At 35.8% G+C, this 72,089-nt stretch overlaps 2 protein-coding genes across 2 annotated transcripts; one reads left to right on the top strand and one right to left on the bottom strand.

Moving 5' to 3' along the window:
* The first annotated feature begins 1,022 nt into the window (after positions 1 to 1,022).
* On the top strand, positions 1,023 to 11,628 carry MGAT4C (MGAT4 family member C). The gene is made up of 3 exons (XM_070947530.1): positions 1,023 to 1,130; positions 6,930 to 7,077; positions 10,472 to 11,628. The coding sequence occupies exons 1-3, from the start codon at positions 1,032 to 1,034 to the stop codon at positions 11,626 to 11,628; spliced, it is 1,404 nt and encodes a 467-aa protein (XP_070803631.1). The 5' UTR covers positions 1,023 to 1,031.
* A 25,814-nt stretch (positions 11,629 to 37,442) lies between these two features.
* NTS (neurotensin) lies at positions 37,443 to 67,406 on the bottom strand. The gene is made up of 7 exons (XM_070947884.1): positions 67,281 to 67,406; positions 66,344 to 66,410; positions 56,527 to 56,623; positions 55,971 to 56,107; positions 51,748 to 51,809; positions 38,508 to 38,729; positions 37,443 to 37,678 (listed from the first exon to the last, which is right to left on the bottom strand). Exons 1-7 carry the CDS (start codon positions 67,404 to 67,406, stop codon positions 37,529 to 37,531), a joined length of 861 nt encoding a protein of 286 aa, XP_070803985.1. The 3' UTR covers positions 37,443 to 37,528.
* Between the last annotated feature and the right edge of the window lie 4,683 nt (positions 67,407 to 72,089).

The raw sequence follows: 72,089 nt of genomic DNA, 5'->3' as shown, positions 1-72,089 counted from the left end.
CATGTGTATTATACAGCATTTATTTCAAAGCATCAACCATCCAAATGGGTTATTTGGGTCCTAACAAGATTTTTAAAGCATTAGTAAAGTTACTAATAAATGTTATTTTTAGTAAAAAGGAAGGTTATTGAGCCGCAGTGGCACAGTAGTCAGAATGCAGTACTGCAGACTACTTCTGCTGGCTGCCTGCAATTTGGCAGTTCAGATCTCAACCTTCAGGCTCAAGGTTGACTCAGCCTCAGTCTATAAAATGAGGACCAGATTGTTGGGGAAAATATGCTGACTCTGCAAACCACTTAGAGAGGGCTGTAGGGCACTCTGAAGCAGTATTTGAGTCTAAGTGCTATTGCTATTATTATAACTTCATTGCAGAAAAATCAAAACATGTCAATTATTTTATTCCTTCCTAATTTCCTTTAACTAACATATTGTTTCCTTCCTATGTAATTTGACTAAATTATCTAACCGCTCGGTGTGTCAAAGCAGTAGGCTGCAAAGGTTGTTTTCCATTTAAACAGAGAAGCAATAATACCAATTTTTAAAAGTTCAAATTCTATGTAACATTTAATCTGCCCCAAATTATAGTCTTCTATGGAAAAAAAAATGAACATAAATTGTTTTAGATTAGTTTTCATGATGATTGTGTAGAAATTCCAGTGAATTATTTCCATATCTGGAATACTGTATTCCTTAGTGTATTCCTTATTTTATCCAAGATAGAAAATGTAACTGATAGATCAATTTTAGCTAAAAAAAAATTAAAAGGTCAGTTAAAATGGCTAGAAACAGATTTTAAAAAGCAAACAAATTAAAACAAAAACTCCTACCAAGCCATTTCAAGATTGTGCATATTATGGATTATGGAATAACGACAGCCAGGAAATGAATTTAATATATTTTTTGTTTAAAAATGTAACCAAAAAAGTAAATTTCCACTGATAGCTAAATGCCCCAACCAAATTTTACTGTTTTTTTTTTCTTAGGAGGTGCTGTATCTCCATGTGAGATGTACATTGAAGCTTTGGGACAAAATGAGGTGCCTGCGCAAGCGATCCGCTGTATCCTTTCTAGGAGTCCTTGTCATTTGCTTGTTGTTCTTGAACTTATACATTGAAGATAGCTATGTTTTGGTAAGTTGGATATTATATAGAATTAATTGCTCTCTAATAGCACAGGATAACAAAAACAAGCAGGCTTTCTAAACAAAAGCATATAAAGTGCAATAGTCCAAAGGAAGAAATGAATTCTTTTGGGTAATGTAAAGTTCGAGTTCAACTTGCATAACCAATTCGGTTCAAATTTTCAGTTGATGCTCTGATTCTAATTGCAATTAGCTTGATCTGGATTTTTGAACATTGTTAGTAAAGCCCTTCCAAATCATCATCATCTTTTAACAACCCCATAATCCCTTGCGAGGTGAAGTCTGGGTAACTGAATGGAGCTAGCAGAGTCTTTAATGGCCAGATGCCCTTCCTGTTGCCAATGCGGAATTTTGTTTAACAGATATATTCTCAGATATATATATAGTGCCCAGAGAGAGAAATATCTGGCTCTATCTAGGATCGGACTCACAGCCTCCTGATTGTGAGGCAAGAGCTCCACCTCTAGGCCACTGCACCACTCTGGCAAAGCCCTTCCAAATCACTGAATTAATTTGGAGGCATCTAATTCAATGGTTTGATTCAAATTGTCAATCCATTTTGGAAAGGCAATTCCCTTCAGAAATTTGGTCAAAACTTCAAATCAAATCTCTGTGCAATGCTAGTAAAGATAAAAAAGCATTTATATAAACTCCTTGTTTAACAACTACAGTACCTCAGTTAGTAACTTTTTGGAAATAAACCAGTAATAAACTGTAGTAAAACAAAAATCATTTTCTGATCAATATGCAGACTCATAACCAAATTTCTATGCCTGACAACAGTGCACACCACAGTCACAGTGATGCTGGCATAGCTACATGAGAGAGCTTTGCCTAAATTAGATGGTAGCAACTAGCAATCTTCACAGTCTCCCTTCCTCCTCTCCCCTCCCCCTGGCCACCGGTTAACTTAGCAACCTTTCTGCTTAGCAACAAAGTCACTGGAACAGAGTACAGTCAATAAATGAAGAAAGGATGTAGTGACAAAAAGACAAACTAAAACAAATGCAACAGTCCCTGTTAGAACCTTATTCCTGCATGATAGAGAACAGCAAATCTATATAGTGCTAAAGTTCTCATTCCCGTAACTTGAACTGTGTGAAACAATGCATCACAGGGCAACAATTTTTGAACCAAGGGACCTGAAAATAGGCTAACTTAGATGGGCATCCAAAATCCAGGACCCAAAGGAATGAAATTTGGGGAAGTTGTGTCTGCTTCAAGGTTGCTGGTATGATGCTCATTTTGAACATTCCATGATATTTCCCAGTTTCCAGCCACTGTTGCAATCCTATGTCCCCTCCCATACACAGCCGCAGTCACTTACCTGGGAAGGGAAGGGAAAGGGAAGATTTCTAATGTTCCCTTCCAGCTTCCTAGAAGACATTTCAATGTGAAAGCCAGCAGGAAGTCAGAAAGCACTTCTGTTCCCAGTATCTTTTTTGCTTTCCTGTGGTCATTCAGTTTCTCTGTTTAGATAAGGAAGCATCTCTGAAAGGATAGCTCAGCAAGTCAGGGGTTGTCTGGTATCACCCTAAGAACCCATGTTCAATACAATGATAGTTACTATTGGTCAGATGCTGTAGCACTGTGGAAATAGAATTCCACATTATGTTGTAAATATGCTCTTCTTTCTCAAAAACTGGATTCCTTCAAAAATTTCAGTAAGAAATATCAGGGCAAGGAATTGCTTGCACAGGCTTAGGTCAAAAGTTTGTCTATACCACCATACTATTTTTGACAGCATCTAGCCAGCTTTGCGACAGCATCTAGCTAAATTTTTCTGCGAGCCAAAGATATGGAATTGATGGGTAATAATTTGATGTTCACATCCGTACAGTCAAAAATGATTTCTGTCATTGCTTCTTGCATGGGAGACTTCTAGAGAATCTGGATTTTTAGGACCATTTCACTTAATCAAAAGACCTTTTTCCAACTGACTATATGATTTATGTTTGATTTGACACACATTTTACCACCGATAAAATTTGCTTTTGTAGATGGATATTTCAGTTTCAATCACATTTTTTTAGAAGTAAGGAAACTCCCTCTTTAGCCATTTTTAGTCCACTAGGCTTTTGAAATATGGCTTCTTCTAATGGCATTGTTTGCATTAAAATATCTTGTAGGATTTTATTTATTCACACCCCCTCACTTGTGATTAAATTTACCTGGTTTACACCATGTTTTTGTCACATTCGTTGATACCTACTTTGGTTTGCTAATTATTCAAGATCCTCTAAGTGCATGCATCCTGTTGCTTTCTATTTGTTGCAGTTTATGCTATTTCTGTTTTGCTTGTTTTCAGATCTTTATGTGAACTTCCCAGATGGCATGATGTCTTACACTTAATTTGTCTTTTTTTAATAATAAAAAGGTTTGTCCCTCATTGTTTCTTTCAAAACAAAACTGATACATTTAATTGCCAAGTCTCAGCTTTGCTTATCTAATGCTCTTGAAATTTTTAAGGCCAATTCGGCAGATGCATTTAGATATATTATGAAACCAAGTTTTTGCTGATGAGAACACAAATTATCGTATAAGTAGGCAACAAGCAGATAAAGATTGAGAATTTCTATTTTGCTTTGAAGTTTTTCATCACCTCAAAACTCAATTTCATAAGTAATTTTTGATTGACTCTGAATTCACATCTAACAGCAAAGTACCTTTAGGATTAATCAGATCAGCCTTTTTATAGCTTCTCTAAAGCTATCAACCTATCAAAATTCAAATATCAAAAATACAGAGACATTGTTTCCTACCAATTTTACAGACTTTTTTTTAGAAAAAGAAGAAACTCTCTTACCTTTACCAAATATTTCTCTGCAATGTTTCTTCAAGACCAGCCACATCCAGCTGTGAGACATTATGAATCAATGATATTATGACATCATTGTCATTGTTTCTGCAAAACAGTACTAAAAAGTTAAACTAAATATGATGTTGGCTCAGTTACAGCTCCCAGTAAACTGTGTTTTTCCTATTTTTAGTTTAATGTATCAGGTGAACAGGAATTCATAGCTTATTGATGGGTTAGTTTTGTGCTGCAACAAATCTGTAACCAATCCACAGAGGTTGAAGGCAAGATTGCATTAGAAAGGACATGCAACAAATCAGGAATTGATTTGTTGCATATTGATTTGAAATTATTACCCTGTTCATCTGCCTTGTTTTTAGCTTATTCAACAAACCATGGTTCAAATAATTCATGATTTTATTTTCATTTGTAATACAATATGTATGTTGACCTTTATCAAGCTTTTGATTTCTTTGCTTGTTTCTTTGTTTTGCTTTTTTTCTCTTTGTGAGCAGAGCTCTCAGCATTTCTCATTTCTCCATTATATTGTTTGTCTTCTGATTAATGAAGAAGATTAATGATTTCATTATGTTTTTTTCTGAAAGCTTTTGTATTCAAAATCCAAAAGGATAGGAAACAATAAACATTTTAAAGCTCTCCAGGTGTACTTAGATGTGTAGTCCTCAGGACCCTGAATGAACATGTGAAAGTGATTGAGGCAGTGATAATAAAAGTACAACACAAGTTAGAATGACTTTCCTTTGGAGGCCAGAGTAGTGTTAATAATATTTGCCTTTTGTACCAAATGAAGACCTGGTTTTAACCATTCACTTAGGATTTATGATCCTTTTTTCTAAACATGCCTTTTCCCTTCACTGCTTCTCTGTCAGTGAAACATATGTAGTATATCTTTCACTTTAGTTCATTATGTATTACACTTAGTCCTATTGTTTTGTCTTAATTAATGTAACCTATAATCCTTCAGAGACTAAGCAGTTTATAAATAAGTAGAGAGGCAATGTCAAGGAAATGTGAATATAGACACTTGGTGTTAGAACTTAGATGAAAAATATCTAGCCAACCCTCCTGTCTTCTGCTATCAAATCTTCTGCTTCATCCCTTTCTTTGGTGAATACCTAGTCACCTTTTTCACTCGGAGAGAGGAAAGGACAAGAAAGAAGTTCAGTTTGCTTTGTCATCTTCTCTTGGGTAAGGAATAGGAAAAAATAGATTGGCACAGGCAGCCAAGGGACAGAGGAGGAGATGAGAAGTCACACAGCTGTCAGAAGTTGGAAATAGATTGCATTACTGCTGAGACTTCTCAAAAGATGCAGAATACATGCAAAGAAATTGACTTCTTCGAATTTTCAACAGTTATGCAAATTTCTTTTCCATATTTCTAGACGTGTGCTATGACTAAAGCTGCTTACCAGCATTAGCCACATTAATCTGCCATGAAAAAAGGGACAAAAATCTCTATTTCAATGCAATGCAACAAAGTAGTTTTTGCATGAATATCCCCTGAGAAGTAGAAAGGAATACGAGTAGAAGAAGCCTAGCTTTGAGATGCATTAAAGAAGACACTTGTACAGAAGAGATATATGAATCACAAGGAAACATTGTTCAGACTGCCAAATTTTGTATTAGTGAAATCACATTCAGTGATTATTTCAAAGAAAATCTGAGATCCTGGCTTCTAGCCTTATTTCCAGGAGAAGGAGAAAGGAGATTATACAATAAAAGTATCATATTGTTCTCTTTTTATTAATCTACAGTAAAAAGCCAAGAGTACATTGAGCATTCTATCTGACTTAGTTAAATGAAATATGAATTAACATTCAAAATATCCACACATAGTAAAATAATAACCATATCACAAAAAATATTTTGATTTATGATTATTTAGCTAAATAATGAAATATCAACTATCATCCTTAACTCTAGAGGTAGTATTAAAGGAGAAAAGATAACCACATCAAACTGGAGTGAACTCATGGGATTTCCACATGAAGACATTCATGTTGTTTTAGCATGGCATGTTGGGCAACTGAGCGGACTTCCTTCTGCTTCAGCTGTGTCATAAGAAGAATTTTTAAACTTTCATTTTTAAGTCTAAAACACTGGAGTTCCATGCGATTTGGAGCCAATCAATTTTCCCATTTACAGGAGCTCTTATCTTGCCTATCTTCTGAACTCAGAGCTTTTTAGCAGATAAGATTTTATCCTTTAGCCTAATCTAATCCTAGAAATCAGAAACTTATTGGTTTTAGAATTCCTATACAACCCTTGTTGATTTTCCCTTGTCATACAAACTTAGTCACTTTCATAAATCCACTAAAACTTTCAGTTTTTCTCTATTAATATAAGCAACACCCACTAACCTCTTTCCTATAATTTTGGGTGCAACTGCTGGAAAAAAGTACTAGGCTGCTAGATTGAGATATATCCAGTTAATGCTTAGATAGCTAGATAGATAACCTAAATTGTGACTTCTGGCAGTCTTGCTGTTCTTATAGGAGTACTATTCACTCCTGTGATTACCTGCCATTGATTGAAAGGGATCAAAGTTAACAAATGTGAGAGCTGGTACAGTTCCAAATAGACAATTCAGCCTGTTACTAAAGCAAAACAATAGATATCATTCTTCTCAAACAAAAGAGATTGGGTTCTAGCCCATTACATTTTGGAGTATTTAACACTACTTGCTTTCTCCTTAAGAGCATTTGGTAGTTCCATACCTGAGAACTATCTATAAGAGCCTATATATAGGCCTGAACAAATCTGACATAACATGATATGGCCTGTCTTGGTGCTGGAAAACATAGGAAACATTATATATGTGTTAAACATGCCGGTACCTGGATTGGATATAAAGTAAGATAGAAGCAGATAAATAATACAAGATATTGTTCATATTGCTTCCTTCCCCGTCTTACAATAGTTATGCTGTGTATCTTTTATTTTGTTTTTCTTTTCTCTTCCAACTTCTAGAATGGAGATAAGCAGTTAATCAGAGATACGGCAACACATCAATTAAATTCCGAGCGATATGTTCACAGTTTTAAAGATCTGTCCAACTTCTCAGGATCAATAAATGTTTCCTATCGCTATCTGGCTGGTACACCTTTACTAAGAAAAAGTAAGTAACAGAATTTTTCCATTTTCTTAACAACAAATAGTGTTTTTATCTATTCTAAATGTCACAAAGAAAATGTGGCAGATATAAGTTCATCAGCTTTTTAGAGGGCAATGAAAAAAGCTTTAAGTTGCCATTAAATTAATAAACTCCTTTTTCACAGAACATAAAAAGCTTATGTGCAACTCAGAAGAAGAGCTAGGGCTCTGTAATCTTGCTGAACTGGGGAACACCTTTTGATCCACCTAGAATTTTATCTTTACATGGTATAAAAATAAACATGTCCTCAAGATGAGGTCAACTCCTGGGGGACCCCTGGACATGCTTGCTAGCTGTATTGAAGTAATTTGTCATTGCTTTCTTCCAGAAGGATTTTTTTTTTTACTTTCCCTGCCTAGTTTATTTCTCTGGGGTTTATTGGTTAGTTCAAATACTAACCAGGATTAAATTTACTCAACTTCCAAGTCCAGAAAAGGTGAGCCAGATGTTTCCTGTCTCTGCTGAGGTTTAGATATAAGAGATCTCAGCCATTTCCCTTTCAAAAGTGGGATATCAAACAAATAGAGAAGCTCTGCTTTTAGTAGTTATGACATTTTTCCGTAGATCTGAGAATCATTTTTAATATCTCATATTCTCATTAAGCAGCCAACTGAGTAATTTTGCTCACATATTGCTCCCACAAACTACAGGTAAATTAGAGGAAAAAAGCTAGTTTACACATTGCAATAAGTCATTTCTTTTAACCAAAAATAATTGAATCAACCTCAACCATAATTATGTTTCCATGCCATCATGAGTAGATGCATACAAAATTCTAAAGCAAAAGCAAAGAAATCATATTTTGACCCAGGTTACAAAAAAAGGGGGGGAGGGGGACCTACCACCTCATACCATTTCTCTCTAGGATCCAGAGACTTATAAATGGTTTATGCAATCTGGAAGTCTAAAATTAAGCTATAATTAATAATCCATTAGTACATCATATTGAGAAATATTTGATCTAAAAGACATATAATGCAATTAAATAATCCTTTGATAGTCCATAGATACTATTAACAGTTTCAGACAGCATTCTTAAACAATTACAGTCCAAATGCTAATCCAGAGAACTTGAGCAGTTAACCATCTCTGGGGGATGGAATTATATTGCATTCAATGAGAGAAAAAGAGAATGCAAGTTCAAAGAAAGGAAGTAGTGGAATTTGAGAAGTGATCTTCTTTAATGGAACATACAGAGAATTTAGCCATAGATGAGTAAGTAAAAGCAAGGAAGCAAGCAAAGAAATATATAAAAAGATGTGGTTTCTTGCTACAGCAGTGAAGAAGAAAAACCCTGAGGCTTATTGTTATAACAAAGAAAGAAATGTACAGAGGTAGTATTAAATTTCTTGCTACAGCAAAAAAAAAAAAAAAAAAGTAAAGATTTTAAAGATGTAGCATTACATCTTTAAATTACATCACACACACATATTTAGATGCTAAACGGGGAACATTTGAGCATGTTGAAGCTCACAGCTTAACTTGGAATCTGAGAATAAAAAGAGAGGTTGCTTTCTAGGCAAAAAATCTAGAAAGAGCCTCTAATTAATGAGGGGAGAATGAGAGAAAAATAAAAAGAGAAAGAGAGGGAGGGAGAGAGAGAGAGAGAGATTACCTTTTCCATCAGTGCTAGGCAACCTTGCCCCATACACAGACATAACCTTATCTTTCTTTTGGGGATTTCTGTCCTGAGGCACAGTTAGTGGTTACCTAAGAAAAATGGAAGAAATAAAAATGATAGAAATTTTAAAAATATCAGGAAATGATTGGTTTTGCCAGCTGAGTTCTTTTATGTCTTTTCTCCTGGCATGAACAAAGGATTACAAAAAAACGTTGTTAGTTCTGGCTTCTTCAAAGAACTTGTTTGGGAAGAATTCATTGTTAAGACACATTCCCATGAAGACATTTTCCTGCTCAGTCTTTTCATTGCAGTTTCAGAGTTCAACAATCTTTGTCTGCTCTTGGAATTAGGTAGCTGTTGGGGAACACCATAATTCAACTTAATACTATTTCATTTTCATTTATGGATTACATGAGAGATTCAGTTTTCTACCAAGGCCCTCTGTTTATCTAAAGATAGAATGATAACCATATTTAAGAAAACAGTTGGCATTCTAAAAAGATTTAGTGTCATCAAAAACCTGTGATGATGTAAACATACAGTTGAGGTTGATGGGCTCATATATCTACAGTAAAATTATTTATTAGATGCAATGCAAAATATTTCATAATATACCATCAGCAGAAGACTTTTAATAATATCTGGAATCAAATTTGTCCTGATAAATCCAAACTACCAACATCTACAGATCTCCAAAGAAACACAGACATACAATTTGTATAACTATGCTGTATTTTAATAATGATAGCTATAGCTTATAAATAAGCCAAAACTTTGTAGAAATTAAGGGAATTCTTAATTCTTCTTTGTTTCCAGGCTCCTAAAAATAGGTCTTTGTTTGTTTGGATGAGCATGAGGAACCATCCCTAAGGTTCTGTATCCACATTCACCACATGGTAATTTTGATACAACAGCAATTGCTTTCTCTGCTTGTTCGAGATGTGGCTTCATTTCTCCTAAAATGAGAAGGCAAACATACTAGGGTGCAATAGAGAAGATATTATTTATAAAACTGTCGGTTTTGGTGCTTTGAATTCAAAGTGCCAAAATTATGTCTCCCAAGCAATTTTGAAAGCCAATTCAAAATATATTCTTACATGAGCCCAGATAGACTTAAGTACAGTTAAAATCAATGGAAGAGCCGCGGTGGTGCAGTGGTTAGAGTGCAGTACTGCAGGCTACTTCTGCTGATCACTGGCTGCCAGCAGTTTGGCAGTTTGAATCTCACCAGGCTCAAGGTTGACTCAGCCTTCCATTCTTCCAAGGTGGGTAAAATGAGGACCCAGATTGTTGGGGGAAATATGCTGACTCTGTAAACCACTTAGAGAGGGCTGGAAAGCACTATGGAGCGGTATACAAGTCTAAGTGCTATTGTTATTGCTATCCCACCACTTTCAAATGAAGACATTTTAGCATAATTTAGTTCACGCGCTTTAACACATATTGTCTAAAACTCTATTACTTGAAAGGTAAGAGGCCCTTTCTTTTTTGAGATAGGGAGATGGATGGATGGATGGATGGATGGACGGACGGACAAGGCAAAATGTTTGCTAAGTGATATATGCAAGAAGGGTTGCTTCAAAAGCAGCCAAAGCAAAAAGGGAAACGTTCTGCTGGACATACACACATATTTCTTGGTTATGTTTTTATCTTCCAGATCATTTGTTATGAATTTGCTTTTATTGCTCAGTTCTATAGAGCTTAAATATTGTTTTTATTTTTGTTGTTATTATTCAGGATATCTTACCATTGGACTATCTTCAGTCAAACGGAAAAAAGGGAATTATTTGCTGGAGACAATCAAATCCATATTTGAACAGTCAAGTTATGAAGAATTGAAAGAAATTGCTGTGGTCGTACATCTGGCAGAATTTGACTCCACCTGGTGTGATAGCATGGTTCAAGATATTTCACAGAAATTTGCCCATCATGTAATTGCTGGCAGATTAATGGTAATCCATACACCAGAGGAATATTATCCAGCTTTGGATGGACTTAAGAGAAATTACAATGATCCAGAAGACCGGGTGAAATTTCGCTCCAAGCAAAATGTTGATTATGCATTCTTGCTTAACTTTTGTGCTAACCTTTCTGATTATTATGTAATGTTAGAGGATGATGTTAGATGTGCAAAAAACTTCTTGACTGTTATTAAGAAAGTCATAACTTCACGAGAGGGAACCTACTGGGTAACTTTAGAATTTTCCAAGTTGGGTTACATTGGGAAATTGTATCATTCCCATGATCTCCCTCGTTTGGCTCATTTTTTATTGATGTTCTACCAGGAAATGCCTTGTGATTGGTTGCTGATACATTTCCGTGGACTGTTGGCTCAAAAGGATGTCATACGCTTCAAACCATCCCTTTTTCAGCACATGGGATATTACTCATCTTACAAAGGAGCTGAAAATAAATTAAAAGATGATGACTTTGAAGAGGATTCCTTTGACCTTCCAGATAACCCTCCTGCCAATTTGCATACCAATATGAATGTATTTGAGAATTATGAGGCGAGCAAGGCATATAGTAGTGTGGATGAATACTTCTGGGCGAAAGCACCCTCTACTGGAGATTTTTATGTCGTTGTCTTTGATAGGCCTCTTAAAATTAACAAAATCAAAGTTGTCACTGGTACTGAAGACCGTCAAAATGATGTTTTGCATCATGGTGCTCTGGAAGTTGGAGAAAAAACTGTTGGGGGAAAAAAGGAAAGGCAATGTACTACCTTCTTGAGACTAGGAGAATTTAAAAATGGAAATTTGGAAATCACAGATGTGGAGCATAAAGTTCTTTTTGATATTAACTGCATGAGAATACTTGTTACCAAAAGCCAAAAGGAATGGTTGATCATTAGAAGCATTAGCATATGGATTTCACAGCTACCAGGTCAATAAGGAAAATCAACAGCAGCAGAATATACCATTGCCTAAATCCAATGAAATAGTGCCATGAAATGACTTTTTTTTTTCCAATCTTTTTGCTACAGATACTGGCAATCTGGGAAATCACAAAACAAATAAAAGCAATCTAGTTTTTACTAGTTCAGTGAGGCAATATTCAAGTATTACTTTGTTGGAATGTCTGAATTTTATAGAACGTGTAGACAAGTTTTTTCCATCACTCAGACACAGATCCACTTCTTTGTTGTTTTCTTCTCTTTTCCCCTTTGGGAAGGACTGATTGTGTTTTTGACATCGTACAATTTACGGATTTTGTGGGTTCATGATCATCAATTGTCAAAGGAATTTAAGTCCCTCATATTCATGTACAAATTAAAAATGTGGTGGTGATTTGTAATTGTACAGTGGTTGGTGGCTTGTTTTGAGATAATTTTGATAAAGAAGTCCTGTTAATACAGCTGATGTTCTCTACTGTGAGCATTGTAAAAAAGATATGTTGAAATTACATTTGAAATTACAAAATTGGTTATAAATCTGTACTTATCCTGTAAACTGCAGTAAGTGTATCCACTATTCTTGAATTCTCTACAAACATTACCTGCTCTAGTCAGATGCATTGATGGGGTAACTGAATTTCATCTATCTTTAATTTCTACTTTTCATTGTTCAAACCAGATTTATACCTTTACGTGAAATATTATTCAAGGTTTTACACAAAACTATGATTTTTGAATTTGTGTAGAATGCAAATGATTTTAGTAAGCTGAACATAGACCTGCAAGAATATTAAGAATTATGTATTATGTGAGGTCACAATGAATTCTACCAATGATTTGTTATGCACACATTCCCAGGAATATAAACTAAAGTTCTTTAGAGCTGCCATACAAATATGGAACCTCTTTTTCAGTATAAAAAATATAACAAAAAACTCAAAAAAAAAAAAATTAAACACAAGTTAGCATGATAAAGTATATGAATATAAAAATCTGTCTTATATTGACTATACTCCACCTTTTTATTTTATTTAGTTATAATATTTTAATCACCACTTTTCTGTAACTGCAGAACTTAAGATCCCCAGTTCTAGTCCAGCCTTGACCAGGCACAAACCTGCTTAGATTCAACAATACTAAGTGATGTCTGTGAAGCCATGCTCCAGCTTTTATTGTCAATGATTCAGGCCAAGGTTTTCACCAGCCACTCTAGTCAAACTCCTTTAAAACTGAAAATATTACAGATTAATGTTAGAAAGGTATTTTTTCCCACAAAATATGCTATGGTGCTGAACTATAATTTCTCTTTATAGAATTCGCTATCAAGGAGTCCCAGAACACCAATCTACAATCTCATGTATTGGGAGTGGGATCTGATCAAATAAGCACCCCGCTTACAGTGGATTTCTGCCAATTTTTGCATTATCACAAATACATAATAGTGCTATTGCATAGCTTCATTCCATTTCAATGTCTTAAAATATTTTATGCCCTTTACCTTTCTTGTGAACTATTAATAAGAAAATGTATGAATGATTGCATTTTTCATTATACTATCTGTTATGCAAAATATTTCTCATATTTTGAGCCACTCAGCCATCCAACTCCATTGTCTTCTTTTCTATAGAATTTTTGGTATTGCCCAATTTCCATAAAACCAGGTTTATTTGAATCTTCTGAATTCCCTTTTTATTTTCCTCCCATGTTTCATTCATGAAATGTATAATTCACTTTGCATCTCTGACCATAATCCTTTGTACACATTAACCATCTATATATCCCTTTCTGCTATAAGGAAACTTGTGATTCTTTTATCAGACTTTCATGATGTCCCTTAAGGCCGTTTGTTTGTCCTTATATTGACTGACATCCTTTATTTCATGTAATTATATTTACCTGTTTGTCTGATGCCCTTAACTTTTTTGTTTTCTGTGGTTTCTGTGATTTTTTCATGTGACATATTTCATTGCTCTATATATGCATTCCCATTGCACAGGGGGGAAAAAACCCCTATGGCTATCAGATCAGATAGAAAAATTCTAATTTTTTGCTTAAGGGCCATCTGTGAAAGAATTCCCTTTCAAATAAGAAAAAAAAAAAGGAGTGTCTTGATTTTATGCTATGGAATTGCTAGAGTAATCCTTATGCCTCTCCCCAAATCTTTTTGAGTTATCTTTCATATATAAGCTTAACATCTTTCCTTAAACCTCCCACTCCCAAAACAAATACACAAACTCTAGTAATATTTCATACTACTAAGCTAGAAGTAGTTGTCATTGTGCACAGACTGTGAAATTGGCATTTCTGAAGCCCTTATGTTGGAGGTGATGTTCATTGTGATAACTGATGTCAATTGTGACAGTAGCAGTGATAAATCGCTATGGAAACAACTGTAGAGAATTTCCATTCTCATATTGATCTAGCTGACAAAATAGAAAGCAGTCTTCCTTTGAAATTTAAGTCTTTTTAGTTTATGCTGCTCTACAAAGAGAAAAAATGTTTAGCATTTCAACAAGTGAAGTTATATGCCCAGGTGTAGATATCATATTTGAATATACCTAAGAAAAAAGCTCTATCCCTCTTATCAGAAAGAATTAAAATCTCTTTCAAAGTTCCATATTCTCAATCAACTGACAGGGTTTGGAGATCTCATGATAGAGGTAGGTTCTACCCTTGCCATAATTTACCATGATGGCTAGCCATGCTATGTGTATACTTGATCTTCACTGAGTCTTTTTTCCTACTCCACTGTTGCTCTCATAGAAGCCAATTTCAGAGAGAGAAAAAGGGAGAGGGAGGGAGGGAGGGAGGGAGGGAGAGAGAGAGAGAGAGAGAGAGAGAGAGAGAGAGAGAGAGAGAGAGAGAGAGAAATATTGTACAACTTCAAGTATTGAAATAATTACAAGATGATAGATAGACAGACAGACAGACAGACAGACAGACAGACAGACAGACAGATGATAGCTGGAAAGAAAAGGAAAAGAAGAAAGAAAGAAAGAAAGAAAGAAAGAAAGAAAGAAAGAAAGAAAGAAAGAAAGAAAGAAAGAAAGAAAGAAAGAAAGAAAGAAAAAGAAATTTATGACAGACATACAGGAAGACAATTACTCACTTGAATGAAATATATACCTGATTACTTCAAATTCTTAACCATACTTTCAATGGAGCACCATCCAGCTGTGGAATAGGAACATTTTTTCCTCTCCTACTCCACTTCCCCTTATCAATATTAGAATTTGTTTTTCTTTTACTTTTTGTGCATTTGAGTCCTAACCTCAGAAGACCACTCTTTTGCTTTGTGTCACCCCTTATTTTTTGCTTCTAAAAATACCCAAATATGGAACACAGGATAAATGTGTTTATATGTTAGCAGTAGCAATATCAGAAATGTTCCATGTGTGAACTGTTCTATACAAAGAATCTTGGCTTTGCATTCTCTGCACCCAAACTGGTATATACTGTATAGGTCATTTGGTCTGCATATAAATTGAAATGAAGATGCAGATAAACATAGTTTTCAGCAAAAGTGTTTGGAATGTTAAATATGGGGAAAAGCCAAGGACACTGGTAAGGGTCGCTGAAGGAGACACCAAAATGAGAAAGGGAAGTTGATAAGAAAATTGAGAATGCAGTCGACCAGTAGCCTAGGCCAAGTAGGAGCCTGTTCTTATTTCTTCCTGCTGATACACATGGGGAAAAAAAGTGTGCACAAAATAACAACTGAAATACTAGTGAGGGGCTAGCCCAGAGGTCTCCAACCTTGGCAACTTTAAGCCTGGAGGACTTTGTTGGCTGGGGAATTCTGAAGTCCTCCAGGCTTAAAGTTGCCAAGGTTGGAGACCCCTGGGCTAGATCATTGCCTATAGGGATTTCTTCAACTGTTTCACACTACTAAATTATTGCAAATATCAACCATTGGAACATCAGTGAGAGGATTATTTTTTTATTAACCAAATGGCCAGTAAGGTAATCTAAGAAATCTAAAACAATCTAAGATTGGTAATCTAAGAATCTAAGACAAATTAAAAAAACTATGATGATTTGTGATTGTTTTTACAACTAAATGCACCTCCAAATTTTTAAAAAATAAAATCCTACAATTATACAGCCTGTCCGCCCTGGCCCACCTTAAAAAAAAATATGGACGACTGAAAATAGCAGTAAAAAGATGCTTAATTTTTGAAGTTATCTATAGGTAGTCCTCAATTTACAACAGTTCATTTAGTGATTGAAGCTACAACAGCACTGAAAAAAGTCACTTATGACCGTTTTTCACACTTATCATCATTGATGCATCCCATGGTCACATGATCAAAATTCAAACTCTTGGCAACTGGCTCATATTTATGACTGTTGCAGTGTCCAGTTGTGGGATCACCTTTTGTAACCTTCTGACAAGCAAACTCAATGGGGAAGCCAGATTCACTTAACAATCATGTTACTAACTTAACACCTGCAGTAATCCACTTAACAATTGTGGCAAGAAAGGTTGTAAAATGAAGCAAAACTCACTTAACAAGTGTTTCACTTAGCAACAAAAATTTTGGGCTCAACTGTGGTTGTAAGTCAAGGACTATCTGTATTAGCCAGTAATATTTTTGCAGTCTAGGTCTGACAGATGGAAGATTGCACTAGATCACAGGTGTCAAACTCATGGTGTCACATTGCCGTCACGTGACGTATTGTCACATTTCCCCCCCTTCATGGAGCTGGGGTGGGCGTGGCATGCACATGACTCATCCAGCCTGTGGGCTGCCATTTTGACACCCCTGCACTATATAAAACTATTAACAAAGGTAGATATGACAGAATGTATAGCAAAACTATCCAGCATAAATCTTGACATCTGCCCATCATTTTAATGTGATTTACTTCTGTATTGATTCCTGGACTGAGTCAGATTTATGAACTGCATTAAACAATGAAACAGCGTAACTTCACAGGCTACAGATCATAATTTAACTACTTTAGGAAACACAGAAATTACTTTATCAGAGTTTAACATATTGATCCATTAAGTTGATACCATCTATGCTGATTGGCAATATTTTTCTAGAGCAATGTTTCTCAACCATGGAAGCTTGAAGATCAGTGGACTTCAACTCCCAGAATCCCCCAGCCAGTGCTGCTGGCTGGGGGGATTCTGGGAGTTGAAGTCCACCCATCTTCAAGCTACCAAGGTTGAGAAACACTACTCTAGGGTTTCAGAGATGAATATTTCCTAGATCTATATCAATATGGTAGGAATGTTAGGCTTTCAAAATATATTTTTGTCAAAAAAAGGATGGTCCATTACATATTATACTTCACCACATTATGGAATGCATATTATCTACATTATCCCAATTCAGTAGCCCTATGACAAGTAGTGCAATTTTTTTATGCAGCTGCACATTTCCTGGTAGGATAAACAAATGGATGAATTTGTACCTTCTTTTTAGACTCTTTCAAGGCTTTTCATATTTCAGAGATATACAGTAGTCTTTGACTTACAACAGTTCATTTAATGACTGTTCAAAATTACAGCATCACTGAAAGAAGTGACTTATGACCATTTTTCATACTTACAACCATTGCAGTATCCTTTTGGTCATGTGATCAAAATTCCAATGCTTAGCAACTGACTCTTATTTTCGATCGGTCATATGATCACATTTTGTGACCTTCTGACAAGCAAAGTCAATGGGGAAACCAGATTCACTTAACAACCAAGTTACCAAATTAACAATTGCAGTGACTTACTTAATAAATGCGGCCAGACAAGTTATAAAATGGGACAAAATTCACTTAACAAATTTCTCACTTAACATAAATTTTAGGCTCAATTGTGGTCGTAAGTCAAGGGCTACCTGTACAAATGTTTAATAAGATTTTAAGATTTAAATATTATCATATTATGTGCTTCTTGTGATTTGTGATTTAAAAACATGAACATAATATCTAAATGAGCTCTGTGTGCATTAGGAAAAAAAAAAATCTTCCTAAAGGATTTCCAAGCTGAGAGATTGGTGTGTTCTACTTTCCTCAGGGTATAATTAGTTTCCCAATAGTCAACTCATGAAAGGGAGCACAATAAATTCTTGTACTGGTCCTCTTAGGAATGCAGTCGCCATCCCTAATTGGAAAAATTGGTGCCATTCCCATTGCGTTGATTAAAATTACGATGAAAGAATGTCTGTACAGACATGCCAACAGGAAAAGAAGTCAAATTCTGCATTGCATATGCCAGTAAGGCTCTTTCAAAAGGACAGATTATTCATGTGGCTGCAAGAAGTAGTAGGCCAATAGCTTTCTTGAATCATAAATCAAACGAACTTTAGATGTGGCTTGGCAAAAAAAAAAAAAAAAAGCTATTTAAAGCACAAAGTTCCACAAAATAAATGATCCAACAAACAGCCCTGGAAAATGCACAAAAGTTTCTCCTTCTCAAAGAGAAGAACCTTTGTTTAAATTTCCTCTATTTCCTTAGCAACCATCCATGTCACTAATCCCTAGGAAAACAGGATATGTGAAGTACCTTCTGAAACTAAGTTTCAAATGCTGGTGTGATTTGTGCCAATTAAAACACCCTTTAACTTTAAGAACATATCAACATATACTTTAAAAACACATTTGTTTTCCAAGTTCTATTTTATAATTCTCCTACAAAGGAAGACACAAGTTTTAAGGATACATTTCTTCATTTTTATTTCTCTCAATGTTAAATATTAGTGATAAAAGAATCTGATCACAGAATACTGAATCCCTAACAACAGTAAGAAAATGAGAAGGAGGTGTTGATAACAACATTATATAATATTTTACAACTTTCTTCTTTTTTTCTCTTTTTCTTTTTCTTTTTTCTTTTCTTTTCTTTCTTTTTTTTTTGTCTTTTTCTATTATGTTTTTGGCTTTAAAATGTAAAATATTCAATAAAAACTATTTTTTAAAAAAGAGAGAGAGAGAGAGAGAGAGAAGGAGGTATTGAAAACTGACCTAAGTTGTACTGAATGTTTATATCCCAAGCACAGTTTGAATCAGCACAAACAGTACATACAACACTTCAAGATTTAAGATATCCGTTTAATCAAAGTCATGTGTGATATAGAGAACTTATTGTGAACTGGATCTTCTATTCTTACAACAATTTTGTCACTGTCTGTATATCAACTATGTCAGTAATTTATTCGTTCACTGCTGGAAATTATATACTGTATAATTCTCGGTACCTCACTGTAACTTGTTATGTTTTACAGCTAGCAAAAAACAGAAGCAGATTTCGTCTTTAAGGAGTTGGTGTCAGTGATGTAATTAGGAACACAACCTGATGCAAAACATTGACTTAGAAATGATTCATTGCTCTTAGAAATATTGATTTCTATCAGTTGTCACAAAGTATTGCAAAAAATTGAAGTTTGAAGGGGATAATTTAAAATAATTGTTAAAAAAGATTTAATATATTAACTTGTGTTAATCAACGGTATGCACAAAAGATAGCAAGAAACTTTGCCCTAAACTTGGAATAAATTGCCCCAATTGGATATTTCTTTGGAATGTTTTGATTTGGCTGGTGTTGGGTTGGTTGTTTATTTTTTGAAAATTATTGTGGCTAATGACCAATTTAATTTGTCTCCAGCACACTTCCAGCAGTGGTGGGATTCAAAAATTGTTTACTACCGGCTCTGTGGGTGTGGCTTGGTGGGCATAGCTTGGTGGGCATGGCAGGGGAAGGATACTGTAAAATCTCCATTCCCTCCCCACTCCAGGGGAAGCGTACTGCAAAATCCCCATTTCCTCCCGATCAGCTGGGACTCAGGAGGCAGAGAATAGATGGGGGCAGGGCCAGTCAGAATTTTTACTACCAGTTCTCTGAACTACTTAAAATTTCCACTACTGGTTCTCCAGAACTGGTCAGAACCTGCTGAATACTACCTCTGACTCCCAGTCAATGATCCACCTGAGAGCAAACACAACTGCCAGTCAGTTCAGCTAGCAAAAATGTAGTTTGAAGTTTATTTGTTAACATTAGCTAATGTCAAAAACAGTTAACTGGCAAAACAAATAGAAAGCCAGCAAAAGCAGGGAAGAGACAACTGGCAAGGACAAAAGGGACAAAAACGCAAAGGACAACCTGCATTCTCAGTTCTATCTGTCAAAAGGAGATAATTGCTCACTGTCACTCATGTCTTGGTCACTTGGCCAATGTGCTCTACATGAGGCTCCCCTGAAGACTATCAGGAAGCTTCTGTTGATGGAGAATGTGGCAGTGCAGGCAGATATGCATGTCTTTAGAATAACACACATTACACCTCCACTCCAAGAGCTGCATTTGCTCCCAGTTTGCTTCTGGGTCCAATTCAAGGTGCTGACTTGGACCATCAAGGCATGGGTTCAGGTTACTGTAGAACTTCCTCTTCCCAGTGACATCAGCCCATCCCATCAGATCCAGTAGAACAACTATGCTGTGACTCCCATCAACTAAAAAGTTACATTTGGTGGGCTTTTTTTCTCATGGCACCCACTCTGTGTTCCCCCCACTCCTGAACACTTGGCTTTTCTCTACTCATTCCCTGCCACCCTTCCCGAAATCCCTCAGCACTTGGCTGTATCAACAGGTGCCTGGGGTCTCAGGAATGGTTCTCTGCTGAAGTGGTTCTACTGTTCATAACATCCAAAGTTCTTGTCTAGGCTTTTTAAAGTAATGATATCAATATTTTAAAATCACATTATGCTTTAATATTATTTATGGTTTTATTGTATGCAGCCCATAGTCACATTCTGTGAGATGAGTGGCCATATGAATATGATAGTTAAATGAATAAATAAATATTCTTTCAGATCCAGTGGAAACAATACTGTGGAAAGCACATTCAGACTTGTAAGATTTTGCTACTCTTGCTGTTACAATTAATGTAGTTCCAACATACAGGACAATGGTTTCTTTTTCTGGCCTGATTTGTAGGGCTATCAAATACTGTGGATAGTTAGTATGGACAGAGCACCTTTAGTTATCTAGTTTTAACCCTTTTTGTTGCTTCCTCTGATGCCCGCCGCGGTGATGCAGACACTTCCCCTATTGGTTAAACTTGGAGTTTTCTTGGCGGGAGAATGAAGCCCCGCCATTGGCTAAAGCATCTGACAGCCTCTCTATAAAGAACTGTCAGACAAATAAGTTGTTGCCAGTTCCGAGTTGGCCTGTTAGCAGTGTTAAGCCAATAAAGGCTTGTGAATTCTACAAATCCTGTGTCGCCTCAGTTCTTGGTCCCCCTTGTTCTCCCGAGAGAGCTCTTTTATATACATAACAAATGCACAATAGAGAAGGAAAGAAGACATGGGCTGATCCCTCCTCTGTTCTGCATATGAAGCAAAACATTTTCTAGACAGAAATGATGTATCCACCAGTTCTGACAGAACAACTTAAAATGAAACAATGGGAAAGCAAAATAAGTTCCTTACTGTTTAATTTGTCCTCTTAGACCTCAAAAACAGATGATTGCTAGTCCATTCCAAGTGCTATTTATCATCATATTATTTTTTAAAAAATGGCCGTAGGAATTTAAAAAAAAAAAAAATCAGGAACATTTTCACTATTTCTATAATAAATTGTGGAAGCAATTTGCTACCTGCCTTCACAAAGGGACCCTGAAGTAGGTGGAACAAAAAGGCAACAACAATTGATTTACTTGAACAGCATAGTCTATAAATAATATAATGACAGCAAATATATATTTCTGTGGTAATTGGCCTGAAGTCCTTAATCCGCACGCTTGCACTCTTTGACCCTGCTTGCAGAACTCAATAAGCAACAAACCAAGGGAGGTTTTACATTTGGCAACCTACATTCTCAATAGCATATTGGTTATTTATAATGTGCACATATTTCACAGTTAGCAACCTGCTTGCGGTCTCAATAAACAAAGCACATCATTTTTGCAAAGCTTGACAGCAGATCAACTCTAACTTAATGCATGTGCACCATTCACATTTGGCCACCTGCCTGTAAAAAAAAAAAAGCATAAAACACATGTAACACAGAGAAACGTTTCTTATTTGACTTTTCCTCACCCCCACCTCTCCACCTCTAAATTAGATCCAAATAAAGGCAGCACAAGTAAAACCAGCTGCTACTGTACTCTCCATATTTCAATCGTGAGTATGTGTGTATGTGGGGGACAGAGGTGGGTTCTACTTACCTTTACTACTGGTTCGCAATGATAGTTGTTAAATTACTAGATTGAACAATTAGGGCTATGAAAACCACTTGCAGGTAGTCTCAAATTCTCCTGCAAAAGTTTTTTGTGGCTTGCACAACCCTAATAGCAATATATTTTTTAAAAAGCTGAAGTCAAAGTTTTCTGTTTTTTAGTTAAGGAACAGCTACTGGATATTTCTTTTGGTCACAGTATCTATGAGCCTTTCTCTACATTCAATAACCAAGTGACTTCCCTCACAGCATCCTCTTTAGCATTGCTTCTAGCATCAATTGCAATAATTTGTTTAGTTTTATAGACTCTTGCTGTGGGCAAGTAGAGTCATTCAGGCAAATTATTGATGTCTTTGTACATCGGCAAGCTGTGGAGAAAAACAGATTGATGAGAATAATGATCATGCTTACAAACTGTGCACAAACGGAATTTGCCCATTTTATACTTGCCCAGCTAAAGTCCTTTTCAGATGCTTCCATGAACAAAGAGGGAGGACGTTGAACACGAATGAAGGAAAGGCCATGCACGCAGCCCCATCTCCTCCATCTGACTTTCACACATTTATCTTAGAGATCTAAAAAAAAATAGCTAATATATTCTGGCTTGAATGCAAATATATGTCTCCATGTAGCCCCTGATAGATCTTACAATGAATTTGAGAATCTGTTTTTAACAAGCTTCTAAGTTCTCATGTATTCAGGACAGAGGTGGTATTCAGCAGGTTCTGACCAGTTCTGGAGAACCGGTAGCGGAAATTTTGAGTAGTTCAGAGAACCGGTAAATACCACCTCTGACTGGCCCTTCCCCCATTTATTCTCTGCCTCTCAAGTTCCAGCTGATTGGGAGGAAATGGGGATTTTGCAGTAACCTTCCCCTGCCTTGCCCACAAAGCCATGCCACGCCCACAAAGCCACACCCACAGAACCAGTAGTAAAAAAAATTCAATCCCACCAATGATTCAGGAGCAGGGCTACGTTTAGTCTAAGGCTAAATAGACACTAAAGCTTAGAGAGTACAATGTTGCCTATACTTCCAAATCATTTTAAATATAAAAATCCTTGCATTGGTGGGAAGGGGCACCATCAGCCAATGTTACCCAGGGGCACCAGATTCCCTTGCACCAGTGTAAGAAGACATTAAAAACAATCACTGGGCCAGCAGATCTGATCTGCCTGATCTATCTTTTTTTTTTATTTATTTATTTGATTTATAGGCCGCCCTTCTCCGGAGACTCAGGGCGGCTTACAATGCGCTAAGCAATAGCCTTCATTCTTTTGTATATTTATACAAAGTCAGCTTATTGCCCCCACAACTGGGTCCTCAATTTACCTACCTTAGAAAGGATGGAAGGCTGAGTCAACCTTGAGCCTTGGCGACATTTGAACCTGCAATAATTGCAGGCAGCTGTTCTTAATAACAGGGTGCTTTAGACCACTGTATTACCAAGGCTCTTTTCCTACCCCCACCTCCTTTAATTGCTCATATACTGTGTATTTTTAATGTCTACAAGCTTGGAAGTATCAAAGAACAATAAGGAAGCAAATAACTTTTAATCCCATATGTCCAGAAATGAAGACGATTGGATCATATTTTCATAAGAAATACTGTCTAACTAGTCTGAATTCTGCTGGATGATTCAATTGAATCAAGCTTGAAAACTAGCTGCCCTACTACTTGCTTTTCATCGTAACATATTTTGCATCCAAGTGCTCAATATTTGCACCACAAAAACCGTTCGGCCTCCATCCCATAAAATAAAGCCTTATCAGGATTTCCTAATACCACATTTATGCTGTTAGTTTGAAAGATAAGCAACAACTTTCCCAAAGATAAATATCTAGGTTACTATTTTCTATTTCAGAATTGGGGTTTTGATATTTGTGAGTCTGTTTCTTAGAACTCCTTCTGTTAAAGGCAGAGTACAGGTAGTCTTCAACTTACAACCTATCATTCAGCGACCATTTGAAATTAAAACAGCATTGGAAAAAAGTGACTTACAACCTGTCTCTGCATTTAAGTCTAGTGCAGCATCTTTTTGGTCATGTGAACAAAATTTGGACACTTAGCAACTGGTATATATTTACAATGGTTGCAGCATCCTGGCATCATGTGATCACCATATGCAACCTTACCAGCCGCTTTCCAACAAGCAAAGTCAATGGGAAAAACTGGATTTGATTAATGAGTCCATGATTCACTAAACAACTGCAGTAATTCATTTAACAACTATGGCAAAAAGGTTATAAAATCGGGCACAATTCACTTGACAACTGACTCACTTTGCAATGAAAATTCTGGTCCCAGTTGTGTCGTAAATCAAGGACTATTTGTATTTAGTCCCGTTCATTCCATAGCTGTCACAATGTCACTTGGCACACCTACGAGAGTTACTAGTAGAGAACAAAGAGAGGTCTGATGCCAATTGTAAACTCCTACTATATTGGAAGAACTAAGAACTGGTTTAAAGAGAAAAGAGAGAATGTAAGAGAACAAAGCAAGGGACTTAAAATTATCCTGCTTTTAGCATATGGACGACAGACTAAGCAGGACCTAAACTGCTTGATTGCAGTTGTCCATGCTGTGCCTTGCAGCTGCGTTGTGCAAACCTTCATTTTGGAATTCTAATCAGTAGATTTTCCAAATAGGAAAGTGGAATAATTGAATCAAACGTTATTGAACTGATTTGACAATTGTATTACACTGTTAGCTGGGATACATCAACAATTCAAATCTACTGTTTCTATACAACTATGCAAACATCATACTTGTCCATTTTTAATTATGGATCTCCTGTATTTATTCTTACAACACTAACTACAGTGTACTTATAATTGGATACTAGACAGCCTGTGATGCATTGAGTCGTCATTTCAGTCAGTTACTTACCTAAAACAAAAAAACAGAATGACCATGGGTAGGCAAAAAAGGAGTGGGAACAGGGCTGACCTCCGACTTCGTGTGAGCTTCCCTACTGAGTTTCATTGTAGGAAGCTGGCAGGAACATTAAAAATCTTCCTTCCTTCCTTCCTTCCTTCCTTCCTTCCTTCCTTCCTTCCTTCCTTCCTTCCTTTCTTCCTTTTTTGCTGGCTGAGGAACTCTGGGAGTTGAAGTTCACAAGTCTTAAAGTTGCCAAGGTTAGAGACCCCTGGTCTAGGCAACAACTCTTCCCCCTGCTCCCAAGATCATTCACACATAACGTTACATCTTAAGAAGCAACACTTATGTCAAATAATTTCATGAGGATTCACAATAGTATGCAGAAATCTTGCAAATTTTGGGAAGTAGCCAGATCACGATGCTGCTTGGAATCAGAAAAAAATATCAGATTTAATGCAGCTCCTCTAATAGCTCATATATTGTTGTAAACTTAGTTCATAACAATTGAAATAAGTTTTTACATTTGAATGTTGTCTCAGAATTTTCCATTTTGTTTTTCCACATGAAGTTTAGAGTTAGAGTAACACCTAGTGGCCACTGAAAGCCTTGTTTATTGCAAAAGGAATTCAGAATTTTTGCTTTGCTTGTTTGCCTTTCATAGAAATTTGACAGAGCATAATTAAGGCTTTATTCTTTATGGCTTTATATGCAAAATTAATAAATGAGAGTCCATAATACACATTCTGAATTATTTCAATTACTTTTTCTCCTATTAAAATATAGCATAGCATACTTGCATTATTTCAGAACTAGAAATAGGGACATGATAGAAGAATCAGCTAAACATGCCATCAGAAGTATGTCCCATCCATGGCCAAAGGAGTTACTAATTTAAAATGTCATCCCCACATCCACAAGATACTGAGAAGCTTGCAAAGGTCTTTACAAGCTGGGCCAATTAATTTTTAACTCTATTGCCGCTCCAGAGAAAATAGCATGAAGATAGTTTCTCAGTGTTTCTTCTGCGGTTGCTAAATAAATAGTTTAGACTTGCTGGGAAGGTCATTACTTTCTTGGTTCAGAAAAACTCACAACATTTGCAGGAAACTACAGTGGTGATATGGACAAATGTAACCATTATATCTCTCATTTAAAGTGAAAATCTTTGTGTAGCATTTTAATGAAATAGTTGCAGGTCTGACTACCAATTGCTTAAGTGTTGGTATTCACTTATTGCCAGTGATTTGTTGGATGTGATGTACTAAAAAACCCTACATGAAAATAGTAAACATGCATTATTTAGCATTGAGTGGAGTCATTAAACAAATTTGTCTTATCATGCACCCACACAAAAAACACACATTGCAACCTGTTAGCTTCACCTATCTTTCTTGCAAACTTCTAATTTGTTATATATCCTCAGGGTGGTTTTTCTTTGAGATACAAGCTTTCTTCTTTATGTAGTAAGTCTTATAATATCCACAAGATGGCGGTCTAATATTAAACATAGCATTGATTCTCTTTAGATAGTTTCAACTGGCTTCTGAAAAAGCTCTTGAAAAACAAAAGATGCAATTATTTTACTTCTCAAATACCATGTACTTGAAGATCAAGTGTGATTTTCCTCTTTCTGCTTATTTGTCATTCTGGAAATCATTGTGCTTAGTTTCTTCAGCATTAACAATTCCTTCATCCCCACTCCAATGAAAAAGAAAGGGAAAACCTTTCAGTTGCCTAGCGATTTGGAGTCCACTTGCAGTTGTTGAAGAAAATCAATAATTAACAAACTCTTGCTGGTTTTCCCCAGAAGCAACTGCAAACCACTAAGCTATATCTGTTGAGAACATCTATAGTTTATGAACAAGGAAGACGGGGAGGGGAGAGGGAAGCTGCTGCCAAAAGTCAAACAAATACAGAATGACTTTCACAATCACCACTACAACAAACTGTGCAGTAATTTCAGCCATATTACACCTGAGTGGAAAATAATTCCTGTCAACTTTCTACTAGAGTGGAACTTACAGAAACTCAGAGGTGTAAAGCTGCTTTCAAACTGGTGCAGAACCATCATGTAGAAAGGCCAAAAGACAACCTTCCTTATGTTCTTTGTTATCAGAATGGTGGCCTTTACTTTTACTTAGTTCTTTTTATTTTAAATTATTATTATTATTATTTACTTTATTGATTAAACATGAAACTCAGTCAACTGAACATTCAAAAATGCATCACAAATACCATTGACTGGTGCTAATGGTTGATACAGGTGGCTGCCAGCGTCCTAGGTATCAACAAACTACCATCTTGAGATGTACGATGTTCCAAGTAGTGCAGTTTTTTGCAGTTTCACTGGTGTTATTGCAGGAAGCTGCAATTTGTTGATGTATGTTATAAAATTCTTGGACATGGTACCAAGTACCCTGATGACAATGGGTATCACTGTTACATGTTTCATCCATAGCTGTGTAGTTTCGATGGCCAGATTGTGATATTTCATGATTTTTTCCAATTTTTTTCTTCAACTCTGGCATCTCCTGGTACCACGATGTCAATAAATTGTACGTTTCAGTTTTCAACAACTGTGATATCTGGCGTGTTGCGTTCCAAGTGACAATCCGACTGTATTCGAAAGTTCCACAAGATCTTCACCTTCTCATTTTCTATAACTTTTTCCACTTTATGTTCCCATGACTTTTTGGATACAGGAAAGTCGTATTTTTTACATAATGACCAGTGGAATTATTATTATTATTATTATTATTATTATTATTATTATTATTATTATTATTATTATATCTTTAGTGAGATTCACAGCCTTTGAGCTGGTTAATAGCTCAGCAGCTCGAGTCCTAACCAAGGACCTAGGAACTGTTAAGGTATCGTCGGAGGATGTAAGCTGTTCCGAGTAAGGTGGTTTTTTGTAGAGTCAAAATGTTCAAGTCTGGCAAATTTAGAATTTCTAAATAGCGGGGTAGCCCTTTGGGTATTGCTCCGAGGGCTCCAATTACAATTGGGACAACACACGATTTCTTTTTCCACAGTCGCTCAATTTCAATTTGCAAGTCCCGGTATTTTGTGATTTTTTCTTGCTGCTTATCTTCAATCCGTGCATCACCAGGTATTGCAATGTCAATGAACCATACTTTTTTCTTTTCAACTATTGTTATGTCAGGTGTGTTGTGGACCAAGTGCCTGTCAGTCTGAATTCTAAAGTCCCACAAGATCTTGAGTTTCTCATTCTCTAAAACTTTCTCAACCTGATGTTCCCAGTGGTTTTTGCTGTACTCAAATCCAAACTTCTGGCACAATTTCCAGTGAATGATCTTAGCAACACGGTCATGGCGTTGTAGGTAGTCAGTTTGTGAAATTTTGCTGCACCCACTGATTAGGTGGTCTATATTATTATTATCATTATTATTATTATTATTATTATTATCATCATCATCATCATCATCATCATCACCATTAATGGTGAACATCGGATTTTATTGGAATTTACACAGTGATTAGAGAGTCCTATATATAATTTTTAGAGATCTCTAGGCTTTAAGTCACAAAATGTATTCTCTCATGCAATATTTACTACAGTATATACACAATTGTTGCAAATGTATAAAGATGAAATAATCTCTGCTTAGATTGATATCAGCTTAAATTCTTGTTCATATTGGCCACTGTGTTCCTTTTCACTTCAATTCATACATTACTATTCAAGTACTGCAAAGTCTGAGATCATGATATTGATATCAATTGATATAAATAATACCATTACTGTATATCATTAAATATATCCAGGTCAATCACTGGGTATGTTTATACAGTTGCATGCAAACATTTTGACATCTCCTGTCAAACTGTGTGTTTCAATGAATCCTTAGGTGAGCAGAAGCTGGCAGAACTTCTCCATGATATGAAGTCAAAAATAGTATGTTGATCACAAATAGCAAAACCAAAATACATCCAAGTGTCATATTTCAAGAATGGAGTTTCTTAGAAAGAATAGATTGATGGGAAAGGAAAATGACATGTGCTTCATAGACTGCTTTGGGCCATTGAATATATTCCTCCAGATACTGATTTAATTCTTGCTGCCTATGGAGCAAGATGACTAGTTTCAGTTTCAACATAAAATTACATAATAATTAACAGTAATACAATTGTTAACAGATACTATTTGTGATCAACACATTTTATATAAACCTGAAAAGATCTGAACATCAAGTTCTCCCTGGAGTGATTTTGTTTTCTGAATTTGTAAACTACTATCCAGCTAGATATAGGTGAGAGTTGGACAAAAAATTGCCAGAGAAATAGCAGGCAAAGCAGGCAAAGCAGGCAAAGCACAGAAGGGGTAAGAGAAGGCAGGAGCTGCTCCGGGTAGCCATTTTGGGCACCGCACGGGGTTACATTTAGAGTATAAGACACACCCAAATTTTCAGCCTCTTTTAGGAGGGGAAAAAAGTGTGTCTTATACTCTGAAAAATACGGTAATTCATTAATTTTATTCTCTTTAATATTTCCATTCTTTCATGGTGGTTCACAGTTAAAAGCATAACAAGAAAATTGATTAAGCCATTAAAATTAATACTAAAATGAAAGCAATCAACAGTCTTGCCATTATCTCTCTCATTCTGCCTTTCCAGTGGCAGCTGTTATGGCTTCAACATTAGGGAGAGTCTCTCTTTCTTTCATCCACCCCCACTGTGTAAGACTGAGCTGCATAAAAATGTAAATATACAAATAATAATAATAATAATAATAATAATAATAATAATAATAATAATAATAATAATAATAATAATAGCAGGCTATATTATCTGGATTGAGGGATTGTCATATCTATCTCAATTTCTCCCATATTCTACTTTTAATAATTATTCCTACCCTGTTTATGAAGATATTTGGGAAAACTTATTAAAAAAAGAAATGAACATTTTTTCTTTATTTAAAATGTATTTTTATTTTGTTTGAAAAAAGATTAAAATACAAAATACAGAACTCTCCCCAAAAAAAGAATCGAAAAAAACCTAAAACTAAAACATACAAAACAATTAAAAAAGAAAAGTGTGCATTAAAAAAACCTAACACATATAGACATAATATTCCCCCTAGCTGAATACTGATTAATAGATTCTAATGTTGTACAAAGGAACATCTGACAAAAAAATCTGACAAATAAATAAATAAATAAATAAATAAATAAATAAATAAATAAACATCCTCATTGATTTTTGCTCAAAGTTGCCATCTAAAGCTTCAGTTCAAGAAATTCTCCCTTTTGATGGTTTATAAAGAGTGACAGAAAAGCAGAGCTCGCAAAGCATAGGATTTCAAACAGACTCAATGTTAACTTTTATTATTGCTTTCATCATATTCACGATGAGCCTTTGTAGAGTGTGGTGTTATAAAACTGTACTATGTAACTACAGACAGAGGAAAAAAAGAAAAGCTGTGGTACCAAAAACTCTTGGGTTCATAGATGCCAATGTATGTATATCCTAATAGGGGCTTGCCTGCTCTCTAGGCTTCTAATCCTGTCTGATTGGAGTTGAAATCTTTAAACAACAAACCAGGAAAAGCAGAAAGCTTACTCTAGTAGGAATCAATGCCAAGTGGCAGAAAACTCAATTTAAATTGCAAAAAGAATAAATCCATTCAGAACTGGAAGAATGTGACATTTAGCCAGTATGGTCTGGAAAAACTAGACAAGAAGGCAGATGATTAAACAAATGTAAAACAAGACAGTTTTGAACAAAGTATTCTTAAGTGTTGAATTATTCATCTAGAAAATATATAGAAGTATTTGGCAGCTCCACAACAGACCAAAAAAAAATTGTAAACAACATTTATTCATAAATGAAATTAAATTCACATCCAGAAAACTGGAATGTTTACATAATGAAAATAAAACTTGCCCGGTTCAATCTCCAAAATACTACAGTGATCTAATTTTTCTTCTATTTCTTACCAATTATACATAATGTGGGGGAAAAAATAGGCACATTATTTTCCTTGTTCCTTTCTCAGAATAGAAAAATTCAGAGTGAACAGATTGATGGGCAGTATTGATCAACCTTTGATATCTGCTACTATCAAATTAATATTTGAAGGGTAAGCAACATTTGTGATGAGTTGTTAACTTATCAAAATTGTAGCTGTCTCATCTATGTTATTGCAGCATACTTTTCATGGGCAATCCAAGAAGACCACTCAAAAGCTGCAATTAATCTAGAATGTGGGAGTGCATTAATTATTAGCCTATCTTGGTTTACCCATGTAACACAACTACTGTGTGAGCTGTACTGTTTATCAAGGGGCCTCTGGGTAAAATTCAAAGTGCCAGTGATTCCCTATGCCATTCTACATGACACAGACCAAGGATATTACAACACCTTCTGCCTCCAATTATCTCTGCTTGTCTTATTAGACCCAAGAGAGTTGGATGCTTTGGATCCCATCAAATAAATAGTGTAACATTATGTGGTCCAGGAAAAGTGTCTTCTCTGTCAAAGGGCTTACCTTATAGTACAGCCTCCCAGCCAAATAATGTGGCTTACTTTGATGCTGCCAACCTTTAAAAAGACTCCGAAGGCCTTGTTCTTACTGCAGGGTGCTATATGAGTCAGTTATAACTATATATGGGTCTGGCCCAGTGGAGGGTTGCCTCCGGTTTGGACCAGTTCGCAAGAACCTGTAGTAAAACCAGCAGGAAGCTCCACCCACTGACCCAGATGTCATCATAGGTGATCTGTGCATGTGCAGAAGTGCGTGCACGCAATGCGAACCAGTAGTAAAGGTAAGTAGAAGCCACCCCTGGTCTGGCCCTCAGTGCCATCATGCTTTATTTTATGTTTCTTTATTTTATCATTTGCATATGTAGCTGATTCTTCTAAATAGAGTCACATGGCAAGTGGGCAGCACATCAGTTGAGCAGAATTAAATAAATCTAATAAAACAAACAAACAAATCTGTTCAGCCCTTCCATGATGAAAAATAAAGCAGCTATTTGACTTGGTGACTTGGGATGAATTTTGAATTGCAACCAAATGCCATTCATTGGGCTTCTCATCTCTTGCCTGGAATTGCTGCTTTATTGTGCCAAAGGCAAGCTGCCAAAGTGACAACCCTACCCAAACCATCTCTGAGTTGTTTTACAAATCTTACAGAAAGATGCCCATAGAGCCCAAAATAAGTAGCAGCGATGATGCCACTGAAGAATGGCTATCAAAGGTATGAAAAGGATAGTATGCAGATTCTTAGTCCACAGAGATTCTTGCAAAAAGATCCAGAATAATAGAAGCTGATTTTGACAAAACACTTTTTTCCATTACTTTACTTACCAATGATAATAGCAGCAGCAGCTGGACAAGAGCCATGTGAAGAAGAGGGAAAGATTGCACTGTATGTAGATATTTCAAGATTTAGTTTAAGTTTATTATATTTTATAACAAAATTTGTGTGTATGTGTGTGTTAAAAGGAATAGAATGTGTGTGATAAAAAAGAATGGAAACAACTGTTATTTTAAGTTTGTTTGTTTGTCTGTTTGTTTGTTTTATTAGATTTATATACCGCCCTACTCCCGAAGGACTCAGGGCGGTGAACAGGCACCAAATAAAATATATAGATACAAAAGTTAAAAGACATAAGTCTTTTCCAATTATTTCAACACCAACTTGCTTATTGCTTAAAGCTGGGCCAGTGGTGAAATCCATTTTTTTTTAACTACCGGTTCTGTGGGCGTGGCTTGGTGGATGTGGTGTAACTTGGTGGGCATGTCAGGGGAAGGAAACTGTAAAATCCCCATTCCCTCCCCACTCTGGGGCCAGCCTGAGGTGGTATTTGCCGGTTCTTCAAGCTACTCAAAATTTCCGCTACTGGTTCTCTGAACTGCTCAAAATTTCTGCTACCGGTTCTCTAGAACCTGTCAGAACCTGCTGGATTTCACCCCTGAGCTAGCATTAGTGATTCCAGTGGGGGTTGGGATATTATTATGTTAAGGTCAAAGTAATCTCTGAAAATGGTTGTTGGCAACTTCTTAAGGAAGAATCAGAGATGCTACTTCTATTTGATATGTCCAGACTTGTTTCTACTCAAATAGTTCTAGATTGCTGAAGTTATGAGTTTTGCAAAAGCCATGGGTTTTCTAGTTAGCACACATAAATAATCTTTGAGTACACTGCAGTAGACCAGGTTTCTTAACCAGAAGAACATATATTATTAATGGTCAATTAACTTCACAACCAAATTATAAAAGGACACGAGAGAAGAATAGAAGAACAGAGGTGGAGGACAAAGCAGTAAGTCTCCAATAGAATATCCAGGGGCAAAATGGAACGGAGTAGTTCTGGAAAGACTTCCTTGAAGACAGGAACTGAAGCAGATTCTGAAAGATCTGAGTTTATCAGCTAAAATAAAATAATATAAAGTGCTAGAAAGCGCTCTCTCTCTCTCTCTCTCTCTCTCTCTCTCTCTCTCTCTCTCTATCTATCTATCTATCTATCTATCTATCTATCTATCTATCTATCATCTCCCCTCCTCTCTCTTTGAGCTTATATGACGACTCTTCCCATAATAAACATTGCTTCAGCTCAATTTAGGTTTTACTTGTTATTTTACAGTTTTAGCAGTGAAAATTCTTACCAACAATAATGTTGTAATATTCATCTCCTTAAAATCTTACCATAACTGATAATTTTGATAAAACTGCTAATGTGTATTATGCACTTCTTTGAAAAAGTAGCCCTTTTGTTTTTAATCTTGAGGGTTTTTTAAGAAGGAAGGGAGGGAGGGAGGGAGGGAGGGAGGGAGGGAGAGGAGGGAGGGAGGGGAACATAAGTTTATGGAGAACTAAGATGATACCAAGATAATTAAAAGATATTGTGACATCATAGTGAGTGTTATACTTTTTCATATTTACGTCATGAAGTTGCATACAAAAGCAAAGTGTGAAAGTTGCAGATCCATGCTATATTTTGTTATTTCCCTCCCTTGCCACACTTTTGGTTGTGACACACAACCACAACCACACATGGTTGAGAATCAGTGTTGGAACACGTCCAACACGTCAGCACTATGAAAATTATGAAAAAGAGGAAAGCAATTTATTTGGCAATGCCATGTTTCTAACAAAAATTTTCAAAAGAATTCTACCTTTCATGCAAATATGCCTATAGATATTGTATATTTGCATACTCCAGAATTCCTGGCATATAAAAGTACAGGAGATTTCCTTTGTACTTTGAAAAAGAAGTATTCCTGGCAGAGACACTATTTAATTCATTGATCTTTGCAGAAGTGCTGCTTATGCCATCTAATTTGGTAACCCAACTATAAATAAATAAATAAATAAATAAATAAATAAATAAATAAATTTATTTCTATACCGCCCTTCTTCCGAAGGACTCAGGGCAGTGTACAGCCTATTAAAAGCACAAAGACAGACATCAATTAAAAATAATTAAAATTATTAAATAATTTTGGCTCAGATTTAAAACCCCAAAAATTTAAAACACCCAATTTAAAATCATTACATTGATAACCCGGTCTGGCGGAACAGCAGGGTCTTGAGGGCACAGTGAAATACATGGAGGTCGGAGATCTTACACATTTCCAGGGACAGTTCATTCCAAAGGGCAGGGGCTCCCACAGAGAAGGCCCTCCCCCTGGGTGTCACCAGCCGACATAACTTGGCCAATGGCACCCTGAGGAGACCCTCTCTGTGGGAGCGGACTGGCCGGTGGGAAGCTATTGGTGGCAGGAGTCGGTCTTGAAGGTACCCGGGTCCTATGCCATGGAGCGCTTTAAAGGTGGTGACCAGCACCTTGAATCGCACCCGAAAGACCACTGGGAGCCAGTGCAGCTCGCGCAGGAGGGGTGTCATGTGGGCACAATGAGTTGCGCCCATAATCACCCGCGTGGCCGCATTCTGGACCAGTTGGAGCCTCCGAATGCTCTTCAAGGGGAGCCCCATCTAGAGAGCATTACAGTAGTCCAGCCGGGAGATGACAAGGGCGTGAGTGACCGTGCACAAGGCGTCCCGGTCCAGAAAGGGCTGCAACTGGCGAATCAGGTGAACCTGATAGAAAGCCCCTCTGGCCACGGCCGTCATGTGCTCTTCTAAAGACAGCCATGTCTATGCCTCTGGTAACCCAATATATGTTTTATAAATGGAATATGCAAAGGACAAATACAAAATTTGTAGAGGAAGAATATTCAATAACTTAATGTTATTAAAGTTCAGTCAAGTTGAGGTATGAAGACAGTAGGAAGTGTAAAAAGGGGGCCTTTAGCATCTGGAAAAGATTAGTAGAGGTCCAGCATGTACCTATAAGATGGCAAAGAACAATGTGTGAGGAGAGGGAGACCATAGCTCTGCCTCCCAACTTTTTGGAATCCTAAAGCAGGGCTATAATTATATTTAATTCCCCACACACATATGGAGAGTGAAGAGAGAGAATGGAAGCAGAAGGCCCTTCGGAGGCAAATCTCTTCTATATTCATCTTTAACCATCTTCCCCTCAGTAGCCAAGATGTCTAAAATTTTAATGCAGGTTTTTGTGCCATATTTGGGGGAGGTGGAAATAAGACTACAAAGCAAAGCATTTTGTCTTCTGGAGGTCTTTTGCCTCTTTTACTATGTTAGGGAGAAAATGTAATTTTTATCTGCTACCAAACTTTAGTGGCTCAATATCCATGAAGCTTCAGAAGGACTCGCATGGCATGCAAGCCATCAATAGCCCATTCCTAGTGTAATAGCTTGTTCCTAATTATGCAACTGTTCTTTGCCTTGTACAAACTGCATAGTAAATTAGGGATTCATTTAAGCTGGTTCAGAACTCAAAATCTCTGTAACAAGTCCTGCATGGCTAATATAGGCCAGAAAAAAAAATCCATGCATTAGACTTTATAAATAAGGCATGCCACTTTTATAGTTTTTATAACCAATCAGAGGGTGTTTGAATAGAGATGAAAAACAGAGAGGGAAATGTCACATTTAAAAGACACAACTTTGCTACTGAACTGACACAACAACATTGTTAACTGAGGTTCGTCTTGATGCATTTTTATAATAGGAACCCCAAAGAAGGAGCAAGAAGATTCCTCAATTGTTAGTGTATGTATGTGTATCTATATCTGTATAATATCTTTTCTGACCTAGGCTCCCTTAAAAAGCAGGAAGCAGGAATTGGTCCCGGCAAAACCTCTTTAATTTACACGACTGTGGATTATTTTCATTCACAGTCAGCAAGGTTTGTCCAAACAGTTTTTCAAAGGAATATTTATCACACACCTTATCTCATTTGGCAAATTGCCACGTAACTTGTTTCCAAACGCAGAGTAAGGCAAAACTTGGCACAGAGTCTCTTAGAGTCACAAACAGAACTTTCCACTCTTGAAACCATCGAACCAATTAATTGTTTCCTGCAAAAGGCTCCTCCCCGTCTTTTGTTTCATATGGGAGGGGCCAATTATCTCCAAGGTGTGGTTTTACTCATAAGTCGACCCTGCTTTCTGAGTTGTTCTTGTCTTCTGGCAGCTCTGCGCATGCGCACACTGGGAATGGGCTCCAGCTGTTCCTCTGCCTCGCTGCTGTCTATCTCCCTCTCTGCCTCTGATGTAGAGCCCTCATCCGAGCTTTCCCCAGCCCCCAGGACTGGCCCATGTTCTTCCCCAACCTTCTCACTGTCTGATTCTTGTCTGCTGGCCTCCGGCAGGCCACAACAATATCTATCTTTTTTCTATATAATAAAAATTTAGGGCATTTTCTCCTTGTCTTTTCAAATCTGCCTTATATTTTGATAACAGGGAATCACATTTCCAATTTAAATGTCAAATTCTTAATCTACAATACGTCAAATGTCAAATTCTTTACCTACAAGCAATAAATACAAGCAGATAAAAAGTAAAGAGTTAAAAAAAATGAAACAGAAAGAATTGTCATGTTATGTTTGGTGTTAGTTGATACCTTGCTTTAACTGCTACAACAATACATTTGGTTAGAATTAGGTGGTTTTTCCTACTAGCTGTAGGGGAAAAAACCTGATGTTTAACCAATATGCCATTAATAGTATCCAAACTTTATATTCCATTTTTAACATCTTAAACTCTTCCATCTAACAAATGTCAAGTGGAGATAAATGCATGCAAGATAAGATCATAGCAATTAATTTAATATATTTAAGAATTATCCTTGTCAACCTATATATATGGAAGTCAGTGCCATTGAACAGAATGGATCTTTGTTACTCATGAATTGTGTTGATCAGTAAATATCTGATTTGTCAAATATTTAAATGTGCCTAACTTACTCTGAACAATGTTCATTATCTGTTCCATCACCTTATGCTGAAATGCAAGCAAATGAATTTGAATGGGATGTTATTAATTTATTAATTCTATATTATTTAATGCAAATACTCATTAATGATATTTTAAAATAATTTAAGTAATCATCTGTTTGCTTATGAAGACTGTATAGTATAGCACATAGCACATGATAGAATGGACAATTTTCATAGAACTATGCTTTCATACAAACTATGGTTTGTAGAAACAGGTATGCAGTATAGAGTAAATAGCATTGCCAATTCTTTAATATTATCAATGGCATACAATACATAATGCTTAGAAACTAGATTTATTTGTAAATGTATTTGTCCAGTTAATTTTAAGTAGGAAAAACATCACAATCAACTAACAACAATAGCAAAAAATACACAATTATGTTATCATCTTGATTGCGTTCCATAATATATTTCCACACATAAGATTTGAGGTTGAAATAAGGGAGACATAAAGCATAGTTAGTTATAAACTACATGTACATTATTTTAAAGGCTGAGTCAGTAATATGAATTCCTCTTCAAGATGTATGGCCGTCGGGCTTTGTTAGCATGTAACTGTCGTTTCAGAATGTATGGGGTTTTTCTCTTCATCAGATCTTTATCTTGACTTGCATTCTCTGGATCATAAATATCTTGTTGGAGCAACTGCTGGCAATAAGGAGAAAATATGGAATCATTATTTCCCCCGGAACATTTTTTTCTGTGAAGAATATTGTCCAAGTTCTCCTGAATTCTGTTACTTAACAGAAATAGGGATGAACATAGCAATATAATTTGAAAAAACAAGAACACAATGAGCAAAGCTTATAAAAAGGAAGAATTACGTTTCAGTATGATGACCTGGAGAATTAAGCTAATTTTAGCCATTCACTGTATTCTAAAGGAGAAGGAAGGAAGGAAGGAAGGAAGGAAGGAAGGAAGGAAGGAAGGAAGGAAGGAAGGAAGGAAGGAAGGAAGGAAAGAGAAAGAGAATGTAACAAAACCTGTTTTCTTAATAAGTTGCTTTTTCATTCATTTGTGCCTCTGTACTTTTACTTTTTTTATTATTAATACTGAATATATGCTTTTCAATATGTTTTCAATTGTAATGGGTAGCATATTGGTGCTTGAAGGGTAGGACACACATTTCCATACAAATAAAATTCTTTGGCACATTCTTAATAGCAGATTTTCTGAAGCCTTGCTTCACAAATGGATAACTATACTCTTGTGGTCTAAACAGGTCCTGAAACTTTATGTTAAGCTGAAGTCCTGTTAATTTGTCTTAGTAATTTAGCAGTAAAACTATGAATATGCTCTAAGAATAAAAATATCAAACTGCCTGTGCTTGCTAAAATGATAAGATTTCACTAGTATCTTGCTAAGTATGGTTCCAACTTATTATCCAAAAGAAAATAATTAACTACATGTACAGTATAAATTATTGTAATACAAACAAGATAATACAAAATAATAAGATGCTAATTGTTAATATTACCTCCCACTGCTGAAAGTTTCTGGTATGACAGACTTTTTGAAGCTGATACAGTGTCAACATTGCTTCCAAAGTGAAGCTCTCAGAAGTAGAAGCAAATGGTCTTCTCATCATAAAATCTTCTTCAGGATCACCTGTTTCTTCTTCTGGATTGTTCAGGTTGCTTATGAAGTCACAAATATTCCAAAGTATTAATTTCCACTGGGGTGATTTTGCTTTGTTTATCTGAAAAAGGCAAGATCCAGTGAGTAAATTATTTATCCTTCTACCCTGCTTCCCTCAAAATAAGACATCCCCTGATAATAAGCCCAATTGGGCTTTTGAGCGTATGGTAATAAAGCCAAGTGCGTATTTCAGGGTTCAAAAAAATATAAGACAGGGTCTTATTTTTGGGAAACCACAGTATCAGCAGAAGGATATTATAGAGGAATGGGAGGGAAATATAATTGAACTGCTATTATTTATTTTCAGAATCAAATGACAACTTTGGCATGGAAATAAGACCTTATAGGAAGAACCACATATATACATTAAGAAGGAGGAAACTATTCTATTGTAAGCCAAAAATGTATGAAGGTATATAAGAGTCAGGCTACATATAATCAGCAGGTTCTGATCAATTCTGGAGAACCGGTAGCGGAAATTTTGAGTAGTTCAGAGAACTGGTAAATACCACCTCTGACTGGCCCCACCTAGCTGATCGAGAGGAAATGGGTAGTAACCTTCCCCTGGAGGGGAATGGAGATTTTAGTATTCTTCCCCTGCCATGCCCAAGCCATGCCCACCAAGCCACGCCCACCAAGCCACGTCCACAGAACCGGTAGTCAAAATTTTTGAATCCCACCACTGGCTACATTACATATATTTTTTGTAAGGCAGCCTGTCTTTGCCTGTCCAGATTATTAGAGATTCCTTCCCTACTGGTATGGCAGTTGATGGTTTAAAAACTTTGTGTGTGTGTGTGTGTGTGTGTGTGTGTGCGTGTATTGCAGTTTGGACTACAGGAATTGCTGTCCTTGCTTCAGTGACTCTAAAGGGGAATAATGTCCTTATTGCTATCATTCAGGCTGACAATCAGAAATTATTGTTCATATGTAGTAATATTCTTCAACAGTTATGTAGTAACATTCTTCAACAGTGGATCATCCAAATGTGCTGAATTCACATTTGAATTCAGCACATTTGGAGCACATTCACATCCTGCTCTTCCTTGCCTCATGAAAACATTTTTTTTCCCACTTTACTTCAGACATTCATTCGGAAGTTTTCTTGATGACCTTTTCTGAGCTTATTTGAAAAGCACATAATACTACCGGTACTACTGCTAATATGATGTTTATGCCTATGTATATGTTTTTAGCCACATCACTCTACTGCAGAATGAAGGCCTCTGCACAGAAAGTTATGGACATGTTTCTACACTATAGCTCTAGTGTGGCACCTTAACCACTATACTACAATAGGTCTCATCCAGTGGTGGGATTCAAATAATTTAACAACCGGTTCTCTGCCCTAATGATTTCTTCCAACAACTAGTTCACCAAACTGCTCAGAAAGTTAACAACCCGTTCTCCCGAAGTGGTGCGAACTGGCTGAATCCCACCACTGGTTCTATCTATCTATCTATCTATCTATCTATCTATCTATCTATCTATCCATCCATCCATCCGTCCATCTCTCCCTCTCTCAAACATTCTTCCATTTTTCTGGTGCCATCCAGGAATTAACAGTTTCCACAGTGAAAACTGCTGGGGAAGGTGTTTTTAATGATATTTTCACCTGGGATTTGAATGAAACTTGTGAGAATAAGAAGCAGACTACCAGGACAATCAGCCTACAGACACACTAGTCAACAACCATATAATGAAATAAACTCATTCAAGTATTCTATGCACTAAAAATTATCTTTTTCTTTAAAAGAATTTGCATTCATTCAAACTGAATGAAAACTGATAGAAAAATGTATAAAATGTTTGACAGAACTAAATGAAATACATTTCTGCAAACTCCAGAATCTGGGTAGGAACACAACTGAAACTATTGTTCAAGTCATCTGTGGTATATAAAAATTACATTCCTTGATTCTAACAGTCATATCTAAGCTTCAATAGCTATAAATTCTGGATTTCTGATGATGCAGTTAGAACGAGTCCTATGCACAATTAATTAAGTCTTCAGATTATTAATAATGAATAATGCTGTAACTCAGAAAGATGAATTAATTATGAAAGAAAACTAGCAGGTTTCTTCCCTTCCTAGTTAATATATTTTCATCCACACCCTCCCCAATGCAAGGGGAGACTTCTGCACATGATGCAAAAAATAAACTCAGCCATATTTCTAATTAAGTATGGTTTGTTTTTTGTTTTTATACAAAATGATCATAGCTTTAAATAACTGGGGTTCATACTATGTGATTCACACTCATATCATCTTGTCTTTCCAACTCAGTAATAAGCAGTCATGTAAAAAGCTGATCCCCATAGCTGCTGAGCTCTAAACTAGCTCTAAACCATCATTCTGGAAAACTGTCTTGTTACCTGAGATAAATTTAGAAATTGAAGACATCTATATAAAGCAGATTATCTATGTGCCACTATATATGCTTTGCAGAGTGAATACACTTCAGTGAATCCAAAACTTAATTTTAGGTTAGAACTTTGCTTCTATTTTGAGTTGTTTCTTGGATTTGTCTGTTATTGCAATACATAATTTAATCATGGTGTCAACTAGCCTGCTAGGCAAGGACAAATTTGCATAACAATGTTTCGAAATGTCTTCCTTGATGATAGAAAATTGGCACAACATGGCAGAGAATTTGAATATGTCTCTCCTTTAATTTCAAAACAAGACATTAAATAATTAAATATTTCTGATGATCAAAAAAAAACAAAACCCTAGATGCTTTTTTTCATAATAAAATAAGACTACTCGATACAATGTGGGAAATATGCACTGATTGTGATTAATTTGAATATTTTAATTATTCAGCAGGTGTATTCTTGTCTATTGGCATGATAGGTTTGATGGCTAATAACACCCCTCTTTTTTTGGGAGTTTCAAGATAATCATATTCCACTGCTGGAATGGCCTGGGAATAGCCCAGACTTTAACTCAATTGAAAATCTATGGAGCCGACTAAAGAAACTTGTTAGTCAGAAGCGACCCAGCAATAAAACCCAGTTAATAGAAGCAATCATTCAATCTTGGTTTCACATTATAACAGCTGCAGAACTAAACTTGGTTCACTCCATGGGAAGACGTTGTAAGGCGTAATTCATGCTAAAAGTTACCCAACTAAGTATTAACTGACCTGATAATTTTTGTATATCTCATTTTTTCTACGTGTTTCACTTTTCTTCTATAAAGAGCCTTGATAGTACAGTGGTATACGCACCCTGTTATTAACACAGCTGCCTGCAATTTCTGCTGGTTCAAATCTCTCCAAGGCTCAAGGTTGACTCAGCCTTCCATCCTTTCTAAGGTAGGTGAAATGAGGACCCAGTTTGTGGGGGCAAAAAGCTGACTTTGTATAAAATATACAAAAGTATGAAGGCTATTGCTTAACGCATTGTAAGCCGCCCTGAGTCTCCGGAGAAGGGCGGCGTATAAATCAAATAAAAAAAAATAAATACTGTAACTGCTATTCTAATAGCAAATTCTTCATAAAAGTTATTGCATTACATTCTTGATTAAATTATCTTTTCATTGATATATAATTTTATGGTCCTACTAAAAAAAAAAAGTGGTGTTCTTAGCTAGTTTTAAAAAATATACTTTTCCCAAAAAGTTTCCACAATTTTGGCCACTATTGTATGTTCCAACACTTCATTGTGAAAAGGTAATGAGCCAGATTTTTTCTGAAGTAATATTGGCACCAAGCAGTTACATTAGTCATTTGTCTGCAAAAAAAGTTTCTAAGAGTATTTCACTCTTTCTTAATGCCATATCTCCCTCTTTCTTGGTCTTTCTCCTTGAACCCATAGTATGATATATAATCAATGTTATATTGGTTTAGTCACAATAATACATTATGTTTTATTTTGTCTTTTGCAGCATTCAGATCATGAATAAAGGGCATAGTATGAACATGTGACTCTCCCCAGCACTGACATTTTGTAAATCTCATAATTTTACAAGCGCCCAAAGTAGAACTGAGAGAAGGTCCCACATTAAAATGTAGTATTATTTCATTGGAATATAACTCAGAGAGTCCTCAAGTGGAATTGACTAGCAAAACTTTATCTGGATACACCTAATTTGTTCCAGATTGGCATCTACATGCATTTATCTGTGGCAAGCTTCTTATGAATCAATCTCCAAGTCAAATTGAAAAGATCATTACTAGTATAGACTAGAGAAATACCAATATTGAACTAACAATATTTTGAATTGTCAGTTATTTTAATATATAGTAAAATGACAAAGTTACAGACATATATTACAAGACATCAATAATGAGGCCATAAAATTAAGCTCAACTATTGGACAGCAGAAATCGGCAACCTTTTCAGAGGCAGGAACTATTGTGAGTTTGTTTGGAATATAATAAGGGCCCTCCCAATTAAAAACTATATGTAAAAATACTTTTTTAAAAAAGCAAATAAAATATTTAAAATAAAATAAATGAAATGGCTGAAATATCCTAATGTGCAATAGTGGTGAATATCCATAGTTCGGGTGTAGGATAAAGGTAAAGGTTCGGTCTCCAAGCTTGTGGGTTGGTTTCCGAATGCTTCAGTACCAGACTAGGTAACATGTTCAGTGAAGTTTACTAAATTCCACTGAAGATGTTACCTAGACTGGTAATGAAATGTTCAGAAACCAACTCACAAGCTCGGAGAACGAACCTTCACCACCATATTCTAATTTTCCATTCAAAAACATAGAATAATAAATTTGGCTATTTTTGAAATATTATTGTCATGTTTTAATTATAATCTGTAAGATGACCCATTGCTGAGTTTTCCTCTTGAAGCTTCCACCTTCTAGACACATCTAGCCTTTGTTCTATATTCATTCTTGCTTCTCCCTTATATTCTGAATGAGATATGATAGTTCTGCCTAGTGTCCTATTTCTTACTAAATTATGAAGAGATATCTTTCCAATATGCAAAAGATGAGCAAAATACATTTTAGCTCAGTATAGCAGTAAGTTTTTCAACAACTTTGTAAATTATTCTGTTCGTTGTTGTTTTAGGTGCTGTTTCCTCCCCCACCCCACCCCCACCCCAGAAAGAATGAACAATTATAATCCAGGCATTATAATAATGACTGAAGTAATTTATATTGTTTGCAAATAATAAATGGGTAAGTTTAGACTGCATTTAATAGTATAATTCCCTTGCCACAATCAAACCTCAGAAGTGTGAGGTCTTTTCAGGAGCCTGAGTGGCGTAGGAGGCTAATGCCTGCTACTAAGGCAGCATTTGACATCCAGCTGCCTGCAATTACTGCGAGTTCAATTCTCACCAGGCTCAAGGTCAACTCAGCCTTCCATCCTTTCTAAGGTCGGTAAAATGAGGACCCGGTTTGTGGGGGCAATAAACTGACTTTGTATAAAATATACAAAAGTATGAAGGCTATTGCTTAACGCATTGTAAGCCGCCCTGAGTCTCCGGAGAAGGGCGGCATATAAAAATAAAAATAAAAAAAAATGTATCATTATTTATCGCAAGAACTGCAGGAAATGGCTGGGAAAATGAACTTTTTAATATCTTCCACAAGCTCTCACCTCCAACTTAAGCTATTCTCTCATAAGCAATTCAGTTTTAGTTCCCATCACCACCATTACCACCTCTTTAACCCTGAATCCAATGACACAATCAATTATAAAAAGGAAAATTTCACAGCAATGTCCTCTGTCTAAAGTCATTTGCATCAAAAAGACGGGATGCAAAAATGTTGGGAACTCATCTTGCTTCATCTTTTTCAATCTTCCCTTTCTTTTACAGAAGAGCAGATGTCAGATAGCTATTTGTTTTATTTTATTTATTTATTTTATTTTGTTGAGTACATATTAGATAATATATATAAGTATAAGCATGAATTGAATACATAAAATTAATACAATCAAAGGGAACATTAGGACAGGGATGGTAGGCACGCTGGTGCTCTTATGTACACCCCTTACAGACCTCTATAGACAGCTATAGTGAAGGAGACTATTTGGAAATTTCCAAAACCAAATTCTTTTTATGTTCCATATATTTATCATTGCTTCATCATTACTATACAAATGCTGAATGTCGCATAAATAAAACTAAGGTCTAAAAGTAGACCCTGCCAAATAAGGAGATGCTATAATTGGATGTTCTTAGCTTTCAAACATGACAATCACAATATCCATTTTGGAGCGCTTGATATCCTGAACTGATATCCCAAACTGATCAACTGATAGGATCTAATATTTATGAAAAAGACTAATTCAAAGTACATAGGTAGCCTTCAAAACTTTGAATGTGATTCCTCAAAATTGACATCAAATTATAATTTTCAATATGAGAGAAAGGGACAATCCTTGATTACCAGTGATATTAAGTTAGGAATGAATGTGAGACTGACCAGATTTCAAAGGTGAGAGATGATACTAATTAAAACCAGAACTCTTTTATTCCAAGGGGAATATTAGCTGTTTGTAACTGCATAAGTTGACAACTGATTGAATTATCACCTTTCTCTTTGCTTAGAAGCTCTTCAGATAAAATGCTTCCACGTTAAATGTCCAAATAATTTTTACACTCAGTTTTTCCCTAAACTTATCTCTTTTTTCAAACAATGGATTCACATATAATGCCCAAGGAAGTACAGAGATAAAATGATCCAATTACATTTTAATGAGGATCAGCCGAAATACAAGCAATACAGATATGATTAAAAGTTAAGCACACAGGCTCAGATCACCCAAAGGCTGAGAGATATTATGGTTCAAAGAGTCTTGTGGCAAACTGCTGAAACAATTTATGCAGATATGTAGGAACTTTGATTCCTCTCCTCACTTTCATTTTCTTTGATTATTATGTATACAAAATATCCAAGGTAGAGACAGAAACAAAAGTTTAGTTGGTTATAATCCTCCATTCACTGCCGTCCAACAGTTAGTTACTTTCTACTTTTTAGCACAACATCAAAGCACCTTGGAATTTCTTTGTGGCGATAAGCATCATGTTTAATAGTAAACATTTAATACGATAGTGGAAGTTTTTTTAATAGGGTACAATTACTCACTTTTCATAGAAATTTTCCAATTTTTTTCAACCTCAAACTCTTAAATTAAAATGCCTTTTTTTATTAACCTGCTTATCTTGCCAGAAATCATATTTAATTTCTTAAAATATGTAACTGTTCCAAAGGGAATTGTTTGACTAGATTGAAAATGTTCTTGTTCCATAGTTTATTTTGATACTTCTTTTTTCCCCTCATAGTGTATCTGCCATCTTGTTGTTGTTGTTTTCAGACAAAGGATAATAGAATTTGGCACTTTATGCTGTTCAGTTTCAGAAAACTGCAGTACTTGGTAGCTAACCCAAAAAATTCAGTCTCCCTAAGGAAATATATATGCCAATGTAAAACAGTTACTTCATAATGCCATTAACTGGGTTTGATATGCTAACAGTCAATATTTTATCTGAATGAGAAAGACTGTCTTCCCCATTAGGAATTTAGGCATGAGGAAAATTGTTCTTCTTCTTCTTCTTCTTCTTTTTTTTTTTTTTGAATAAGCAAAATTTTACTTTTAAAATCTGGCTCCGAGGAGACCATTGTGTCGGCCACTCTGCTGGGTTTGCTGTATGTTTTAGTTCAACAATATCTGGAAGACCACATGCTGAGCAACCATAGCAATTAAAACTAACTTCAATGCAAGCAATAGGATAGAAGGTAGCAGATGCTTTTAATGGATGCCAGGCAAGCTGCATGATACACATAGCTCTCTATCTTCCACAAGAAGAGAAGAGCTAGAGGAAAAGAACCTAGGGGAACAATTTAGAGGTAACTAAAGATAAGTAATAGGGATGCGGTGGCTCAGTGGCTAAGATGCTGAGCCTGTCGATCGAAAGGTCGGCAGTTCAGCAGTTCGAATCCCTAGTGCCGGGTAATGGGGTGAGCTCCAGTTACTTGTCCCAGCTTCTACCAATCTAGCAGTTTGAAAGCACATAAAAAATGTAAGTAGAAAAATAGGGAACAGCGTTCTGTGCGCCTTTTGCATTTAGTCATGCCGGCCACATGACCATAGAGACATCTTTGAACAGCACTGGCTCTTCAGCTTTGAAACGGAGATGAGCACCGCCCTCTAGAGTCAGGAACAACTAGCACGTATGTGCGAAGGGAACCTTTACCTTTACCTTAAAGCAGTGGTTCTCAACCTGTGGGTCGGGACCCCTTTGGGGGTCGAATGACCCTTTCACAGGGGTCGCCTAAGACCATCGGAAAACACATATTTTCAATAGCTTTAGGAATAATTTTATGGTTGGGGGTCACCACAACATGAGGAACTGTATTAAAGGGTCACGGCATTAGGAAGGTTGAGAACCACTGCCTTAAAGGTAAATAACTCACTTTACTTAAGATAGGACATCTGTCCCTAAGAGGAATGTTTTCTTCGCCATAACTATTTCTATATTTCTCTCAGGCCACATAATAGAAAGGAAAATACAGATAAACCCAAACTCATATATCATGTCTTGTATATTTTGGAATAGGTAGTCCTTGACTTGCAACAGTTTCTTTAGTAACCATTCAAAGTTACAATGGCCCAAAGTGAGTTATGACCATTTTTCACACTTATTATCATTATACATCCGTATAGTTACATGATCAGAATGTAGAAGCTTGGCAACAGGTTCATATTTATGACAGTTGCAATGTCCCGGGGTCATGTGATCCCCTTTTGCGAATTTCTGATAAGTAAAGTCAATGGAGAAGCTAGTTTCACTTAACAACCATGCTATTAACTTAACAACTGCAATGATTTACTTAATAACAAGGTAATCAAATGGGGAAAAACTCACTTAACAAATGTCTTATTTAACAACATAAATTTTGGGCTCAATTGTGGTCATAATTCGAGGACTACCTGTATTAGTCTGTTTACAACAAATACAAAATAAAATATTGAGTGTCTTGCTGAATAAATTGAGACATTATATTTTAATCACATATTTTGGTTTGCCTTTTTGGTGAAATCATTTTGCTTTTCATTTTTTAATCAAATCAATTTGTTTCATTTAGGATTGATTCCTTGCTCTCTCTGAGTTTTCTTCCTCTTCTTTCACGTTAACTAGATTTTCTGAAAGGTTTTTTTCTACTTTTCTTTGGCAATCTATAAAAGCTATAAATCTTTGAGCTTAATCTCATGATAAATATTTTTCTAGCCGTTCCTAGAAACATAAAATTATTATTCTTAATTTTGACCATCTTGCTCAATAAAGATTAATCCCCAAAAAGCCAATACATAACAGCTTAATTTAAGGATCAAAAAGAAGAAATTGCTATCACAGCATTAGGTAAGTATCATCTGTCTAAGATTCTAAAAAGCTAGCATGGACAAAAATCTGAAATAATAATGATTTATGTTTGATAATATTTCTTCCATTTGGTGGGAATTGAGTTCAGTTAACATTTTTAAGAATTTTTAAATTTAAATTGTGATATTTGTATTGTGTTTTACCTGGCTGTACACTGCCCCGAGTCCCTCGGGAGAGGGGCGGTAGAGAAATAAAATTATCCTTATCCTAATTTAGGAAACTGAAGTCTATTTGTGTAACAGATTTTATTTAAAAACAATTACACTTTCTAAAAATTATTTGACCTCTTCAGATTTTAGACACACACACACACACACACACACACACACACACACACACACGTCTGTTTCTTTCATGAAATTGTAACTGTCCATGTCAGTTTCATATAAACTATTGAACGACAATTATTCATTTTCAGAACATCTGTTTATTAATATTGATTCTTGGCAGATGGAGAAGTTGAACAAGTTTGAACAAAATGCAGCCCCCCCCCCAAACCTTACACATTCTACTTATTAAATAAATACAAAAGTTGACTTGAAAATTAATATATGAAATAAAATGCTGCAGTCTTTATATCTGTGTTTTATTGTACATAAAGGCTATTTGATGGGATTGGTGCTCCACTTTGGTGCCAACCTTGGGCTATTCTCTACAACTGCAGTTTGTTTTCTTCTCTTTTCTTCAGTGAAGCAATGTAGCCACTCTGCTCTGAGATGTCATTTGTGGATCAGCTTCAAAGTGTTGCTTTATGTGAATTCTGACTGAAGAGAAGAAACTCTTCAAGTATTTGTTTACTTCCTACTTTTATATGTATGCATCACTGTGTTAGTATCATTCTTACTATTGGAGGCTCTGAAAATGTATAGAGCTCAGGTTTATGAGTTTATGTAGAATCCAGGAAATTGCTTTCATTTAATTACCGGTATGTCTTATGTTGTCAATTGCAAAATATACATTTCAGTAATGTGAAATTTAAATCAATTCCATACAGACAGATCACTTATTACTTAAATATCCAATTTACCATGCAGTCATTTACATACTAATGGCAGAGCTCTCCAAAATAATTAAGTACCTGAGAACATAGATTGTGAAACCTTAAAAAAATCAGCTCAATCAATTTTCCTACCTTGAAAGATGAATTCTTGGTATCTTTTGGGGCTCTTTGTTGCCCTTCAAAACATAGGGCATCTATGTATAGTTATTTCCTATGGGTTTAAGGTGTTTTGTTGTTGTTTCTTTGTTTTAAATTTTGTATAAATCTAACCACATATCACATTTGTTTTCTTAGCACTTGTGTTCACATTTCTTATATGAAAGAATGCTATTTCCTCGTGTATAATATTGTATTAATATGAAACTATGAAGATGGAAGGGTGTAATTTGATTTTTAGTTGATGGTTTGCAACAGAACAACTTGATTGATTTATCAGTTGCCCTGCCCATTATCTGGATTTTAGTATTATAGGCTTGAAACTGAGATTTTATTTCTTACTAATCCAGTGAATTTAGTGAATGCTTTATGTTTTCCAGGAAAAAAATCTTATTTTGTAATAAGCCTAGAGAAAAAGAGATGGCATTTATTCAATTTAGAATAAGAGGAGTAATGGCAGATTCTAGCATAACTAGTGCCATTACTGGATGCAGACTATGATATTACAGAAATATGCAATGAAGTAAAAGTTATAAATAATGGTCATCTGAATTTTCAGTGATGAACCTAAAATAACAATAATATTGGCTGCATTTTACCAACATTTAGAGGAAATACATCATTTCTTTCTTTTTTTATTCCTGGAAAAATATAACAAGCTGCATAACAGGATTTCATGTTTATGCAATAATTTTTTTGACAGCAAAATATTGAAAATTTGCTTACATTCTCAAATCACAGATTAAAGAGTATTTAGATGATTTGGGAAGTGGGGAAATATATGCCTGTCAAGGCATATGTTGTATATTTTGAATCTTTGAGAATCTGAGGTGATTTGATCAAATATGAGGGACATCAAAATTCAGTTGCACACAAATGTATTGTGTTAACAGATTAACAGAGTTGGAAGGGATTTTGGAAGTTGAACCCTCTGCTCAAGCAGGGGACCCTATATCCTTCCAGAAAAATGGATGTTCACTTTCTTCTTAAAAATCTCTAGTGATGGAGCACCACAACTTCTGGAGGCAATCCATTCCACTAATAATTTTTCTCACTGTCATGAAATTTCCCCTTAATTCTAAATTAGCTCTCTCCTTGGTTAGAAGTTCACCCCCTCTTCTCTATGGCAGCCCCTGAAATATTAGAAGACTGGTATCATGTTATCCCTAGTCCTTCTCTTCGTTAGACTAGACAACCCAGTTCCTGCAACCATTCATCATATGATTTAGCCCTCCAGCCTCCCAATCATCTTTGTTGTTCTTCTCTGCATTCTTTCTAGACTCTCAACATCTTTTTTTTTTATAGTGGTGATCAAAACTAGATGCCATATTCCAAGTGTGGTCTTACCAAGCAGTATAAAGTGGTATTAATACTTCATGTGACCTTGATAATATCCCTCTGTTGATGCCGCCAAAACTGCATTGGTTCTTTTGGCAGCTGTAGCACACTGTTGGCTGATACTTAAGTGGTTATCCACTTAGGACTCCTAGATCCCGCTCATGGTTTCTGCTGTTGAGCCACCTATTCTATACTTGTGCATTTGGTCTTTCTTGCCTAAGTGCTTTTTCTCACCACTGAATTGCATTTTGTTGGAAGGGGCTATGTGTCAAAAAACCTGTTAAGATTCTTCTGTATCTTGACTCTATCTTCTAAGGTTTTAGCTATTCCCCCCACCTCAATGTCATTTGCAAATATTATGAGTTCCCCTTCTCTCCCCTCATCTAAATTGTTTATGAAGATGTTGAAAAGTACAGGTAGTCCTCAAGTTTTGACCACAATTGAGCCCAAAATTTATGTTTTAAGTGAGACAGTGGTTAAGTGAATTTGCCCCATTTTATGTCCTTTCTTGTCACATTTGTTAAGTGAAACACTGCAGTTGTAACATGGTTGTTAAGTGAATCTGGTTTCCCCATTGCTTGTCAGAAGATTTCAAAAGGTGATTACATGACCCTGGGACCCTGCAACCTTCAAAAGTACGAGTTAGTTGGCAAGTGTTTGAATTTTGATCACATGACCACGGGGATGCTAGAATGGTCATAACTGTGAAAAATGGTCATAATCACTTTTTTCAGTGCTGTTGTAATTTTGAACGGTCACTAAATGGACTGTTGTAAGTGGAGGAATCCCTGTACTGGGCCTAAGAGAGAACCTTGGGGTATCTCACTTAATAATTCCTTGTAATGGTTTGATTGTTTTGATGTGGTCGATTGGTACTATAAGAAAAGCTATTGCTTTGTGACTTAAGGTTAACCTAGTTTTTATCAAGCAAATTCTGTCTAGAAATATAACTTCTGCCAATAATTTGACATTATCCCATAATTGCCTGCTGGTGGGAATGTGCTAGCTAGTTAAGCAATGTATCCATAATACAAAGAATAAAATATTATTTCGCATTGTCTTTTTATTCATGCTTGTTCTTATTTATTGCATTTGATTTAAGGGCCCTTTTTTCTTATTTCTTATATTCAACATTTATGTGTAGTATTATTATACATTTAAACATATACATTTGCTATGAGTATTCCTGAATCCTAGAAGTGGGGGGGGGACAAAAAAGTGTTACCTTTGATGTATACATATTAGTCAATAAATCAGCTTCTAAGGCTTTCATTTCCTCTTCTGAATCTGCAAGTTAAAGAAAAACATATGTTAACTATTGAATTATAAATCACTAGCATTTGGATTTCACATATAGAATTTAGAAATATCCCTGAAAGACAATTTTAGGTTAAGAACTGACTAAAATAAATGTTTGGCAAGTGCTCCTTTCTTTAATATATGCTTGTTAATTTATGCCATTTCATTGGAAAAAAATATGTTTAGTAATGAAAATTAAAAAAATTAAAAAAAAAACAAACAGCTTATTATTGGTCAACTGAAACATTTAAAGAACTGATCACCAATAGTGATCAAAAATTATGAAATTAAATTTAATTTCTAAATTAAGATACTGCTGCACTGACAGCATGTACTGTATATATTTAAAAGAAGCTCTTTAAGTATATGTAGCATGAAAAGAGATTTAAAGTTTTAGTGAGTTTAATTGAATTTCCTGGTCGTTTCAATGTTCAGTGTTAGAAGGACTTGAAGAATGTCTTAATAAAAGAAGGATGATATGTTAAAACAGAAACTATTTTTATCTAATTATCATCATCATCATCATCATCATCATTATCATCATCATCATCTAAACTCTATAGTTGAGTATAATTGTGAATGATAAAATAATAGTCCTAGATACATGGAAAATAAGTCCATTGATACAAATAGCTGAACTCTTGTGATTTGTTGCTGCTGCTTGTTGTTCCATGTATTTCAATAGACCCAAGTCATTAGTAACTTTAGTTGGATGGGCTCCAACTAAAGTAATAAACAATATATTCCTAATTTAAAAATAGCAAATGGTAAATGGCTCATAAATGTATACAATATGACTAATATATTGCTTTTATCTTGCATTTCAAGTTTACATCCTCAAAACAGTACTGTAATGTAAAACAATGTTATAAAATAGAGTCACTGTCTCATGGAAACCAGTGGTAAAATCTGTCTCTTTAAAAAATATCAATGCACTTTAAAGGTACTATAATATAAATGGGCACTATAGTATAAATGCCCCACAAAAAGCATAAAACATTATCTTTTATTAAAAAAATAAAATGTTGCCAAGATAGTAGGGAAAATAAATAAAAAATATTTTAAGATATTTTTAATCTTAATTATCAGAAAAAATAAAAGAAATAAATCAAAATGTACCGGTAGGTGCTGGTATTTTAAAAACTATCTGTAAGGGTGGAATGAGAAATAATATGCTTAATGGATCTGTTTTTCAGGGTTATCCAGTGATCCAGATTTGAAGAAGAAACTATGATATGGAATATATAAGCATGCACACGCTGAAAACATAGGCACTGCCTTAAATCAATTCCATCACCCTCAAACCCCCCCCCCAAGGACCATGCATGAGCCCTTAGAGAGAGCTCTTAAGGAGTTACCAACAGGTGCAACGTGTTGTCCATGCATGCTCTGAAACATATTTCCCCACTTTGAATCCAAATTACTGTATAGTCCTTATAGTAAAACAAATCCTTCAAATGCTAATGACAAAGAATTCCGAACATAAGAGCTCAGGAAATAGGACACGGGGATTAGGGGAAGTTATCTGGACAGGATCCAGAAATGATATTATGGAAATATATTTCATCAGAGTGAAGTGAAAAACTACACACATAACTGTAATATTACTGAGAAAAAGTTAAACATATTTATGAGACTGTTTTACAGTTCACACATTGACTAATTCTTATAATAAACATCATCAAAATCAGGACTTCTCAGAACCTCAGTAAAATAACTGCTCCTCCAATGTTCAGGGACCACAGCAAAGTTGTTAGCACTAATACTGCCATTAATTTTCCTGAAACATTTTATGGATTTTCATTTAATCTGATCCTTTGGATCAATAAATTTTGAAAGAATGTATGCCTGGATTGTGTCCGTTGTGATCCAACTCAAAGAATCACAATATACTGTAATACGTATCATTGATTTATACTAATAATCATTTCACAATTTGCAAACAATGAAGAACAAAGCTCCTTTTGTCCTAATTGTGGTCATATAACTATATTTTTATATGACTACATTAATCCTCAGGGTTGTATTTAGAACAGTTATTAAAATAAAGCATAGAAATTTAAAAAGCTGAAATAGATACATTGCCCTCAACAAACATAGGCATTATTTGTCTATCAAAACAAAGATTAAATACTATTGCTTTGCTTATTGATTTAGACTGTTATGATGCACAAATATTTGAAACTACCCAGGAGTTTAGTAATGAGTTACAGCTAAATTTAAAATTTAAAAGTAGAATTATTTAATATATTGGATTGGAATAAATAAATATAAAAAATATATTTAATTCTAAAATATTCTCTGGAAACAAAATTTAGCAGGCATCACTTAGTACAAAAATACACATCTGAGGCCTGACTGATTTATAAAAAATTTAATAGGTTCATTACAACTGTACGTTAAATTATGATTTTCATTAAAATGCCCAAATAAATAGGCAAAAATGAGTGTATATGGCATAAGCATATGAATCTCAAGAGTGTTGTGTAAACTTATTTATAGATTTTATATTCCACTTGGAAAAGTTTAAATTTTAATCTATGATTTTACTTGTACTGATTTTTGAAGCAGATTATAAAGAGAACAATGTTTTTTATATTTACCCATGTAATAGGCTATATTGCTATTATCCTGGTCATCTTCTCAACTTTCTCATCTTTCCTACTACCTTCTCCTTTTGATATCTTATGATTTATCACTTGTTTGTATCTTATAATTATGGTTGTATCTTATGATTTATGATGTATAACTTATCACTTTGTGGTTTGCATATACATTGAGAGTTTATGCACCGGACACAAATTTCTTATGTGCGCAGTCACACTTGGCCAATAAAGAATTCTATTCTATTCTATTCTATTCTATTCTATTCTATTCTATTCTATTCTATTCTATTCTATTCTATTCTATTCTATTCTATTCTATTCTATTCTATTCTATTCTATTCCCTTGATGCATGTATGTGAAAGTATATATGTTTGTGGGGGAGGTATGGATGCATGTTATAGACTACTAGAAGTACATACATAGCAAGCAAATACATAGTCCAATAATTATTGGTGTATAAAGAACAACTTTAAGGAGGAATGAGCTTAGTTATATTGCAATAAATATTTGCTCATATATCATTATGTAGAAATATCTCCTACTTTAACCAAACCTAAAGTTATTCATTTACACTCAGAAGAATAACAGTTCAGGCTTTTTTGATTTTTAACATTATCATTAATGAATTTCAAGATTCTGCAATAAATATATGGAAAAGCTGCAATTTGGGGCCAGGTGGGTTTGTTTGTTTGTTTGTTTGTTTGTTTTGTAAAACATCCCTACATTTTTTTTAAAAAAAAATGTCTTTGCAGTAATATGGTATTCATTATCATAATTATTTCTGTATAGATCACTGTTATAACTATTTTATTAGTGGGAGATATATATATATATATATATATATATATATATATATATATATATATATATATATATATATATATATATATATTATATATATATATGATTTTTCCAAAACATTGCACAAAATTGTATGCATTTTTTTAACCTAAAAATATAAAGATTGATTGCCTTGGCACAACTCTTGTTCCTTTGTATCAAGATTCCAGATCTACAGTAGATTTGTATTATTATACACATAGGGGGCACTATTGACTCCATTTCTTTCCCCTGCTAATTCCAAACTCAGTCTAGACACTTGTGACATTTAATTCATCTTGTCATGATATAGCTGTGTAATGAACCTTGTACACCCACATCTCCCAAGGTCTGGATTCTGTTTATCAGCCTTCTGCCATGTAATGCATTTCATAATTGCTGGGTAACAACTCACAGAATGCTACAATTTGTAGTTCCAACATGCTAGGAAAAACTGGTCCATGAGGATCTGTGTATGATGAACTGTGAGCCTCTATGCCACAAACTCCATTTGAAAAAGTCAAAGATCGGAGTAGGAAACTAATCCCTTATATAGCTAGACTAATTCATGCAACCTAAGTCATAAATGCTAATGCTACTTTTGTTATAAAACAACAGGAACAGAATCTTGCAAGTCTGAATGTCTCCCCCCCCCACACACACACACACTTTATTTTGAAGAGAACTAAGGAGGGTCAAGTCTGAGATACTTTCTCAAATTACATTTCTGCCTCTTTTTATTTAATGGTTGTCTTGGTTGCAGCTCTTCCTCCTGCTCTTCAAGGTTGTTTCTACAGTCCATTACAGAATCCAAAAACCTAGAGACTGAAAGTATAGAATTTCCTCTTCCCTGTGCTAACCTACAGGTGCATTTCAACAAGTCTGTAAATGCAGTCCCTGTCCCAGGATGATCTGCCCCAAAGAACCTCTTCAGAAAGAGAGTAGGTAGCTGTTGAGATACAATTCACCTCTTTTTTAGGGTGAATTTGCTGATAAACGAACCGATTAAAAACGCTTTTCAGAAACTCTCATTTGTCCCTCACATTTTAATCCACCAGATTCTCTCTCAAAGCAATTATCCTAGAACTGGTTTATATTTTATATTTGAAGCTAACTTTTTTTTTTTTTTAAATTGACCAGACATTAGCCTCCCTGCATTGGACAACACAAACTCCTCCCATAGTAGCAGCACCGCGGGATTAGCCCAAATCCTTCTCCCAGTCGGAAGGGAAGCCGTGCCAAAAAAAGAGAGAGCTAGAGAGCGCACCTGGGAGCTTACCTGAGGCCAGGCTCCAGGAAGCGGACGCCAGCAGCATCGCGCACACCAACTGCATCTTCACCATTCTTGCCATCCACTCGCTCTCTCCCTTTTCTCTCTATAAAGTGAAGTCCATATACAAAAAGGCAAGCTATCTGGGTGAGAGAGAGAGTCGGGCAGGAAAAAAAAGAGCTGCTGCCGTGAGCTGATTTTTAAAGAACTGGACCCTAAAGGAAGCGCCGGATGTCCCCTAAGTATATAAGCAAGCAGAGAAGGGTGATGTCACGAACGCAGCCGCTCTCATTTAACCAAGCCCGCCTGCTCCGTCTCCTCCTCCTCTTCTTCGGAGCGAAACTGACGCGATTCCCCCATTAGTTGCGCTGCGCTTCACACTTCCTGAAGCAGAAAGAAAGTGGGCAAGGGTGTGTGAGACAGACGGCGCAAAAAGGACCGTCTCACCAGTTGCCCCCGATTTTAAAATCTTTGCCTCCAAGTGGGAATGCAGGATTTGTGATTTGTGAGGGATGTGTGGCTGGAAAAGGCTAATATAAAGAATCTAATGAGAGTAAATTAAATGTCACCTGCCCATCACAGGTCACCTGTATAAATCAGTTAGCTGTTTCTATGATTCATGTAAATCAGGAAAAGAATTTAAGAGCCTGTAGTACAGTGGACTAAAGCACTGTTATTAACATCTGCTGCTTGCAATTACTGCAAGTTCAAATCTCACCAGGCTCAAGGTTGATCAGCCTTCCATCCTTTCAAAGGTAGGTGAATCTGCCCCCAGATTGTGGGGGCAATAAGATGACTTTGTATAAATATACAAAAGTATGAAGGCTATTGCTTAACGCATTGTAAGTCACCCTGAGTCTCCGGAGAAAGGCAGCATATAAATTAAAGCAAAAAAAAAAAAAAAAAAAAAATTTGAGAAATATAGTATTTGTTTAGCTAAAATAAATATTTTTGCAATGTGCTCTTATGTCATTCTTTCTTTACTTATTTCAACTTATGCAAGAGACCAAACCAAAATGACATTCAGAAGAAATGTTGGGATTGCAATTCTTAAGAATTCATAGTCAGAGACCATGAGGGTCCTATACATTTGAAAATAATCAGATTAGGGAAGATAAAATTGGTGCAGTGAAAATGAGCTTCCTCCTCCTCCTCCTCCTCCTCCTCATCATCATCATCATTTTTGTCCCTGGATATCCAACAATATTTTGCTGATTGCTACTTATAGATATAACTTATTTTTATTTTCCAAGACTACATTCCAGTAAGCATTGACTAAAGTCATCCTAAGCACTGTGCGCACCAAACACAGGATTTAATAATTCAGTTTATCGGTGGAAAGGTAGCTAAAGCTCAAATGCGTATCTTTCAAGATGCAACCCCATGCCCTGGAAGTGACACATAGATGCTCCAAGTAAATAATGCTGGATGAGTTCAGTTCCCACTCTGCTTTCTGAACAGAAATTTATCTTCCTCTTCATTCAAGCTGTTTAGTTTCTTTGCTAATACTTTAATTGTTTTAACTCAGCTTTTAATTGTTTATACTTGATTTTAGATTGGAAGTGCCTTTGGATATTTGATGGGTTAAAAAGCTAGATATAAATAGTTGATTAATGAAACAATAATTGATTGAAGAGAGACGCACACTTTACTTACAAGAATATATGCACATACATTTATATACATTCATTATTTAAAACACTTTTAGGTCTTCCTTTGGATATAAATGTGCCATATATGGCAATGCTGAGCAATCACACAAAGAATAGAACCAGTAGTTTTCTCTCAGAAATGGCATAACCATTGAAAGCTGAATGTTTTTGGTGTCCTAAAATGCAGAATCATATAGATTGGTTTTAAGAACTGTGCTGTTTAAATTATTTGATAGGGAGAGAATGTTTGCTGTCCCATTTTAAATATAGCACCTATCCATGTCTTTGTACAGCGTTTAATGGGATAGTCCATCAGGCAAGGACTGAAATTTCTGTATGTTTTAAATAAGATTTAAAATTTGGCCTGCAAAACAGACAATAAAGAACTTTATATGTTCTTTCTTGCGAAATAAGTAGAAATTACATAAAATCCAAATAGCTTCATTAAAAAAAGAACTTAATGAATAGGTCATTAATATTTGGTAGCCTGCAATGGTAACTAAACTAAACTAAACTAAACCTTGGTAGATAGATACTGAAATAAAGAAATGTTTCCTTACTTTATAAAGTTTCTTCATTTTCTATTTTTCTTCCATTAGGGGGCAGAATGGCAGTATGAGAACAATATCAGCTTCTCTAGAAATAGTTTACTGTTGAACCTACATGGGAAACAAGAAGCAATGACTTCAGTTTGTTATTCTGTAACGTACTGATGAAAAGTTTTTCGTTTCTATTTCTATATTTCTGATAGCCTACATGTTTTTAAATTCCATGCAGCATTCATATATAAGTGATACATGAGAAACATTCATGATTTAAACTTCAGGAAAAAGATGTCCAGAAAATATGATTTATTAAGATTAAATAGAATGAAACTTTGTAATAGAATATCCCTACCTCCTCACCTCAAAGAATCTGGAGATAGAACAGTGATTAAAGGTTTTTGAACTCAGTGGACTTTATCTCTGAATAGATTTGTAAGGATGGATTGTGTTGTAAATGTATTATAGAGAATCACATTATCTTAGAGATTATCTTCAAGAAGATCCGGCTAATCTTAAAGCAGGAAAAGAATCTGATTATCCTTTGAAGATAATATTATTTCTACAAAAGGCATAAAGAAAAGGGAGGGAGTGATACAGGATATCAAAACCAGTGCAGATAACTTCTGTTGGATTAGGGCTTGCAATTTATCTTCTGTGAGCTGCAAGTAGCCTACAGGGATATTATATTGCCAAAAGGGATGGGGCACAAACCTGGCAAATGTTCCTTTGATTTTGAGTCTGGGGTTAAAGGTGGGAATGGCAGCATGAAAGCTTTGTGTTCCCATTACCATTCTTAAAACAGCTCTGAACACAATGCCCTGTACAAAATATGGTATTTTGTCATGAATGAAGACAAATGTGTCCCAGGATAACGTTGCAGGATCCAATCTGGGTCAGTCACTCAGATCAGAAGTTTAGTCTTCCAAGCTTATGGACTTGTGCTGGAGCCCATCCTCAGGGAACTTCTCTCTAACAGAGTGGTATTTTGTCACCACATTTTGGTGGCATGTTTGGGAATATTTCAGAGGTGCAGTTGTGGTGCTGGGAGAAGGCATCTCTATTTAGTTTTTCCTCTAAAGGGTTGGGATGGCATCCATATGTTCACCTGAAAATGATCACATGCTTAGGAAGTTGCATGCATGCGAGAAGGCCAATGAGAAAAAAATATAAGATTGCATCCGTAACGGGAGGCTCGTGGTGTCACCCATCAACAGTCTATAAACTTCCTGTTCTTGTTCTTGTCAAATAAAATAGATAAGGTGATTGCTCATAAAAGCCTCATCGAGAAATACTATTGCTCTGATGACACATTAAAGAGATAATAAGGACTAAAAGTGCCCTTATTTGGGAGAAGAATAGCTAACAATCAAATGTAATTACAAGAAATGGTGTCACACCACCTTAACAAATCTGTCACTACTTATTGCTGTAGCTTTCATGAGGTTTTCATGAGCAGCTCCAAGTAAAAGACACTAAAATAGTCATGAGTGGTGACCAAGAACAAAGTGACTATAAAAGGGCCTCCTGACTCAGAAAAAGATTTTTTTAAAAAAAAATCACACAAGATGAAGCTGTATAAAAGCCCCATGTCTCTTAACTACAGCTTCCTGAGATTATGCATTGGTTCAGCATGATGGTTATTCATGTCTTATCGCAAACAAAAAATGGAGGATACCTATTTCACTTGGTTTCTGAATCCACAACCACATGCTAAGAGAAAGAATCCAATTCACAGGTGGTTGCTGTAATACTATACAAGAATGACCTCAGGAGACAAGTGAAGAGCCACAGAGAGTCCAGTGAACAGTCAGACATGAGGCAGCTCAGCTTGCAAAGGAAATATGATCATAGTAAATATATCAGAAGGGACCCTCCCTAAGTTTCTTGGGCTGTAAAGGTGACTGGGAAGGAGACCTCCAAGTTAATGTAGCCTTACAATAAAGTATAATAAAGTAGCTCATCAGTCATGCTTCCTGTCTGGACTACCTCATAAGGCTGACAGCAGTCTAGTTCCTCAGGATCAACAAGATGAAAGTCATCCCATATAATCTCAAAATGTGTAGTCTCTTTTACTTCTATCAAACCTGTACAGATGGCATCCAATTCTGAGTAAATGAATGATTTGATCCTCCAAATGCCAAATAAATGTCTTACAGAACAAATTATCTTCTGGCCCATCCCTACCTAAAAGAGTACTTTGAAAAGACGCACCAAGCAGCAATTCACAAATGTAATAAAAACAGAAAAATATTGCTGTTTTGATACTCCTACTGTCATTGAGTTCCTGCTTGAGTTAAATTGGATTTACTTATTATTATTTTTTACCAGGATTGCTCTTTTTTTCAGCTTGCATAGCTCTTCAGTAAACTAAGGATCTTTCCGGAATCAGTGCTACTTTAGTGAGAGATTGTATTCCAGTGACAGACCAAAGCCTTGGTCGAGGTGTCCACCAGGGCCTTGGATATCAAGTGGAGCCATTAGATTTCTTGGGCACATTGACTAAATAGTTGCTCCTCTCTGTAAAGGTTGCTGTGACTGCCAAGATCCATAGCAACCAGAAGTAATCTGAACATTAGAAGGATAGATATTAATTCCGACCACCCCGAGATAATATCTCATCTGTTCTAAGACAAAATCCAGATTCTATAATCTTTGCCAAGTAAAGCTTTTGTTTGTTTGTTTGGGCTTTCTGTAATATTCATCTGACCGGGCGTCATGTGGTGTTTCCAGAATTGACAGAATGAATCCTTTACTTTTCAAAGGATCAGGTGCCACTGTAACCATGTTAGATATTTTTAAAATTAAAGAAGGTGGAAGTTCTGATGTGTGAGACATGTTTATTTAAGAATTAAACCAGAACAAACAGAATTTATTTCAATAAAATAAACCAAGCAAGGAATATTGTGGCAATTTGGTTAGATGGCTATTTTATTTCTTTTTTTTTACTCAAAACATAAGATCCTATTTACAGCACACTAGTGATATTATGAATGGAAATATGTGTATCAAAAGATGTAACTTACTGTGACATTTTTTATATCATGTGATACAGTTGTAGGTTCCCCCCGATTCGGACCGTTTCTATAGAACCGGTAGTAAAACTGGTGGGAGGCTCCGCCCACTGACCCTGATATTATCAGAAGCAATCGGTGCATGTGCAGAAGCTTCTGCGCATGTGTAGAAGCAAGGCATGCGTGCTAGCGAAGTGAGCATGCACGCACAATCCCATTGTGAACCGGTAGTAAAGGTAAGTAGAACCCACCCCGATGTGATAATATAACTTACAGTTATAATGATACCATTTTAAAATCTTTTTTTCTCTCTGCTCTGATACATGTTAGAGCATCACAGTTGTAGTTTAGTCAAAATACAAATATGCAACTTTTTTCAGTCCAAATAATATTACATTATGTTCCATTCCATCCTGTATTCTGGCATAGAGACCAAGAAACTGAGATTTACCGTGTTTTCCCGAAAATAAGACCCTGTCTTATATATTTTTTTAAACCCTGAAATAAGCCTTATTGCCATGCACTCAAAAGCCCAATTGGGCTTATTATCAGGGGATGTCTTATTTTGGGGAAAACAGGGTATTAGAGTTATAACCCTTTTCCTCCAGAACTTCAAGGCAACCTAATAAAACATTCCCTTCCCATATTCTCCTATTGTAGGTTGGGTTGTGAGATAGTAATCCAAATCTACAGAGTCCATTTAATAAGGGATTTCATTGAAAGATCAATGCAAATTAATAAATTTAACACAAAATCAAGGCAATCGGTATGCTGCCTTGCAATCCACGGCATTGCCATTTTTGCTGTATAAAGCAATCACAGAGAAAACGCTATACATTAATGTTGAAATGTGATTAGTTATTTTTTCTGTAATATAAAATGGAATGATTTTCAACAACTAAAGATGCTTTACCTGACAGCTGACCCAACTATTTAAAAATGCCCAATGTAAATATTTGGAGAATAGGGTTGTAGAGATAAAAATAAATGATTAAAAAATCAGAAACATTAGTGGTGGACTAAAGATGGCTCCATGAAATTCTTTCTTTCTTTCTTTCTTTCTTTCTTTCTTTCTTTCTTTCTTTCTTTCTTTCTTTCTTTCTTTCTTTCCTTCCTTCCTTCCTTCCTTCCTTCCTTCCTTCCTTCCTTCCTTCCTTTTTGGAGAATAGGGTTGTAGAGGAAAAAATACGTGTTTGGAAAAGTCCAAACAGCAAATAAGCACCACTTAAACCAATGAATGTATTTCCAAGTAAACATGCTAAAGAATAAAAATGAATCATCATTGTGAAGTTGTATATGGAGGAAAGCCAAGTCTTGGAACTATTTCTACACCCATTACTGATTCAATGTCATTAGAATAAAAACAGAGCAACCTGTAAAAACAAATGTATGGCACAACCATTAAGTACAAGCAACAATTCTGGAATCAAGTATCTGTGTATCTCACAGTTATTTGGTAGATGAATACAAATGAAATATATGAAATTAAGATTGGCATCTCGACCAGGGTCCAAAATACCTGGTAGAGGTGATGAAACTGGAGCACCCAAAGTATCTTTGCCTCAGGATCCAAAATACCTGGCACTGCCTACAATGAGTAAGATTTGCTTTGGCAGGACAGTTTGAAGATCAGAGTATTAATTTCATGAGTTAATTTTTCAAACTTCATGCAAATCCCAAGTGAATCATCCAGTAATTGATAATACTTGTTTATAAGTTGCTGAAAATCAAGGCTTGTTCATTCAATAATGTTTTTACAAAATTGTGATTTATTATTTCATTACTTGCAGTCAGGAAGAGTGATTAGTCATAGAATCCACATGTCATTTCTTGAACGTTTTTGATTAGATCTATTAACTGTAATTTTTAGTATGTACAAAGTAATGCTATGTTTATTTAGAAGGATGGCCCACTAGGTTCATTGAGACTTAGGTCTAGATAAATATGTATAGAATATTTGCTTAAAATAAAATAATTATAGATAATTAAAATGTATCAGTATTATTGAACTTCTTGAATTGTACCCTAATTGAAATAACCAGACTGGGGAAAATTTATCTCAGACTATCTCAACCAGACTGGGGAAAATTTATATCCTGCAAATGCTGATTACTGTATCACATAATGTCAGATAGAGCTGAGCATCATTCCAGCCTGTTTAAAACATAGATGGATGGATCATTCATTCCCATCTGTGATCACAGCTCATTACTGTTGGCCTGCAAGGTGGCTTATGAAATACTCATTTTTCTACAGGTTTCACAAAAAAAAAAATGATGGATAAGCATATCAAAAATGTATGTATGCTTTAATAGCAAATTATAGAAATTATAAACAGTAACCATCACAAAACTAAATCTTTCCCTTTTAATTCAGGATATACTTTTCATTAAAAAAAATGTATGCATAGGTTAAGAGCCTTGATAGTACAGTGGTCTACGCACCCTGTTATTAACACAGCTGCCTGCAATTTACTGCTGGTTCGAATCTCTCCAAGGCTCAAGGTTGACTCAGCCTTCCATCCTTTCTAAGGTAGGTGAAATGAGGACCCAGTTTGTGGGGGCAATAAGCTGACTTTGTATAAATATACAAAAGTATGAAGGCTATTGCTTAACGCATTGTAAGCCGCCCTGAGTTTCTGGAGAAGGGCGGCATATAAATCAAATTAAAAAAAAAAAACATATTACATTTTTGCTGGTTATAAAATAATTACTGTGGAACTGTAGAGCACAGAGCCAAGTCCTGAACAGAATTCTTGTTGTATCATCTATGCAAAATCAATTGGTCTTCAGGCAAATATTTCATTTTTATTCACCCAAACATTAGATCTTTTAGACAAGCAAAACACACTAAATTGTACTCGTGCTAAGATTTCATTCCCAGTTAATTTTGTTACTTCACAGAATGACTTTGATTGATTCAGTGAATATAAAATTAATTAAATCAAAGTTATAGATGGGACAAGACAAAAAGATGTCTTAAAATGGATCTTTCGTATCCTTTGCCCCATTGCATACTTCATTACAACTAGTAATGGATTACATTGAAGAATATTCATATTTTCATGACCTACAAGAACATGAAAATGAGGACTAAATAACAAGAAAAGGTAGCTAAAACCAAAAATCCACTTTTAGTAGACAACATGTACAAAATTTATTGGCCAGTCATGATATATACACATACATACATGTGTTTCCAACAATGACTTTCCCTTCCAAATTTAACTGAAAAGTTTATGTGAGCAGGTAATATATATTTTAACATCCAGACTGCAAATGCCATAGACCTATATATTTTTGACAAGGATTTAAAGATGCTATGATCACAACTATTGACATAGTGAGCAGGTATTATGGGATTAGATATATTCTGTTTTGTGACTACCATCCTATTTGTGAAAGTGAAATCCTACTGAACTCAAGTTTACAAAACTCAACTCACATAAACCTAACATGCAGGGCTAAATAATCTGGTTATTACAGCTCTCATCCTCTTGCCATTAGCCAGGATGGTTTAGGCTCTGTTCCCTTCTTGTTAGAGGTGAAATAAAAAGCATCTTCAACTATGAACCCATTCTAATAGAGTTTCCATGGTACCAATGTCTAATTTTAGGTACCAGGCACAATTTCTTCCATTCCTCCCATGATTTAAGCATCTGGGAATGTGCTCTGGTTATCATTGCTGGCTATTAAATGCATATGACTGTATTTTTATCTTAATTGTATTATGGTTTTAATTTTGTAAACCATCTGGAATAAAACTTCATGTCCAGAAAATATTACATCTTTCAAAGGAAGGTCAGTCGTAATTGTTAGTTAGGACTGCTAACACCTGGCCTTGAACATTGCTCTATACCTTTAAAAATTTAATGAAAGCAACATGTTCAGCTGGTTCTAGATATGCACCTGGTGGACATTTTCCTGAAATATGCCTATTAGAAGTACATAAACACTATTTAAGGCAGGAAATGACACTTGTAGCCAGTTAATAAACATGGAATGCTTCTGTTTCACCCAAACTCAATGATGACTGAATTACATTTTGCTTTGAATCAAAACTTGTTGCTGCTGTTTCATGCAGTACCATTCTAAATATTCATTTAAAAAGCAACTTTGCTTGTATTTTTTTTTTTTTTTTTGAAAAAATACCATTTTTCCCCTAATCTGTTTAGTTGAGGTTTCGTTCTGAGGAAGACTTGCTGTATGTAGTGGAATGAATAGAAAAGAGTTATTTTGAAAACGTTTTGCAGCTGAACATTTTTGAAGGTGATAGTGAATATGATCACTTATAAAAATAAAAATAAGGGAAAAAATTAATTGTATTCATGTCTGAAAATTGGTAAGTACCACTGACAATATTCCATGTTTTAAAAGTTACTGATATCTCATAAATGAAACAGACAATAAGCAGATGGAACACTTGCACTGATACTTAAATGATATCAGTGATACCCAATCAGGGTTATGCAGGTTTCCTGTAGAATGGGCAGCAATATGAACACAGTATGAGCTCGTCAGGTTCACACAGAAATCAGAAAAAGATGCATCTGCTTTAAAAAGATGCTACGCTCACCACCCCACACATCTTCTCTTTTCTACCCAGATTCCATTTTTACCTCCTACAGTCAGCATTCTCTGTCCATTAATTATGCTAACTCCTAATCTTCTGTACTTGGGGTTTCTCTACCATATAATTATATATATATATCAAAAATCTTAGGCTTAACAACTATCATATGCAGGGGGATGATCTATTTCATGTACAGAGTCCATACTTGTTTCTGAACACTAGCAATGTGTTCCTGCCTCTATCTATCTATCTATCTATCTATCTATCTATCTATCTATCTATCTATCTATCTATCTATCCTATCATCTATCTATCCTATCATCTATCTATCATCTATCTATCTCTTTCCTGAATCAAATAGTCCATGACATTCTTTCAGCCACATCATTCTGTTGCCTTTTCAAGCAATTCAGGTTAGCTGTATGACTATAATTTTTTTTCTGGCCCTTTTTTCCCCTTTGCAACCAACAAATGAATTCTCCTTGGCTCATGCTAACCAGAATGACTACTTATCTAGGCTGCCCAATTGCCCTATTATCTGAATGTGCAGGACAGACAATTGCACCCTCTGCCATGTCCCACTCATCTTAGAAGTAGCCCCAGGGCAAATCTCTCCGATCTACTTTTGATGTACTGGTACACTTTTTCCAGTTATATCATCTGCAATGCTTCAGTTTGTTTCAGGCAATGCCATTATAGAGAGGTATAGTACCTGTCAGAATGCATTAGGGAAAGAATGGAGTTCTTTATGTGACATACATGTCTGCATGTATCTGGACTTTGATTCTATATGTATGTGCGTACCAGTGGTGGGGTTGCTCTCGGTTTGGGCTGGTTCTATAGAACCAGTAGAAAAACCGGCGGGAGGCTCTGCCCACCGACCCCAACATCATCAGGAAGCTTCTGCTCATGCGCAGAAGCACATGTGCGGCCCCGTTGCAAACCAGTAGTAAAGGTAAGTAGAACCCACCCCTAGAGCATACCATCAATTGCAGGATCTCTTGTCTCATCCATGTATAGTTTGCTCCAGTACCCCCCTTATCAGATTGTTCTGGTTTCCCTACATCTGATGTGGATCTTGTTAATCTGGCCAATATCTGAGCTGGCATCACTCTTCTAGTTTATGTTACTGTCATATTTGACATATACAGATGAAGCATATATATTATTGTATATATGGATATTATGTTAGCTGTGAGGTCTGCTCTTGCTAGTGGTGCTGCTGGATTCTGCCCACCTACCAGGGTATGCTGAGCCAAACACAGATCAAACCAATGTTAGGACCAGGCAGTTGGTCAGTCATTCAGGGTTTTTGTTTTTTGTTTCGGTAGCAACCAGCCATCTCCACCAGAATGCAGACAATGAACCGGATGCTGTGTGTGATCATGCAAGATGGTGTTTGTCAATCCGAAACATAAACCCTGTACCTGCAGGAATAACACTAGGAAGATGGTGATGATATGGATATTATGTGCCCATATTCTCATAAAACAGAGGTCTCCAACCTTGACAACTTTAAGACTTGTGGACTTCAACTCCAGCTTTGCTGGCTGAGGAATTCTGGGAGTTGAAGCCCACAAGTCTTAAAGTTACCAAGGTTGGAGACCCCTTTCTTAAAAAGCAAAGAAAGCATGGAGAAGAATCTTGTACAATTTGAACCAATGCTTATCTGTTGTTGGAAGAAAATGCAGTAACTTTACACGTTGGTGCTAAAAAGGACAAAGCTGCAAGTTTACCATTCCCATTCCTCCATAGTGGGTAGCATTAAATCTTTCCATCTCTTTGCAAACCTTGCTGCTCTGACCATATATTGAGATAATTCTAATTTAGTTTGCTGTATATCATGGATTTTTTCATCAGATAATTGGGAGATCCATTGACAACTACATTGTTGATTTCATTTTGAATTCCTCTTGATAATTTTTAATATGTCCCATTTATCTGTATTTGCTATTTCTCTTTTATTGGCTTCCAATTGCAGTACACCGACCTCAATTCAGCCTAAGTGTAACCCAACTGTTTTCCACTTGTTGGTGAATAGATCACTCTCCCCTTCCTCAGCAAGGAAAAGGGAAAAGCTACCATACTTCTGGTTTTCTGTTTGGATGTGTTGAGTTGTTAGAAAAAGAAAAACATTTCATTGTAAGAAATGTATTTCTTAAATTGGGGGGGTCAGGCAAAATGACTTGAGCTTAGCTAATGACTTTGAAGCTTTATATTATTGTTTATCTTTGTAATAAGAGAAAGTGTCATATTGTGAAACTGCCTGTTGAAACAATCTGACCATAATATTTCAAGTCAGACAAAGAAAAAGGAAGGTTGGGTGGAGGAGAGGGGAGTTAATGTATATTGGAAAAATTCGCAGCTGTGGAATGAAGTTTCTCTGCCAAGAAACACTGGCAAACATTTCAGGTGGTTAGGAAATATTTGTCACTATTGAATAGTGAGGAAATTCCCCATGATTGAACTCAGCTCCAATGTAGCTGTATGAATAGAAAACTTTTTGTGGGTATATAAATTTGAACCACCTGATCAATTGCCAAGTTTATAGGATTTAGTTGCTGCTGCTTTTTCTCCTTGCTCTTTTTTCTCAGTTTCATTACCCAGTTCTGCTCCTTCTTCATATAGCTACAGCTCAGGTACTTTAGTGACATGACATTAATTTGAAATACGTTAATTTGAAGTATGCAGGGTATGTCTGGTACTAATAGGTGATTCATGGAGTAGATGTTAACATCATTGCATGCAGATTAATGGGGTTACTTTAAAAACAAATGAACAAAAATTTATGATCAAATGGTTTGGAGACAACATCTACATTCAACTGCCAAGTCCCCATTTTCTTTTTGCTTTTAGTGATCCTTTTATTTATATTAAATTAATTTCAGCAGAAAAGGTAAAAAGAGATTATTCTACATATTCAGTAAAATAGTTAACTGAAAAGGGGCAAAGTATAACCTTTTTTAATTCTCAGTTCTCTCAATTCAGAGAAATCACTACATCATTCAGAAGAAAATGGAAAGAAGCCCCACACAACTCTTCCCTTCTCTCCAGTGGCATTGCAAACTTTCTGCCTATTCAGCTGGGGTTCTAGATTTCCCATCCAGAAATTATCTGGCATAAGGAGAACTGAGAGGTCTGTCTGCATTCTTCTCTGTAACTGGCTTGCCAAAACAGTATATTCGGTGATGGGATTTCTGGAATAGGAAGCAGCAGCAACAGTGGATAGGAACTGTGGTGGCACAGTGGTTAAGAAGTACCTAATTGCTAGAAGTAATTGAGGGTTAATAGTGGTAGCACAGTGGTTAGAATGCAGTAATGCAGGCTAACTCTGCCCACTGCCAAGAGTTTGATCCTGACCACTTCAAGGTGACTCAGCCTTCCATCCTTCCAAGGTCAGTAAAATAGGGACATATATTGTTGGGGGCAAGATGCTGACTCTGTAAAATACTTAGAGAGTGTTGTAAAGCACTGTGAAACAATATATAAGTCTAAATGCTATTTCTATCATACATGCAGGAAGGCTTGGAAATTCTGCTTCAAAGCATTGGATGTACTTAATGTACTCAAGTTATTTGACAGATAATATATTAAAAAGTTCATATTTCAAGCTTGGGGATAGCATAATAATTTATAATGAGGCAGTTGTCAGCTTTGGAAGCCATATTAGGCCAGAAGCTTCCATTCTGCCACCTTCTCATGTGTGGGAAAGTAGGAGGGGGGGATTTAGTAGAGGGGTTGTCTGTAGACATAATAGCATTCTTCCTCTCAGTCAAGGTCAGGGCGATCCTGCATCTGGAGAAGGAGTGGTCGGAGTGATGTCTCGAGATGGGACAGTGATCGACTGAGGAGTGAGGGGATGGTTATGGGGGTTTTGACTTACTGAGGGAAAATCCGGACCTCTCAAATTCGGGTTTCCCCAGATGTGTCAGTTTACCTATTCTAGTAAATAGAACTTTGAAAAATGCTTGCTTCAGAGTCTTTACTTGGAATTGGGGGGTTTTCTGGAATGCTGACATTAACAGCAGTAAGATTACAAGTTGAAATCCATGTACCCAAACTGGAAAATATATCAACGTTTTAAAAAGAAGAAAAAATTATTTTGAGTACTACAGGAAGATAATATGGTATCACCAAGGAGCCTGGATATGCTCCCATTTTAAGTATACCCCATTGGTGGAACAGAATGGTAAAGACTCCTACGGAGTTATGCTCTCATGGCATTCCAGCAATGGAATGGGCCCTAAAAGCAGCTTTGCACTCTAATCATATGGGTAAATAAACACAGGAAGGGTAAATAACTTGTGATTCCTTGAGTCATATGTATAATTAACTTTCAAAGTAAAGACTTCTTCTACACCTTTCCCAGAGGGTCTACATGAGCTGTAACCTCTTAAACATCATGCACATGCTCCCATTCATACTTCCTGCGTTAAGTGTAATGTCCATGATCCTACTATGTCCATTGAGTCCTGAAGTGTATTTCTTAATTAGTGAGTATGCAAAGCATCACAGATGTTTTCCAAAATGCAAGATTTATATTGCTACAGGATGTGCTCTTTCTATCTGTCTCACAAAGTGCGAAAATATTTTAGTCACCATCTTGGAAGTGAACATTTGGGTCCTTCATTCCATTGCTCTCCTGATTCCAGGAATCCAAATTAAAGCATCCTAGACAGGAGGCTGTCTAGCTTGTTGTGTGTAAGCACATCCAATGAAGCCACTAGCTGTCTGGGTAAATGTTTCTACTGTCAAGATGCTCTTAACTGTTACAGAATTTAACATTCAGTTGGAATTGACTTTCTAGTAATTTAAACTAGTTGTTTGGAATCAAATATTCAAAGCAAGAGACTCAGGTCTTGAAATTACTCTGTGTAGTTTCCTTCTCCCTGAGTTGTTTGGAGGGTCCTATCCTATCATACTTCATCATGTGTCTTTTCTTACCATGAACATTCCCAGATTCTTCAGTGTCTCTTTATAGAATTCAACTTCTAGGTCCCTAATTATCTTGTTGTTTTTCAGTACTTCAGGTGAATAAAGCAGACAAAAATGGAAAAAGTGCTTCCAATGACTCAAGAATTATATTTCAGTTGTTACTACCTAAAATTTCATTTGCTTTGTTAAAAAAACCATATCACACTGTTGTTTCACTTTGCATTAACTGTATACCAAACCATTTTTTTTATAAGTATCATTACCATGTTGGATATCCCTCATTCTATATCTATGCATTTGAACAACAGATGGAAACAAATGGCCTGCTGATTTTTTATTTCATTGATCAGCTGCATCTTGTAAATTGTAGTACACAAAATGACTTCCCAACCATATGTATTTATTACATCATATCAATTTATGTGAGTACCATAGAACAAATTTGGTACAGTGGTTAAGCCACCAGGCTAGAAACTAAGAGACTCTGAGTTCTGGTCAGGGGTGAAATCCAGCAGGTTCTGACAGGTTCTGGAGAACCGGTAGCGGAAATTTTGAGTAGTTCAGAGAACTGATAAATACCATCTCTGGCTGCCCCAGAATAGGATGGGAATGGAGATTTTGCAGTATCCTTCCCCTGCCATGCCTACCAAGCCAAGCCCACAGAACCGATAGTAAAAAAATTTGGATTTCACCACTGGTTCTAGTTCTTGGTCCAAAGCCAGCTGAGTGACCTTGGGCCAGTCTCTTTCTCTCAGCCTAGGAAAAAGCAGGCAATGGCAAACCACTTCTGAAATTTTGCCAAGAAAATTTAAGGACCAGGCAGTCACTGGAGTCAACAATGACATGAAGCATGTGTG

The sequence above is a fragment of the Pituophis catenifer genome, unplaced genomic scaffold (assembly GCF_029215685.1).
Source record: "Pituophis catenifer annectens isolate HBS135680 unplaced genomic scaffold, rPitCat1.0.hap2 SCAF_7, whole genome shotgun sequence".
Classification (NCBI taxonomy): domain Eukaryota; kingdom Metazoa; phylum Chordata; class Lepidosauria; order Squamata; family Colubridae; genus Pituophis; species Pituophis catenifer.
The sequence above is the reverse complement of the archived record's forward strand: the minus strand, read 5'-3'. Positions and strand labels throughout refer to the sequence as shown.

Excerpts from the sequence above, each read along its gene's own strand:
- MGAT4C (XM_070947530.1), top strand. The coding sequence starts at position 1,032 with ATGAGGTGCCTGCGCAAGCGATCCGCTGTATCCTTTCTAGGAGTCCTT. Across the intron at positions 1,131-6,929 it reads TTGAAGATAGCTATGTTTTG|AATGGAGATAAGCAGTTAAT; the intron begins GTAAGTTGGATA and ends TCCAACTTCTAG. Across the intron at positions 7,078-10,471 it reads TACACCTTTACTAAGAAAAA|GATATCTTACCATTGGACTA; the intron begins GTAAGTAACAGA and ends GTTATTATTCAG.
- NTS (XM_070947884.1), bottom strand. The coding sequence starts at position 67,406 with ATGCCAGCTCAGATATTGGCCAGATTAACAAGATCCACATCAGATGTA. Across the intron at positions 38,730-51,747 it reads CTAATATGTATACATCAAAG|ATAAACAAAGCAAAATCACC; the intron begins GTAACACTTTTT and ends TGCCTTTTTCAG. Across the intron at positions 37,679-38,507 it reads GAAACTTTCAGCAGTGGGAG|CAGTTGCTCCAACAAGATAT; the intron begins GTAATATTAACA and ends CCTTATTGCCAG.